This window comes from Eschscholzia californica, unplaced genomic scaffold, assembly GCF_041429995.1.
Source record: "Eschscholzia californica isolate CP2 unplaced genomic scaffold, dmEscCali1.0.p SCAF_6, whole genome shotgun sequence".
NCBI lineage: Eukaryota > Viridiplantae > Streptophyta > Magnoliopsida > Ranunculales > Papaveraceae > Eschscholzia > Eschscholzia californica.
The window spans coordinates 26,238,314-26,310,234 of NW_028238483.1; the positions used below are offsets into that span (position 1 = coordinate 26,238,314).

Consider the following 71,921-nt stretch of genomic DNA (forward strand, 5'->3'; position numbering starts at 1 on the left):
TAATAAATTATTATACAGGTATCTGTGATACTCTGATTAATTCGGCTTAACCCTAAGACCGAAATAAATTATTAATGGTTAAATATTAAGTTTAAGCATGTGATATGATATTTTATATTATGCATGTTAGACTAATGTTGTATTTAATTATTTGGTAAAATAGTTATGGATGGGTCAATCATTCAACGTCATTTGACTGGTATTGAGCCACTCAATGGCTCGAATTTCACCACATGGAAGTCACAGCTTGACATTGTTTTGGGTGTGATGGAGTATGATCTCGCTCTTACTCAGGATATGCCTGATGTTCCCACGGATGATTCTCCGGATTCTGTTAAGTTGAAACACTCAAAATGGGAAAGAGCTAACAGGATGGCAATCATGATTATCAAGTCCTCCTTAGGAGATGCCATTCGAGGTGGTATTCCGACTAAGAATACTGCAAAAGAACTGATGACAGAAATTGAAAAAACAGTTTGTTGGGTCTACTAAGGCACTACAGTATAGTTATCTGACTAAATTGACTTCTATCAAATATGATGGCCAGGGTAATATTCGTGAACATATTCTGAAATTTTCCAACATTGTTCTTTCTCTTAGAGAGTTGGGGATGCCTCTTAAAGATGATTTTCTTGTGCATTTGGCTATTGCTTCTCTTCCCCGCTCATTTGATACTTTCAAAGTGAATTATAATGCACAAGATCGTAAATGGGATGTGAGTGAGTTGATTGCCCACTGTTTTGTGGAAGAAGAACGACTTAAGCAAGGAAGGGTTGAACATGCAAACTTAGCTATACACGGTAAGGGTAAAAGATTTTTTAAGAAGAAAAACACCAAGAAAATAACTCACAAAAAACTGGAAACAGGTCAGAGTTCTAACTCTACACCACAGGCTAAAGCAAATAATCAAAAACTAGAAGAGATAGAATGTTTTTTCTGCCATAAGAAAGGGCATATGAAAAAGAATTGCTACAAATACAAAGCATGGTTGAATAAGAAAGGAGGTAGTAACCTAGCACTTGTTTGTTTTGAAGCAAATTTAGTTGATGTTCCTTCAAATACTTGGTGGGTTGATTCTGGTTCTTCTGTTCATATTACGAATTCATTGCAGGGGTTCATCAGCAAGCGGGAAGCCAGGGATGAGGAAAAAGTATGGCTGGCAGACTCGGGTGCTAAACCTGCAAGAGTAGAAGCAGTTGGAACTTATCGACTAGTTTTAGATGGAGGTTTTATTTTAGAATTAAAGGACACATTTTTTGTGCCTACAATAAGGCGGAATTTAATTTCTGTTTCCAAGTTAGACTCAGCTGGTTTTGGTTTTTTGTTTGAAGATGATACAGTTTCTATTAGACTGAATAAGAAAAATATTGGTTTTGGTACTATGGTTGATCGTTTATATAAACTATCTCTAGATGCCTGTTTTGCTTCATCATTATGTTTATCAGTAGATTCTGCTGCTTCTTCATCTTTTGGTATTAAAAGACCATTCCTTAAAGAAAATTCTTCTATGTTATGGCATAAACGATTAGGTCATATATCTAAAGAACGTCTTCAAAAGTTAGTTGTTGAAGGAGTACTTGGTGCATTGGACTTTAGTGACTTTCATACTTGTATTGAGTGCATCAAAGGGAAATTGACAAAACATAGAAAACTTACTGCAACTAGGAGTTGTGGTCTTTTGGAACTTATTCACACAGATATATATGGACCTTTTCCAACTCCCTCTCGTGGTGGCCAGCGTTACTTTATCTCATTCATTGATGATTTTTCTAGGTACGCGTATGTGTACCTTATTCATCATAAACATGAGGCTTTGAAAACCTTTAAGCTCTATCACGTGGAGGTAGAAAAACAATTAGATCGCAAGATCAAGGTTGTTCGTTCTGACCGTGGCGGAGAGTATTATGGGAGAGCAGATCAAGATGGTGTGAATCACGGGAATTTCGTCGAATACCTTCGTGAACAAGGTATTGTTCCTCAGTATACAACTCCGGGTACACCAGAGCAAAATTGGGTTGCAGAAAGGAGGAACAGGACATATCAGAACATGGTTCGAAGTATGATGAGTCATTCCGATTTACCAGAGAGTTTCTGGGGTGAGGCATTGAAAACAGCTGTTTACATACTTAATAGAGTTCCCAGTAAAGCTGTGCCAAAAACCCCATTTGAACTTTGGACTGGAAGGAAACCAAGTCTGAATCATCTACGAGTTTGGGGTTGTCCAGCAGAAGCGAGACTTTATAATCCGGACATTCGAAAGTTAGATCCGCGTACCATAACATGTCGTTTTGTAGGATATCCAGAAAGATCCAAGGGTTTTAGATTTTATTGTCCTACAAGGACTACCCAGATTGTAGAGTCGAATAATGCCAAATTTTTAGAGTTTGAGCAAAACAGTGGGAGCCCAAACCATAGAAGATCAAATTTTGAAGAAACTGTGGTGGAATCACGTGCAGTTTTACCTACTATCTTAGTTGATCTTCCCCGAGTCGTTGAAGATACACCGATTACAGTCGTTGCACCTCAAGTTATTGCACCTGAAGTTATTGCGCCTGAAGTTGTTGCACCTGAGCTGGAACCTGTAGTTACACCAGAACCAGTAGCTGCACCTGTCAATGAGCCTATGCCGTTAAGGAGATCCAATAGGGAAAGAAGATCAGCAATATCTGATGATTATCAAACCTATATGACTACAGGAGATATTCTTGATGTAGATGATCCATCAAACTTTTCAGAAGCTATGAATGGTAACCATTCGAAAGAATGGATGCAAGCTATGAAAGAAGAATTTGAATCTATGAACCGGAATGATGTCTGGGAACTTCGACCATTACCAAATGGTGCTAAGATGGTCGGATGCAAATGGGTGTTCAAGACGAAACGTGACGCAGAAGGAAATGTGGAAAGGTACAAGGCTAGGCTGGTTGCCAAAGGATACAACCAAAGAGAGGGAATTGATTACTCAGAAACATTATCTCCGGTCTCGAAGAAAGATTCTCTAAGAATTATATTGGCCTTGGTAGCACATTCCAATCTAGAACTCCATCAAATGGACGTCAAAACTGCTTTTCTAAATGGAGATCTAAACGAAGATATTTACATGGAGCAAGCTGATGGATTTCAAGAAAAGGGTAAAGATCAGTTAGCCTGTAAGTTGAAGAAGTCGATATATGGGTTAAAGCAAGCCTCTCGGCAATGGTACTTGAAGTTTGATCAAGTAGTGACAGCTTTTGGTTTTAAGGAAAATCCTATGGATAGGTGTATATACCTTAAGATCAGTGGGAGCCGATTCATCTTACTAGTGTTATACGTAGATGACATTCTCTTAGCCAGCAATGACATCCACTTGTTACACGATACCAAACATTTTTTGTCAAAAAGTTTTGATATGAAAGATTTGGGGAATGCTTCATACGTTCTTGGAATTAAAATTCAAAGGGATAGAAATGCTGGTGTACTAGGTTTGTCTCAAAGAGCTTACATTGATAAAATTCAAAATAGATTTGGAATGCAGAATTGTGCACCTGGAGATGTACCAGTTGTGAAGGGAGATGTTTTCAGCCAACAACAATGTCCCAAAAATGAGATTGAAAGACGCCAAGTTGACCCCACCGAATATGCGTCAGCTGTTGGCAGTTTGATGTATTTGATGATTTGCACTAGACCCGATATTGGTTTTATAGTTGGAATGCTTGGAAGATTTCAAAAGAATCCTGGAGTAATACACTGGAAGGCAGTTAAGAAGGTTCTTAGGTACCTGCAAAGAACAAAGGACTACATGCTCGTGTATAGAAATTCTGGTGACTTGGAGGCTTATGGATATTCTGATTCAGACTTTGCAGGTTGTAAAGATAGTCTGAAATCTACTTCAGGTTATATTTTCATGCTCGCTGGAGGAGCAATATCTTGGAGGAGTGCGAAACAATCACTGATTACATCATCAACTATGGAAGCAGAATATGTTGCTTGTTTTGAGGCTACTCAACATGCCATATGGTTGAAGAACTTTATTAGTGAATTGTCTATAGTAGACTCAATTCACAAGCCGATGAAGATTTTTTGCGATAATGCTGCTGTTGTGAGATTTGTGGAGAACGATAATCCGTCTAAGAGAACCAAGTACATCATGATCAAATATCTCTATGTTAGAGATAAGGTTCGAGAAGGTCTCATTGTCATTCCCCACATCTCTACTCAACTTATGGTTGCAGACCCATTAACTAAAGGGCTTCCACCTAAGATTTATAAGGAACTAGTATCACTCATGGGAGTTGTAGAGTCATTTATTTGAGTTTATTTGTAGGAGTAGTTATAATTTGATTATGATTCAAATAAAATGTTATCCTTCTGACACAATTACATGAATGCATTATGAATAAATTTTTGCACGTGCATTACAAACATAAAGTTGTAGCCCAATGAGCTTCATACAAGCTCTAGATGTAACTTAGGCTGAACATGATAGGGCACCATGTTTCAAAAGCCTTCATCTTGGATAGTTGGTGATGGTTATTCACATAGCGGACGCTGTAAAATATCAAGATGACATGCACATGTTGTTGCATGAAGTTTGGACGATATGGGAACACATTAATAAGTTGTGTTGCCCAAAATGCACCATATTAATAACCACCGTAAAGTATAAGGATGGCTCGAAAAGATTGATGGTACTAACATTGAGACCATGGAACGACCCTTGCATCAAAATGAATGTGTTGTGTCTTCATGATCCGTTGCTAGTGGTATTATTCGATTTTGGTGAAGGTCTTCAGGAATGATCTCAGAAAACGCTAATGCAACAAATTGTTATTTTTTAACTTCAGGGTGGCCACCCGTTTTTTAAATCTGGAAATCCAGTCGTTTTCTAAAACTAACTATGTTTGTATTGACCAAGTGGGAGAATGTAAGATATTTTATTTAAATAGTAACCAAATTAGTTTTATATTTTCTCCCTATTTAAATAAACTATATTTGGTCATATACAATCAATATTTTATTGGCTGGATTTTTGTTGTTGCAAAAGTGGAATGAGATAAAAGTTTTACCAAGTATATATTTGGTTACCTGATTAAGTTTAACTGCTTGGTGAGTTGGCAGTACACTATTGGTTGGTGCATCCCCTCTATTCTCCATTTCCCATAATGGGCAGGGATTTGGGAGATTTAGTTTTTCTTTATAAAGGTAGGGGAGTCCCACCTCTCACTAAGCAAGCAAACAAAAATTGTGAAACCCATTTTCAATTGCTAACAAAGGGAGAGAGGTGAAGACTACCTTGACTACTATTGTTTTTGTGTCTACTCTGAAGGAAGGGCTATTGGATTTATCTTCTTCTTATTCTATTCTTATTTACCTATTTGCAAGGAGAAAGAGGTATGTGATCCTATGTGATTATTAATGTTATTTTTTTCAATCATATGTATGGACTTCTTCTAGTGCAAGATCCTGTTGATTCATGAGAAAATAAAACATAACTATGAATCATGAAATTACTACAATTCAATATCTTGAAAAACCTGAGGTAGTTAAGGTTGTTGACATTAAAGTCTTTAAGATGAATTTCTCTGTGATGGAGTGGGAAGAAGTTGATGATTTGGGTGATCATGTACTGTTTTTGGGTCGAAAGACTTCAGCTTCTTTATCATGTACAAAGTTGGGTCTTAAAAAGGGTTGTATCTATTACACCGAATATCCCCATAACATCTTGTACAAATTTGATCCAGAATGGCAAAGAATTTCAGTTTCTTTATCAGGCTTGAATCTAACGACGCCATATTATTGTCCGTATTGGATGTCAATGTCTTCAAATTTCAGGTAATTTTGAACAGTAACACATATTATGACGTATAAATGGCTTTGGGTTTAACAAGTGATATATTTGTTTCATTCTTATGAGTTAAACTTATATTGTTTGATTTCTTTGAGTCATAGATGACTGTCAGCCATTCTTAAAGAACAACATGAATTTCCTTATATAGTTTTGTTTGGCATTAAACTTGTCAATGTAGTTTATGTTACATTATTGGGTGATTTCGATTGCAATTTTTTGCTTTATTATATCTGTCTAATACCTAATAATGGGTGCACTTAAATTTTGTAGGGTCGATGAGGGAAGTATAGACGCAAATTTGTTAGGCAACTATAAGGATGAATATTTGATTATAAGAACCGAGGTTGAAGAAACCAGCATAATACAGACCGGAGCTTGGGCTACTCTTAATGAAAATGTCATAGGCTTAATTTCCAGTTATCTTCATCCAGCAGATTACTTGCATTTCCGTTCAGTTTGTAAAGAAAGCCGATTGGCAATCCCTGAGGTGAAGTCGAGAACTTTTTGTGGAGATATCTTACGTGCCACTTTACCTCCATGGCTGATTTTCTCTAGGAAAAGAGATACCATCTATAACTTTGTAGATCCGACGTTTAATAACCAAAGGTATCTTATCAACCTTTCTGAGTTTTTGTTGGATTCCACGATACATTTTTCAAAGGGCGGTTGGTTAATAATGTCTAGAGGACATAAATCTTTGTTCTTCTTTAATCCTTTCTCAAGGGCCATAATCCAACTTCCAGACTTACCAAGTCAACCTTATGAGATGGTTGCTGGAATATCATTCTCGTCCTTACCTACCTCTTCTGACTGTAAAGTTTTTACCTTAACAAAAAAATGCCCATCGAGAACAACTACTGTTTCTATCTTCATCATTTCTCGAGGAGATGCTGCTTGGGACCAGCGAGTCGTTCCTCATACCGTGTTAGGCATGGAATTCTGGCCAAGATCTAGGAATCCAGTTTTCTGCAATGAGAGCTTGTATTACCTAGATCCTAAAGGAACTATAGGAGTTTTTTCTCCCATAAACTTTAGTTAGAAAGTACTTGCCAAGTCCCAGATACCATGTGATTCAATTTATCAGTGTTACTTGGTGGAGTGTGATGAAAAGCTTCTATCTGTATTTGTTGGTTATTCTTTAAATTGGGTTCGGGTTTTCAGACTGGATTGGGAAGAGAAACTCTGGGTTAAAGTTGAAAGTTTACAGAAGAGTGCGTTGTTTATCAGCAGTACCTCTGATAAGCCACGTTAACTAGTTAGTTAGGAATGAGTCAAAATGTGTTTGAATTTTGAATTTCAAATGTAAACTCTACTTCCTGTAATCTTGCAATTGACCAAGTCATGTAACAACAATGTGATTAATCAATATAAATACCTCTGATCCTAACTGATAGGGGTACAGAGACTTAAAGAATTCTCATGGTATCAGTCGCCTAGGTAGATATTTTCTTCTTCAATCATGGCTGCAACAACTCCCACCTCCTCTTCTACCACCCCCACTGCTACCCCATTCAACCTACCTCATTCTTTTCCCAGCCTAACCAACCTTGTACCTTTAGTATCAATCAAACTGGATAACACTAATTTCTTGACATGGAAAAAGCAAGTTATCCCCATAATGAAATCTCAGGACCTCTTTACCTATGTTGATTCAAGTTCAATCCCACCCCCTCCATTCATTCGAAATCCTACTACAGAACAAGATGAACCGAATCCATTGTTTCTTCAATGGACTAGGATCGATCAAACTGTTCTCAGTTGGCTTAACACCACTCTATCCCCTCCAATCCTATGTCAAACCCCTGATTTCCAGACCTCAAGAGAGTTGTTTTCTTATCTTCAAGATACCTTTTCTGCCCAAAACACTGCTAGGAAGTCTCAATTGATTCTTCAATTGCAAACAATACAGAAAAACAATCTATCAATGGCTGAATATGTAGGAAAAATAAAAGAAATCTCCGACGCTATTTCAGCCTCTCATGGTCCAGTTCCAGACATTGAATTAGTTCTTCATACCTTACGAGGTTTAGGATCTGAATACTCCTCATTCGTTACTGCAATTGAAACTAGGGAAACCTTACCCACTTTTACTCAATTGCAACCATTCTTGTATACACAAGAGATGAAGCATACTCATCAGCAATCCCTTACCTCTTCTTCTACTGCCCTGATTGCCAAGTCAAACCCACCTCCTGTTCATAGCTCCAAACCCCAATATCGTCAAACTTCTTCACAAAGAGGTGGTGGTCGTGGCAGACCATATCAGAGAGGTCGAGGTAGAGGCAGAAATCAATACCAGATGAGTTCACAACCTCAATCGAGGTCTTCTCCACATCCCTCTCTTCTCGGGACTCCACCTTCAACCCAGGTAATTTGTCAAATATGTGGAAAAGCAGGTCACACTGCTTATTATTGCTATCACAGGGAAGACCATGCCTACCAACCAAATGATATTCCTCAATCCTTTGCGGCGTATCAACCTTCGGAGATTCAGTACGATCCTTATTATTATGCTGATTCGGGTGCAAGCAATCACATGACAAATGATGCTTCGACTATGGTTACACGGGGTCCTTATTATGGAAATGATCAAGTTTCAATCGGTAACGGATCCCTTCTCCCGGTTCATAATATTGGTAATGTTACTATAGGTTCACCTTCTGCTCCCATCACCTTAAAGAATGTCTTCCATGTACCTTCAATTACTAAAAACCTATTATCTGTCTCCCAATTAACTTCTGACCTTGATTGTTACGTCATATTTGATCGAAGCCAATTTTTTGTGCAGGATCGACGAACGGGGAAGCTGGTCCTTCACGGTCTTAAGAAAGATGGTCTGTATCGGTGTTCGGGCAAAGCTCTTCATGATTTCAACAATAGTGTTAGGATTTTAAATTCATGTTTCTTAGGCAGTAAAATAAAGAGTGATATATGGCATATGCGCCTCGGACATCCCCATTTTCGAAGTTTTAATCAAGTTATTTCAAATAAGTTAGTTTCTCCTTCTCTTTCATCTAACAGTGATAACAAATGTGAAAGTTGTGTTTTATCGAAACATCATCGGCTTCCTTTTTCTTCTTCTCAAAATCATTCTCTCTCTCGTATCTCTGTTATTCATGCTGACTTGTGGGGTCCATCTCCTACCATTTCTAATTCTGGATTCCGTTATTTTTTAATCTTAACTGATGAGTTTACTCGTTTCTCATGGATCAGATTTCTTCGTGACAAATCAGAGGTTTTTGCTTGTTTCAAATCCTTTACAATACTTGTTGAAAATCAATTTCAAAAGAAAATTCAAGTCTTTCAAAGTGATGGTGGGGGAGAGTTTTCATCTAAAGTTTTTCAAGATTTTCTCTCCAATCGTGGTATTTTTCATCGTTTCTCATGTCCCCACACCCCCCAACAAAATGGGATGGCGGAACGAAAGATACGACATGTAGTCGAAACCGGGCTGGCTCTTCTTCACCAAAGCCATGCACCAAAATCTTTTTGGGCCGATGCTTTTAACACTGCTACGTATTTAATCAATCGTCTTCCCACACAGGTTTTACAAAACCAGTCCCCTTTTTCTGCACTATATAACAGAGTACCTGATTATTCTTCATTGAGGGTTTTTGGTTGTCGATGTTATCCACTTCTAACTCCCTATCGCAAAAACAAATTACAATTCAAAAGCCACCCATGCATCTTTATCGGGTACAATGATAATTTCAAAGGTTATAAGTGTTACGATCCGGAAAATCAACGAGTGTACATATCACGGGATGTCATCTTTGATGAATACCTATTCCCCTTTGCACTTCCTGATTTTCATAATGTATCCAATGAAATAACAGTACAAGAAGCACCCCAATGGGTATTTCTTGAGATACCATCCTCCTCACAACTTCTTCTTCCATCTGGTCCAGTCAATGCCATGCCTCCATCATCGATTTCTTCACCTGCTCCTACTCAATCCTTACCTATTGTTCCAAGCACCAATGATGAGTCCCAACTCTTAGGTCAAAGTGCCACCCGAACAGATGATCAACTTGTTGAGCCCGTGTTGGAGTCAACTTCTCCGCCGCCGGTCCAGCCGATTCATCATATGACGACTCGTTCCAAACAAGGTATAAGAAAGCCTAAGGTAATTCCCTCTTTACTTGCAACAAAGTATACTATTGCTTCTTCCTTTCTTTCTACGGTTCCTACCTTGCCGAGGGAACCTACTTCTTTTACAGATGCAAAGCAGAATCACCTTTGGTGTTTGGCAATGGCCGACGAGTTTAATGCATTATTAAAAAAATAAGACTTGGTCTTTGGTACCAAAGAAACCAGGAATCAATTTGGTTGGTTGCAAATGGGTCTTTCGTATTAAGACCAAAAGTGACGGAAGCATTGACAGGTATAAAGCACGGTTGGTAGCCAAGGGCTATTCTCAGCAACAAGGTTTGGACTACGATGAAACTTTTTCACCTGTTGTAAAACCGGTAACCATAAGATTAGTGTTAAGTATTGCTATAACTAATGGTTGGAATGTACGTCAACTTGACGTTAAAAATGCATTTTTGCATGGTTTCTTAGACACCGAAGTATATATGCAACAACCTGTTGGGTTTGTCAATAAAGAATATCCGAATCATGTTTGTCGCTTGCATAAGGCTATCTATGGACTAAAACAAGCACCACGTGCTTGGTTCACTCGGTTCACTAATTATCTTCAAGAGTTGGGCTTTATCGGTTCGAAGTCAGACAATTCTTTATTTACTTATCGGACTTCTTCGTCAATAACTATACTCTTATTGTATGTGGACGATATTCTAATTACAGGTTCAGATGCGACTGTCTTATCGAGCATCATTAGTCAATTAAATAATCAATTTTCTATGAATGATCTCGGCGATATTCACAATTTTCTCGGTATGGAGCTTAAAAGGGATGAATCCGGCCTTTTAATAACTCAGTCAAGGTATACCCTTGATTTGTTAAGAAAAATCGATTTATTGAATTCCAAACCAGTAGGCACTCCGAGTCCCTCGGGTCAAAAGATGTCTCAAAACGATGGTGAACCATTTTCAGATGTCACCTTATATCGGTCGCTGGTGGGGGGTCTACAATATCTCTCCTTAACAAGGCCCGATATCACTTATTCAGTAAATCAAGTTTGCCAATTTATGCAGTCTCCCACGACGACTCACTTTAGTGCGGTAAAACGTATATTCCGTTATTTGAAAGGAACACTAGGTAGAGGTCTTTTCTATTCAACCAAATCAGATTTACCACCTAATGGTTGCAATTACAATTTAACGGCTTTCTCTGACGCTGATTGGGCGGGAGATCCAGATAATCGGCGATCCGTTACGGGAAGTTGTATTTATTTGGGAAATCATTTATTATCATGGGCCTCAAAGAAGCAACCTACTGTTTCGAAAAGTAGTACTGAGGCAGAGTATCGCGCCATGGCGTATACCACTGCCGACATCGCTTGGATACAGTTTCTTCTTCGTGATATTGGTGTATTCATGAACTCGCCTCCGACAGTTTACTGTGATAATATCAGTTCTACTTACATGGCTTACAATCCTGTTTTGCACTCACGTACTAAACACATCGATCTTGACTATCATTTCGTACGTGAAAGAGTTAACCGTGGGGCTTTGAAAGTTGTCTTTGTGCCAACACAAGACCAAATTGCCGACATCTTAACAAAAGGTTTGGTTAAAGCTCGTCATCGTGTACTTTGCTCCAAGCTCTCACTAAAAGATCCGGTCGTTCAGCTTGAGGGGGGATGATAAGCCACGTTAACTAGTTAGTTAGGAATGAGTCAAAATGTGTTTGAATTTTGAATTTCAAATGTAAACTCTACTTCCTGTAATCTTGCAATTGACCAAGTCATGTAACAACAATGTGATTAATCAATATAAATACCTCTGATCCTAACTGATAGGGGTACAGAGACTTAAAGAATTCTCAACCTCATGTGTGTCGGTAATAGCTCCGGATACGTCCATGGAGAACAGAATATATTTTTCCAGTTTCCACAAAGAAAAGATTATATTTTACTCCCTCGACGAAGGTATGTACCACTCTGTTGGGGGCCAACATTCCGCTAAGGATTTGATTAACTCCGAAGAACAATTGTATTGCAGTTGGATTGAACCTATTTGGTCGAAGAACACAGTTCAAGAGCTCAACTGGCTTGATAAATTAGATGAACATGGAGTAGAAATTAGAAAATGGTGACACTAAAGTTGAAGCTTGAATATCAAGTACCCCATCTTGAGTTCTGTCAGAAGCACTGGACTTGATCGGTGACATTCATTTACTCTTATCAGATTCTCTTCCTTTGATGAATAAATGGATGAATGGATGAAAGAGCCAAATAATATGATTCATCGTCGATTTTTTGGAATGGTCGAAGAGGTTTAATATTGCAATTGGAACTTCTCAGAGTAAGGACATCTTACTACTTATTGTGGTGTTCTTGAAGACTTTGACCTATGCTCGACCGCAATCTTTCTCTCTTTCTTTTTTGTTTGGTTTTCGTGGATTCTTAATTATCTATCCTGAAGCATTGGAGTTAGTTTGTTTTGTTTATATATAAATTGACGGCCGAAGTTCGGCCGGCAACTCTGACTGACGATCTTCTTCTTCTCTTCTCTCTCTACTCTCTCTCTCTTTCTCTAAACTCTCCGACGAAAGGGTTCCTCCATATCCTAAATGGTATAAAAAGACTGAAGAATAAAGTTTGATTACATTCTTATTTGTATCAAAGTATGTTACAATAAAGTTTGATTATATTCTTATTTTGATCTAAATTAAATTATAAAGACTGAAGAATAACCTACTAAAAAAGTATAAAAACATCTCATGAATCTGCGTTTTAAATTTTTCTTTCAATGTAAATGGTGTTATTCTTATCTCATAAAAAAAAAATGGTGTTATTCTTGAAAAGCAAAAAAAAAAAAAATCATACAAGTAACCTATTGGAGGTACCAGTCTGACATATTGCATTATAGGTCGATAAGAAACTACGGATATGTAACAGAACACATCGATTTTATCTTATCGACGAAAAATTTATCAAAATTCTCTATCGATTTCTCACGCTACACATTGATTTCATCTTTATCCCTGAAACCTTATCAAAATTCTCTTCAATTTTGATGCAGGGAGATTTTCATGAGATATTCCAAGTATCTTGGATATCTTAAAATCTAGTTATTTTAATATTATAATATTTTTGTTCGTAGAGAATTATTATTTTTAGCAGTTTTATATTTTTAGGAAACCTTTTAGCTTTTAGATTCTAGTATTTTATTTATTTAGAAGTTGTTATTAGAATTTGATTAGGTTTAGGAAAGTAGTATTTTATTTATTAGATATTGTTATTTGAGTTTGATTAGGTTAAGGAAACCCTAAAGTCTATATAAAGAGGATCTAGGAGTTGTTATATTCATTCAAGTTGATCAATAATATTCAGTATTTAGTTTATTCTTATTAATTTCGGTTCAATAGTCTTTAGACGGAGTTCTAAGGCTTTTATCAGTTTTTCCGCTGCGTCAGTTGGCATCAAGAACGAGGTTTCTCCTGGCTTAATGGCAGAAGACAAAGCTAGAAACACAAACCTCGACGGTGAACGAGGTAACAATGTCATGTGGGCAAAAATTGACGGTTTGAGTCATCAACTAACCCAAGTTATGGAGATGATTAACAACCTGAATGTCAATACAAACCCTAGGCAACCTATTAACAGAGAACGTGTTGAGGGATTCGCCCACAACCAAGCTGTTAATGGAAACGAAGGCAGAGCACAACTACTTCAACAATATGCTGGCAACCAAGAAAATAGAGGTAACTATTATCCTAACCAATTATATCCGCGTAGATATTATGATGAATACAAAATCAAGGAAGAAATACCACTCTTTAATGGTTATTTGTCGGTCGAAGAGTTCCTTGATTGGCTACATGAGGTTGAGCGGCAAGTGAATATGTCATATACTGTTCCTGGTGAACAGATGGTAAACATTATTGCTTGTAGACTGAAAGGAAGTGCTGCTGTTTGGTGGGATCAGTTACAACGTCAAAGAGTGGGGCAAGGAAGGGCTCCAATTCAGAATTGGCCGTCTCTGAAAGAAAACCTGAGAGAGAGGTTCTTACCACCAGATTATCAACAACACTTGTTTATGACTTACCAGAACTGTAGACAAGGATTGCGTTCGGTGGGTGAGTACTATGAGGAGTTTTCAAAACTGGCTCAAAGAAATAATATGGAGAACATTATAGAATATGAAGATGTTGTAGCAAATCGATTTTTAAGCGGATTAAAATTTAGTTTGCGAGAAAAAGTGGAGATAGTTACAGTATGGACTATTCAGGAGGCGTACAACTTGGCCCTAAAAATTGAAGCTGAGGAACGGGAATATAGGAAGTTTGGATTTCGGAGGGAAGAACAACCTCACTTAACTATTAAAAAGGTAAAAACGACTCCCTTAGAGAATGTTGAACCACCACGAATTATCACCATAGACGATTCAAACAATATTGTTCATGAAGCAAAATCCGACGTTATTGTGTTCAAGGATAAGTCTCCTAAAATCAATTTACACAATAAAATAATTAATTCTGAAGAAATTATTCAGAAAATTGAGTTAAAGGAAGTGGTTCAACCAATTGAGTCAAAGGAAGTTGTTCAGGAAATTGAGACAACGGACGTTGTTCAGGAAATTGAGACAAAGGACGTTGTTCAAGAAGCTGAATCAAAGGAAGGTGAAAAGCTTCGGAAGTTATACATTAGTCCAATTGAAGTTCCTTCATACGAAGACCCGTTCTCAGAATTTTGCGAATCTCAAGTTGTTTCACATGGATTGACAAGTAATTTTATTCGAAAGTCTTCATCGAAGTTCATAATTTTCAATCATTATACTCATGATCTGTACAAGTTTATTTTTTGGGTGAAAAGAGAGCTTGAGTCAAATTACAAATATAGGCAGAAAATATTTTATGGCCTAGTAAAATCGTCAGTCAAATCTGAAAGTTTGGTAATTCCTATGCATAGTTCACGAGAAGGATATATCAAGGGACTGTCAATCAAGATAACATTCAAGTCAATTATTAAACTCGAGGCGAGTTTTTTTGAAGTGGAGGAGACTGATGCAGGGAGATTTTCATGAGATATTCCAAGTATCTTGGATATCTTAAAATCTAGTTATTTTAATAGTATAATATTTTTGTTCGTAGAGAATTATTATTTTTAGCAGTTTTATATTTTTAGGAAACCTTTTAGCTTTTAGATTCTAGTATTTTATTTATTTAGAAGTTGTTATTAGAATTTGATTAGGTTTAGGAAAGTAGTATTTTAATTTATTAGAAATTGTTATTTGAGTTTGATTAGGTTAAGGAAACCCTAAAGTCTATATAAAGAGGATCTCGGAGTTGTTATATTCATTCAAGTTGATCAATAATATTCAGTATTTAGTTTATTCTTATTAATTTCGGTTCAATAGTCTTTAGACGGAGTTCTAAGGCTTTTATCAGTTTTTCCGCTGCGTCAAATTTGGGGCATGTTGGTATGACAGACTGTACGTATGCATTTGACCACCGACAGTTTTGAATTACAAATCAAAAGCATAGTGAGAGAAAGTGGGGGGAATCCTCCTCTATATATAGTCATCGGAAAGACGGGAAAACCGAAAACCCTCTCGCTCCGATGAATCAAAATCTACGCTCATCATTCCTCTGTCGCCTCTAACGGCTATCGGGATCTTCTCTCAGGTAAATTGAGTAACTCAATTTCTCCTTCACTTTCTTTATAGGGTTTTTTGAGGAAAAAATGAGTGAAAAACCCAAAAATCTAGACTCTAATAGGAAAAAAACTCACTCAAAAATAATAATGTCAAAAAAACCCATTTTCTGAACATTTTTCAAAATGTTCACAACATACGTAATTATGTTGTTAACAAGACAACATATTTTTTCATAATTCCATTTTTACCCTTATATGTTGACAACATATATCATTGTGTTGTTATAAAATGTTGACAATATCTATAATAATGTCCCGACTTATTATAAAATGTTGGCGTCATATATAATTATGTTCTTAACAACATATATAATGTATTAGTCAAGATATTATTTGTTCGTTAACGGATTTGTTAAATACAACGGATAATATGCATAACATTTTATTTTTTGTAAAAGACAAATAAAAAATGCTTTAGTCTTTATATTTATGTCGAAAGCAAAACAAAAAATGCGGAAACCATTTATTTTTTCACAAGATATCTCATTGTGTTGTTATAAAATGTTGACAATATCTATAATAATGTCCCGACTTATTATAAAATGTTGGCGTCATATATAATTATGTTCTTAACAACATATATAATGTATTAGTCAAGATATTATTTGTTCGTTAACGGATTTGTTAAATACAACGGATAATATGCATAACATTTTATTTTTTGTAAAAGACAAATAAAAAATGCTTTAGTCTTTATATTTATGTCAAAAGCAAAACAAAAAATGCGGAAACCATTTATTTTTTCACAAGACAAATCAAAAAATGTTGTAGCCAAAATGTTTGTGTTAGTTTGTCTATGTAAAATGGAAAAGAAAAAAATGCGAAATATTTTGGCAAAACAATGTCTAAGCAAAAACGAATTTGTTCAAAAATTTACAAATTGTTGAGACAAACTAAGATTTGTTCAGAAATTTACAAAATTGTCGAGAGCAAACCAAGAATTGTTCAGAAATGTTCAAAATTGTTTTTGACGTTGATTTGGGCGGAAAATTTCATTTTGGAGGGTAAAATTGTATTTTTACATACTGGGTTTTTTCCTCATTATTATTTGGTATTGGGCCTGATTCTCTTTAACTTCCTCATTTTGGGCCTTATAATTACCGGCCCTTTTTTGAGCTTACCTCTCGTCACTAATTGGTAATCGAGTTTACCCTTTTCAATAATGGATAATTGGGCTTACCCCCCCCCAGACTTACTAATAGTGACACCAACACAAAGGTTATGTTTGGCGTACGTGAAATAATTGCGACTACCAAGGACAACTATTCTTCAATATGATTCCTAGTAGAGATTCTACCTCATTTTATTGTTTGATTTGACCGGGAATATGATCAGTAAAGATTGATTTTGTTTATATATTATTTACTTTATGATTTTATTATCACATACCAAACATATCCTTAGTAGTTTTGACAAAAAATCTAAATTCAAGGGGGTAAGCTCAATTACTAATTACTGAAGGTGTTAAACTCAATTACCAATTAATTTTGAGGGGGTAAGCTCAAAAAACCCTTCTTTATATCTTCATGATATATCTTTCGTTTTAGTTGTCCTAATTCCTGTTTTTTCTTTCTCGATTTTTGGATGAATTATGATGTTTATATTAGGGTTTATTGATGCTTAATCAAAATATCCACAAACATTTTCCATATTTTGAAGACATTCTTACTCTCTAAATTTACACACAAAAAAACATTGAAATGTTTTCAAATGTCCATAAAACTAAAATGTCTGTGAATTCGTGTCTCAAACCCACTATCTCATACATGGTGAACATTTGAAATGACCCAAACCAATGTGTCAGATATTGGTGGACATTTGTAAAGTCTTCTGTTGCATAGGAGAAGGATGAAAGTTCACTCTTCCTAATACTAAACACCGAAATTTAAATTTTCCGCCAAAAAACTTGTTTCCTTTCTACGCGAAAAAGTGATTGTGCCATCCATTTTTTTCCACGCGAAAAGTGAGTGAGCCTTAGTAAGTACCTAACTGATGAGATTTTTTTAACGTTCGTTACAGATTAAGGTTCAGAGTTGGTGAAGGACGGAAAAAATGGAGAAGCAAAAGAGGAGAAAGATAGCGAAAGAGCTTGACGGTGAGGCATGTTGGCTACTTAACGGTGGTAGAGCTTCTTCTTTCTTGTGCATTGCGATATTCGCTTTTCTGGTGCGGGCTATGGTGTCATTACATCCTTATTCAGGGGCTGGTGATGCCCCTAAATATGGGGATTATGAAGCACAAAGGCATTGGATGGAGATCACCATAAACACTCCTGCTAGGAATTGGTATCGTAACAGCACCTCCAATGATCTCAGCTATTGGGGACTTGATTATCCCCCTCTGACTGCTTACCAGAGTTATATCCATGGCCTATTTATGCATTACTTCTATCCTGAATCTGTTGCTCTCTTTACATCGAGGGGTCATGAGACTGCGTTTGGGTGAGTTATGAATAATAAAAACTTACTGTTCAGGTATATTCATGGCCTATTTATGCACCTTGCCGTGATTTTACTCTGTCCTTGTTTTATACTAATTGATCATGGCCATTTTCAGGTATATTCACAATATTTGCATACGTTTCTTTAATTTTTATGGAATTCCGCTTTTTATTTAAGTTCCTTTGTAGTACAATTGCATCAGCTTGGGCTTTACAATTGGAGCTGTTGCCGCGATTTTCTCCAAGCATGAGTTGGCAGGTTGCTTCTTGTTTAGTCTCGCTCTCAATCACAAACAGGTTTGAGTTCTAAGACTGCTAATGCCACAGAGTTTGCTATTTCCTGTAGAAACTTAAGTGGGATAGAAGAAAGGGTTGGTCAGAAACCTTGGTAGAAATTCTAGAGAAGTTAAAATGTTAAAGCTTAGCATGCTCTCATTCTCATTCATGAGAAGGCAACATTACATGAGAAGAAGTGCATAGTAGTTTAAATAGGGTTTTGGACTGAATGTTTGATTAATGGTTCACTATCTTGAAAATCGAACTTAGATTGTGTTCTAGGGTTAACTAAAGTGCTAAACATAGTTATGTGACGTTGCGATCTGACTTGTATATTGAAATTCAGCCGTTGTTATTTCATCTAGTCACGACTCAACCTTTGCAATATGGAGCGTCTAACATGTAAAAGAGTTGGACAGGATTACAATGGATGCTGAAATAAACTCCTTTGAAACTTTTCATCATGTGTATAAAAACTATGAATGTATATCTGAAATTCCATGAATTTTAATTACAAAAGTAAGAATTGAAGTCTTATGTTTTCTCGTTGCAGGCCTTAATTAGAGAGTGAAAATTTTCTATTTGGCTTGAAGATGTTGACATCAACTTTATTTAACAATACGAGTCTTAGATGTACAAAGAGACGCAACGTGTAGCTAAGTCAGAAGTACATTCTCTAGTGTTAGTGCATTAATGCAGCTTCTTGTTTGTGATTTACTTCTACCCGTGATTTCTGATTTGCTTGCAGATGAGTGCCTATTTTGCCCCTGCATTTTTCAGCCACCTATTCGGAAAATGCCTTCGGCATCGGAATCCACTTCTCGAGGTGTTAAAAACTAGGCTTGGTGGTCTTGGGAACGTTTATTCTTATTTGGTGGCCATATTTATATTCAGTAGACGCTGTTAAAGAGGTAAGTATTAGTGATACTGAATAGGTGATGCTAGAAACATGAATATCTGCAGTTTGTAACTTTATCATGGACCTCAAACATTTGCATATGCCATGTCAACTAGATAAAAGTTTGTCGCCAACATCGGCTCGGAAATTTGTTTATGTCAGCAAGAAGTTGTATTGACGTACTTTTGGATGATTAGCGTAGTTAGGAGTTGTTCTGGTACTGGTTTCTATAGAGCACACAGTCATGTATTATTCTTTTGTAATGTAGGAGTGGGTCTATTGAAGACCAAGGTCAACTCTTAGCTAGAAGACTATCCAATAAAGTGTCACAATGTCTGAGTTAGTGTGTCCTTGTTAAGCTTGAAACCTTGTTCGAAATTGTGGTGTTAAGCTATAACACTATTGGTTGAGCAACTGCTTCAGCCTCTTGATGTTGTAACTGGAAGGTTGTATAGTTGATGTCAACTTTCGTTGTTTATAGAGAATCGAGAAATGTCGTAGGTTGCAATTCATTCAAACTGAGTAAGCCGTTATGTTGTTTGCTTACGTTTGTGTATATTTGAAAAACCTAAACTCGGCAACTCGTATATGTTTTAGCCTGTACGGGAAGATTTTCTGTATGTGCTTATTTGTTTTTCTCTTTTGTTATCACTTTAATTTAGTGAATTTCTTCGTCATTATACAGGTGTTAACCCGTCTAGCTCCTTTTGAACGAGGAATATACGAAGATTATGTGGCTAACTTTTGGTGTACTACTTCTGTCCTTATAAAATGGAAGAGGTTATTCAGTACGCATATACTTAAGCTTTTCAGCTTAACAGCAACCTTGTTATCTGTTCTGCCTTCCATGATTCAACAGATAAAAGCTCCAAGTGATCAAGGTTTCCTCTATGCATTACTCAACAGTTCATTATCATTCTACCTATTCTCATTTCAAGGTATGTCTGTATATTTATGTATTCCATCCATCTCTGCTTTTAAGTTTTTCATTTTCCATCATGCTTCTTAGTTGCTCGCAGTTTTTTTTCCTTGCTTCTTATTCCAACATGAAGCAATGGAGGTTGACACCATCTAACCGGACAAAGCAAGCAAAGAAAGTTTTATAATACTCCCCAAAAATTTATCCGATGAGTCTTTGCCTGCCCGTTTTGTTGTGTTCAAAGGAAAATGCCCTAGATTTCATCTTCTTGATTCTTGATCCATATAAAGAACATTTTCCAGGTGGTTGATCAACAATGTTGCTCATTTTCTTGCTTTTTTTGTTTGGAGAACCTGCCAATTCTAATTGGGAGAGGAAAAATACGAAACAGACTTGGGAATATATAGATATTAATGATATCAATTTTTAATTTTCAAGTATACTCTGGACAAGCTCATATAAAATGTTTAGATATGCTTTTGTTTTGGTTTATGTGCAAGGTGACCCGGGCCCAAAGCAGCCAAAACGCTCCGGTTTTGGGCTCCTACGTAATCAAGGGCCTCATATTTTAGATATTGTATATGACGTTCAAAATAATAATTATATTTTAAACAAGTTGATGACATGATTCGTTGTAGCTTGTAGTTAAGAGCTTAGATCATGTATTACGAATCTAGGGTTCAAATCCTCTCAAGCACTACTGATAGGATTTTTTTCTTTTTGCTAATACGCATTAGATAATGCCCTAACTTTTAACTCCACTTGGGGCTTCTAATTGAATGAGGCGGCTTTATCCGCGACCCTTTAATATCTAGTGGTCAAGTCAATCGTTATTAGATCACATCATAACACGACTATGTACTAAAATAGTCATACAATGATACACATGACTTCAAGTATGTGAGCCCAAGCGTGTTGGATATTCCCATCGCCTTTTTTTGTTTCTCCTTCCTCTCATCATTGTCTTGGTAAAGACCTCCACCAAAGGAGGTTCTACAAAAGGAATGATTTGCCTGTAAATTGAAAAGAAGAGTGTGTAGATATTGTTTACTCACACATCTGGAGGCTCAACAGATACAAAATAGAAAGTTTACTAGGAGAGTTCGATTTAAGATTATGTTGATGCTTTGATTGAATTTGATTTGCAAGACATGGTTTTTAATCGTTCAAAATGAACATTAAAAATCATGGATCCAGAGGAAATCTATATAACACGATAACTTATTTCTAAACTAACCGGTTAGTCTGATTTAAGCAAAGTCATTAGATGGTTCCGATCAAGAAAATAATGGAGGGATAGCAAACTAACCAGTGATCACTTTCTCAAAGAACATATGTTCCAATTCGTCTCCCAAATCAACAATTATACGGACCTTTTGTTACACAATGGAACAAGTTTAATTTAGGGATGCGGTTAAGTGCTACCATTCGCTTGATTTCGAACCAAGTTCAAATTTTGATCAACTAGAACAACTAACAACCAAAACCATCAATAAAGCCTTATTACACTTATCATTATTTAGGGTTTATGCTAAGTTTAGTAAAATGCCAGAAAGAGATTTCATGGGATGATTCTGAAGCAAAAAAAGAAAAATGCAGTCCACTTAAACCATTGGAAACCTTGATTACAATTTGCATTCTCCATTTTGTTTTCATTTGTTGTAAAAGTACTCGGAAATATTTCAGTAGAATTCGAGGAAAAATGAATGGATTATGAAAATTTGGGGGTCCGGATTAGGAATACGATGAGGATTCATGATTTGGACAATCTATCATCAATCCAAGGTTCCAACTTGAGTAAACACAGGGGCCTCAAGCCAAAATTTGAATGGTAGTTAATGACGAACTCACCAAAGTGGCAATCCAAGAATGATCACCTCTCAAAATAGTCCCCTAAATTAGTATTTCCTTCTCAAAGCACTTTTCTTTTTGCTTCATCTCTCTTCCATTTCTCTCTTCTTCACCCCCACTCCTCACTTCCCTCTCTCTCTTTTCCTCCCCTTCTCTCTTAGGATAAGGCGAGAGCTGCGTGCTACCATAACGCACTCAAGGTGGATTAGAAGCACATAGAGCTTGTTTTCGGTGGCTACTCGCTTACCATTTCTATGAAGTACAGCTAATAATGCATCTTTTAACAACTGCAGTTAAAAGTAATGTAAATAATCTGATTCGAAAATACAACCCAAAAATGCTTCAGTCTAAACCTACAAACGTATTCCCCCCTTCAGTACAATATTACACTTGTAGAATGTCAAGAATTCAACTAAATAAGCTTCTTCTTAAGAATTCAACTAAACAAGCTTCTTCTTAAGATTATGAGCTTTATTTCTATATGATTCTTTTTTCCATAGAATCAATACCTGAACCTGAACTTATATCAAATCTACCAGCCTTCTCTGTTTAAAGAAAATATATTTCTTACTATCACCATTACCACCAATCACCACCTCCGCTTCCACCCGTGAGCGATATATCGAGACCACGATTTTCAACGAGAGCCCTCCTTCCTGTCTTCCTTGCCCACCTGTAGTAACAAGAGCACGTATGATAATAAAAAAGATTTCAGTTGCATTCCAGTTTTCAGAAATTTGTAACCTAATTCATTCTCAGTTCTGAACTAGTTGCTTTAACAACTGGTTCAAAGTTGAGCTGACCATCCTCAAACTTAAAGACCAAATATAAAGCACTATGGACTTCTTACCTGAAGTGAAATCAAATTCTTCGTGACTCAATCGGAATCATTGCCGAAGCGACCAAAACCACCTGATGAGCGAGGTGAACTACTGCCCGAGCTACCGAAACCCCCGGAACGACCACCAAAGCTACTAGAACGACTAGATCCGTAACTACCCCCAGATCGACCTGAACTTGAGCCACCAGAAGAACCAAAACGACCTGAACCTGAATCACCATAGCCCCCTGAACGACCAGAAGATCCACCAAACCCTGAACCACTTGAGCGACCAAACCCTGAACCACTTGAGCGGCCAAACCCTGAACCACCCATACCACCGTCTCGTGATCCAAAACGACCACCACCGCCCATGTCTCCAAACATGTCCCGACTTCCACCCTCAACAGCAATCCTAGGAAGCTGAAAAGTACAAACATAAAATATGAAGTAGGTAGCACTAAATCAAATAAGCTACTGCAACATTCAGCGGAGTTCTGCACTAACCTCTTTGAATCTGCACCCTACATCTTTTTCAATGACCTTCACGGCTCTGGACTGTGACTCTGAATGAATTAAAATCGCACTACCTTTTTTGCCAGCACGTCCTGTTCGACCAGATCTATGCACAAAGATTTCTGATGTGCTTGGGAGCTCATAATGTATAACCTGGTACAAAGAAAATCAAAGTCAGGTCCAAGTTAATCAATATCGGGTTCTTCTGCACCAGTCAGGGCAGAATAACGGATATTTTTGCACTTAACCTAGAGGGATATAAACAATATATAGGAGATATATCAGTAGTAAATCACGATATTTTTAGTGTATATGCATCACCACTCTAGGAGAGCATAAAGCAGTGTGCTCTTGACACATAATACAACTTAAATCTTTCAAGGGACATGGATAACGCAAGCTGTGGATGAACATCTACATCAAAAACCGATTCAATTCGAGCATTATGAAAAAAATATGGGGCATCCCATTCTCACAATGCTAGAACCACCAATAATACACTGAACTCCAGAAGCAGTCAAACAAGTGCACTAGTTAGGCGGACTAAATCAGGAGTGAAGACAAAATATTAATATTGACGAGCATGGGAAAACAGAAATCTTACAAGATCAACATTAGGAACATCAAGTCCACGAGCAGCAACATCTGTAGCAACTAAGACATTAAAGTGCCCATCTCGGAAGCCAGAAAGAGTTCTCTCTCTTTGATTCTGTGAGATATCTCCATGCAGAGCCTCACACTTCAAACTTCTTCCCATTGAGTTCGCCAGACGGTCAGCGTCACGTTTTGTTTGAGTAAAAACAATGGACTTCCCTCCTTTTGCGTGTTCCTAGCGACCATAATGAAGACCAAATAAGACTAGAGAAACATAAAATGGAAAGGAAAAAAGTAAGCCCAGTTGAGAAGTTGGAGAATCAGAATTAACTAGATGTATTCAGGTGAATCACATTAACATATAGGAAGAAAAGCCACAAAGAATGAATGCTGGGCTCTCACTGTAATTAGAGGGGCAATAATAGATGCCTTCCCGTACATGTCTGACACAATTGAGTACAAGGTGATCCCGTCGGCCAACTTCTTATCAGAATCCCCAACCTGCATAGAATTTGCCAAAAATAAGCTTGCCGTGATTTAAACCAAACCATTTTATGTATACTGATGATTATTGCTCAATTTGGAAATTGATAACAAGGAAAAACAAAATGAACTTCATTTTCAGATATGAAACTTCATATCTCAAACATTTGAGGTTTATGAAAGGCATAGAGTAAAGCTACTAACAAGATCAATAGTTAGCGGATCTTTCAGGTACTTTTGGGTTAGCTTCCTTATCCAAGCTGGCATTGTGGCAGAAAACATCATACCCTGACGCTTTTGGGGTAACTTTTGTAAAATTATTTCAACATCTTCATCAAAGCCTACTGCAAGCATCTGGTCAGCTTCATCAAGTACAAAAAACTGAACCTCTGACAAATTTAAGGCCCCTCTCTTGAGCAGATCAATAATCCGACCAGGAGTTCCAACAATAACATCAACGCCATGATCAAGGGTATTCATTTGATGTGATAGGGGAACACCACCATACACACACAGAGTATCAAGGTTGGGTGCAGATTCGTGGAATTCCTTCTCAACCTGCTTTGCAAGTTCTCTAGTTGGGGCCAAGACCAAGGCCAATGGATTTCTTCCTTTCCTGTAGTTTTGAACAATACGTGATAAAACTGACTAAACCACAACAAAGCAATATCTGCAACAACATACAAATTTGAACAATCAAAGCAAAAGAAGAGAAGTTAACAAACCCATGCTTAGCATTGAACTGTAGGATTTTATCCATGATAGGAATACCAAAAGCCAGGGTCTTTCCTGTTCCCGTTCTAGCTCGAGCAATCATGTCACGCCCCTGCATAGCTGGCTCCAATACAGCTCTCTGTATAAGAAGAGAAAATGAAAAAAAAATTAGTAACTCAGTAACTGAATAAATACATTTTTTACTGGGAGGAAAGCAGAATCTGCAGTCTCGAAAAAAATATAGAGGGAACTAGAATGGGTGTGTTATAGCTGCACTGGTGATCATAAGATACATCCATACCACAGGTATGAAGTAACAGCAATATAGCAAGTAGCCCAATCCTTTTCGCTATAATTGGAACAAGGGAAACTCAATGCATAAAGGTGCAAAATAATTGCTTCAACCAATTCCTAGAAGCAAGCTCAATTCTGTAAATTGTTCATCCTTGATAAATCAATTTGAGGATATTAAAAGTGAGGTGGACTTGCATGAAAAAAAAACCCATAAACAATATCTCAAGGGTAGCCTAGTGGTGAGTTGAATGGGTTAGCTCCAACTTGGAGCTTACCTTTTTGCACTTCACCTTCATATAGTTATAGGATTAACTACACAATCCGAGCTTCCAATATAACAATAGAGCGTTTCATACGTAAAGGTGTAATCTTTTGCCTTCTAGATATTATATATTCTATCATCTTCTTGACATTCAACAGTAATGGCAATAAAAAACGAGACTTTTAGTGTTCAAGCAAAATGAAACAAGACTATATATATATAGAGAGAGAGAAAGAGAGGGTACCTGAATAGGGAAAAGCTTCGAGATACCTCTCTTGGACAAAGCTGAAACGATCTCTTCAGCAATCCCAAGCTTGGAAATTTCAAGGCCTTGGTCAACAACTCCACCTACTTTACCAGACGCCATCTCATCATCGGAGGAATCATCCTCAGCATAGTCGGCCTGTGCAGTCGAATAAGCCCTAATCTCCATTGGAGTATTACAGAAATGAAATCCTTTAGCTCCAAACCTGGAGAAACCTAGCTTCTCCGATACCACCGAACTAGAAGACGAAAACAAACGAGTTTGACTGCTAATTACATCACGATTTTTAGCAGTTTCAGATAGTAAAGAAGATGAAACCAACTGAAAAGCTTCCATTGAGATCAGAGCAGTGAAAGACTCCCTTGATGCCATTGAAGTCATTGAAGACGACTTCCTTAACAAGTGATTCATCTTTCTTCTTTAGAGAGAGAAAATAAATTGATAAAGGTGGTAGTGACTGAAAGTCGAAAACCCTAATCACAGAGTGAGAAGATGGAAACGAGTGAGAAATGCTTTTTTTAGAGCGAGAGAAACCCTAAAAACAGAGTGAAGACGTTTGATGGGAAGGAGGCGGTGGGAGGAAGTTTGTTGAAAACCTCAAGGAGGGTTTTCGCAGAGAAGTTATTTATGGAATTGAGAAGGGTTTAAGAAAGGACACAGTCGGAATTAATTTAAAATGACGTTATATGCAGGTAGATTTTCTCTATGTGAAGGTTGATTTTAGAGCATCTCCAATGCAAAACTCAATCTTAGAAACTCTGATTGCCACATATGATTTTTGGAGTTTTTTCTTAAAAACTCTTTCCAATGCAACACTCTATTTGGATCTCTAAGATGACGTGTCGAGGGTGGAATAGAGATATCTCAAGAGGACACTCTGTTTCTAGAGTGTCCTCTTGAGATATCTCTAATTGTCCAACTCATCAATCTTTGATTTTCAACCAATAGAAATCGAGTCTTCTATATTTTCTAAATAACTAAATTATTTATTTACAAAACTAACTACGCCGCATAAGTAATAAGAAAAGTTTAGAGCTTTGCACTGGAGACACAAAAAAATTGAGGATCTATATATTCGCCACGTAGGAGTGAGAATCTCAATTGGAACTTGACACATAGATGAATGGAGATTTTATTGAGTTTTGCATTGGAGATGGTCTTAGAGAGAATTATGCATAGTTTGAGTTATGTTATGAGGCAGTAGATGACTGCCCATATGAGCAGTTAAGCTTGAAAAATGAGGTGCCTGCAGCATACATATATTGGTCTCTAACTAAATCATGGAAGCATGAGGTGCTTACATTGATCCCATGTTACTAAACCTAGACATTTAAACTTGTTTTTTTTTTGTTGATATAACATGAAGGACCAACAAAAGTTTGATTGCAATAAAGATGGCGGAGAAGTTCAGCAACTACATTTCATTTTTTTTTTTTTTGTTGAGGAAACTACATTTCATATTTACTCGTCCTTAATTCTTAATGGACCATTTTGCCAAAATATCAGTCTAAATGTTGTAAGATCTATTTATAAATTGGAAAGCAAGGGAATGAAACCATGGAAACAACTTCTTGATTGTTTTTTGTTGTTGCCACCACTTGTCATTGGACAGATTTCGAATTGTTCTGAAGATGTTGAATTAAGTTCTCATCAAGTGAATGTTTTGTGTTCTAGCCCACAGTATACCTTCTTTGATGGCTTTAGCTTCGCTTTCCTCGCTTGTACGTATCCCTGAGGGTAGTAATTTTAACTGGCCCCAATTTGTCCCGATTTTGGACACAAACATGATAAGCTAGTTAGAACTCAGTTTATTTAATATTTTTTTATCTTTGGGGTAACATTTGGTCTTTTCTTTTTGAATAGGTAATATTTGGTCTTACATACTCTTTTTTGTTTATGTTCACATTATAGTTCTTTTGGATGTGGACAAGAAGCTATTAATTGGTGCATTGAAGTTGGAAAATAACAACATAAAATTATTTTAGTCAAATTCTCATCACGCAGGAAGAGTACAAAGGCTGAACATGTTTATATACTTTGTCTTCTTCATGTTTAAGATAACATTTGGACAAGAATTGTTGATTGGTTCATTAAAGTTTAGAACCACCGAAATTCTTACAAAACCACTAAAATATAAAAAGACCAAGTTAGTATTCTTTCATGTCTAGGATTTTACAAGAAATACAATCCTTTTGCGACCCTTTTCCTTATTAATCTCACTTTCATTGTCTTCATTGCTTGAGTCTCTCCCTGCGGTGATTTTCCTCTAATGTTTGAGCATTGTGTATGGCTAGAAAATGGGTACTACCCCTCAAGCTTGTTCGTGAAGATCTTAGGCTCATTGGTGTGTCTAAGCTTCTCCACAAGTGTTCAGATTATCTATAATACTACGAAGACTTTCTCTCTGGATTAAAAAGAGAGAAAGTTAGGAAAAAAAACTATAAATAGATAAATAACGTGTTAATAACTTATAAATACTTGCAATCATGACACGTCTTAAAAACAAGGAATTACTGATGTTGATCTTCTGTGCACAAAAGTAGTATCTAGCGGTGTTATTCGTCTATCGGGTGAATCACATTGATATGTGAAACCTTTCTATACCAAGTCATGTATCTTGGGGGTGCATCCATGATTGGGTTTTGTCTCAATTTTGACGTTGTCACTCATAAGGTTGTATCTCCATCGTTTTTATGTCTAGCTTCTCAAGTTTCCATGATATGGAGCATAGTTCTTGTGACTAACCATTGACCTCTTTATGTCTTGTTTGAATGATTTAGATGGAACATCTTGCAGGAATCCAAACTATCATAAGACCCTTTGAGGATAAATAGAGACAGTTGTGTCAAACACACAGTACAACTAGCGTAATATTGGTAGTGTCCCAATGGATTATTTGTTTGATTTGCCTTGTAAGGATCTTGCATAATCTCAAATAAGATGAAAATCATGATCCAATCATCATGTACTTACATCTTCATCTTTGATCTCGTCAATTTCCAGAAGTTGATTCTTCTAATGCAGTTTAATATCGTTTACTTTTTTCATTTCAGGTTCATTACGACGTAAAAAAGACATCCCGGTTGAGAACTACCTAGTTCGAGTCTTCCATGAAGAGTCGTCAAAAATGGAAGTAAATCTAACTTCGTGACAAAAATGGATGAAGCAAAAGAATGTTGTTAATGTAAAACTAGAGAGTTGCGCTTCGTACCTGCAAGAGCGTAATACGGCCAACTATTTGTTGGCTACTCTAACGACTCGCATTCCGAGTTCATGTAGCAAATGTGTCAAACAAGTAGTACCCGATGCATAGTTTTTAACCTCGTCAGTATCAGTAAAAAAGAATAAGTATAAAACTAAACCCTACAACCACTTTTATTTGCACACAAACAAGTACAAAAGATATAACAAAAACGCTTTAACAGTCTGATTTTTTTCCCGACTAAATCAATTTCCTTAAAATTATGAAATTTATAGCTCAACAATGTAAGCCTATTGGTTTTGACTGTTCCTTTCTTCAACTCACCTTTTGAAACCTCTTCTAGCAATCCAAAGACATCATACATTAAGGGATAGATCTCAGGGTAACTCATAGTATATGACTTAACGTCTTTCACTGCTAAACCGTATTCATTAAAACATCATTAGTTTTCCTATGGGATGGAATGTTACATCACCCAAAGTAATCACCATCTCACCAAATGAGAGATGGAATGTGTTTGTCTCGGAATAAAATCTTTCTATAAATGTATTCACTAAAACATCATCAGTTTTCCTATGGGAAAATTGATGCAAATAGAGAAAACCTGACCTTTCTACTTTCTTCTCGACGTAGGGGCATTCTTCAACCAAATTCCAGAAGTCAACCACCAATAGGATACTTAACTCTTAAGACTCTATCATCTTTCTGCAAAAAATAATTGAAGTCATTCGTGAAAAAGATAATACTCATTAACACTTGTGACTAACATAAAAATAAGAAGACTTACCTCTCCACTCCATATCTTATAAACAATGTGATTTTTAAAGTAATGAAGTAGAAAAGGGTCAGATGGTGTGAAAGAAGATTCATTAGATGTCGAGAAACTAGGGATGGTAGAGGAAAGGTAGTAAGAAGATGAAAAAGTTGAGGGTGTTGCAGTAGATACATGTGTTATGACTTTTTCTCCTGAAGTTTGTGTTACGGCTTCCTCCTCTAAAGTTGGTGTTATGGAATCTTTCTCTAAAGTTGGTAGTACGACTGTATGGGCCAAAATCTGCTCTCGAGAGCACCTCCAAAGATCTATGAAAAATGGGCTTATGCACCAGTCAAGTCCAAAAATTTCAATCGGGCCTGACCCACTCATCTCCGGGAACCAAAAGATGCGCATATGGAGGTCAGCATGACCTCCTCACGTGATCAGTCCGCGTCCAAGATAAACGACAAATCGAGTAATCTCCAGATTCTCTCTCCACCCATATAACCGCTGGGGGCGTTATTGACATTCAATATGACAGATGAATAACGGATGCGTCAATATACCCATTTAAGCGGTCAATATACCCATTAAAGTGGGTGTTACCTTCCCGACAAAGGGACACTATAAAATGACAGAGGAAGCAAACAAACAATCGTCAAATCCTGAACAAAAACTGCTATGACCTTACTTTCAATAACCAACTATCCACAACATATATATATATATATATATATATATATTTTTTTTTTCTCTCTCTCTCGTACATATCATAGGTCAAACATATATTTTCCTCTCTCATATAGAGGATCACATTCCCAAGGACGATTGTCTAAGAACAACTGCCTCAGAATGATAGTCGTACTCCTTCCTCATCACCCACGTGATTTTCTTTTACATCATACGGTCATACTCATGCCTAAAAACTACTTCTAAGCAAAACATCTAATTAAGCAGTCATCCTGCTCATTTCTCTCCTTTGGCAATTACAAGAGCTAGACAAGCTTTTATCCTAAGTCAAGCTAATCCATAGAGATCAAATTCTGGTCATTCTACGAGCCACAACATACTCTGACTACCCCTTGCGACGGTAATATTCCAATGACAACAGTCACATATTTGTTGTTTCTCTCACAAATTTACTGACTTGACCGTCAGAATCTCTTTTGCCGACACCTTCTCGATGTCCCAGCGATCTTACAGTCACATGTGTTTCATTTTTTGTTACACAAGTTCAAATTCAAAGACGTTAGCAGCACTAACTCTGTTCAAATGATTGGATTCCATCCCATCTTTTTTGATTTCTTTCTTTCATAACAAAACTTGTGTAAACCCTATCACCATTTCATGAAATTATACAACTATCTTATCTTTTTTTTTTTTTTTTTTTTTTTTTTTTGTTGAAAGTACAACTATCTTATCTTTTTTTGATGAGAGCAACTATCTTATCTAAAAGACAAATAAAACAAACAGAAAGAAAGACAGATGAGACACTGGTAAACAGTAGACACATTTTTGGTTTTAACACAAAAAGACTAGGCTTTGTGTCAATTGGAGGGAAGTCAAAATTTCAAACTCAAACCTAATTAATTAGGTTTACCCCAACAACAATATTAAATCAAGAGAGAGAAACAAAAAGAGGGGAAACTTTGGAAGAGAGAGAGAGAGAGAGAGAAGAGAGAGCCATCAACGCAATTACACCCAATTTTTAATACAATTAGGTACAGGCGTACAGCTGCGTTTCCAAATTATTATTCTATCCACATCATCCATCTCTCTCTCTCTCTCTCTGCAATTTCTGATTCTCTTGGAATTTTTGCTCTTCATTTCTGGTTACGATTTCTAGGGTTCCAAAACAAAGAAGAAGAAGATGGCGCATAGTACCGGAACAGATTTTCATCTACCAGACGAGATATTATCTGTGATTCCTACGGATCCGTACGATCAACTTGATTTGGCAAGGAAGATTACTTCCATGGCCATTGCGTCTCGTGTTTCTAAGCTTGAATCGGAAAACGGAAGGTTAAGACAAAAGATATCTGAGAAAGATCAGATTATACTTGAGCTAGAGGAAAAGGTTTCTCAGCTCGATCATCATTATCACGAAGTTGATTCAAGGTTAAGAAATGTTCTCACTGAAAATGTAAGAATCTCAAACGGGTTCCTTCAATTTTTATGGGTTTCCCCTTTTTTATAGTATTTATGTAAGAATTTTAGGGTTTTCCGTTGATTGTGTGTTCTCCTCTTTGTAGATGAAGCTATCGAATGAACGAGATTCTCTTTCTATGACTGCTAAAAGACTTAACCGGGATTTATCAAAGGTGAGATTTTTACCCGGTTCTTGTTTAACCAGGGTTGTGCAGAAATGTTCATTTGTCGAAAACTGTTAGATAAAATTTTAAGTTAGGGGTTCAATTTTGAAAGCTCTATCTTCACTATGAGAATCAAATGTATGAAATTACTGTCCCCAATAGGTTTTAATCAAACCATCCTGTTGTGGTTGTGAGCATTGGAGGTGTCAACATGTTGGTTTGGTTTAGACGTTTAGTGAATGCACGACCTTATTTTAATTAGAATCCAAAATACCCTTAACTCCCATTACTCGAGCAGAATTTTGGGTTTCCCCTGTGAATCGTAATTCACATTCACTCCATCCATATTGATATGTAACCTCGTCCACGTGAGTTATAGATTTAGAAGGATGTTATATCCTGTAAATTTTGTCTATTTGTAAACAGTAATTGGTAGTATGGAAACAGTTCTCCCTAATAGCAACTTGTGATCTCAATCAACTATATTCTCTAAGAGTGAGAGAAGAAAGGCCATTACATTGCAATAATTGTAGCTGCCACATTTTGTTCCCTCACAGTGAAGGTGCATGTTATATGCTGATGTTGATTACTTTTCTGAGGTGTTGTTTGATTCGAACAATATACAAATCTCTATCTCTAATTCTCTATTACATGCCATTTGCAATTTCAACCATACTATGTGAAGTAACTCAGAGTTCTTTTTCAGTTGGAGACATTCAAGAGGCAACTAATGCAATCACTCAGTGATGATAATTCATCTGTAAGATTCCAACAAGTTGCTTCTATGCAATAATTGCTTATATTTGTATTTGCTCTTTTTTTGTTATTCATGGGCCAAAACTTCTCTTTCGTCGTCCTCGCAGCAAACTGAAACTGTTGATATAGGGACCTGTGACCAGTCCGTCTCCCGGACCTACTCAGGTTTTACTTCTTGAACTTTCAACTTGTTGTTACATAAATTAGCACCAGTTATATGCTAATCTTTCTTATTTTTCTCTGTTGCGTAGTAGTGTTTGTTTCGTTAATAAGCTTGTATTTGATATGTTATTTTCTTTATGTCTAAGATGAAGGAAGGAGTAGCTTCCCGCCATCTCGTACTGCCAGTGGCTTTTCAGACACAGGGAGCCAAACTGATGATGGTATGCTTAACCCTAAGTGCCAATATTTTGGTCATTCCTAGTTTTTTGAAAGTATCTCAAGCTAATATTTGTCATTCCTATTTCATAATTATTATTTAATTGATGTATGTCCCTAGCTTCTAAGCAAGGGCAGGTATTCTCTATGACTCCGTACATCACACCAAGGCTCACACCTACTGGAACTCCAAAAGTTTTTTCTACAAGTGGATCTCCTAGAGGATATTCTGCTGCTGGATCCCCTAAACGCAGCTCCGGTGTCACATCACCCACAAAATCTCACTCTGATGGGCGCGGGTCATTGTCATCATGGTACCCGTCGAGCCAACAGTCTTCTGCAGCAAACTCTCCTCCTCGTAGGCGCCCATTACCAGGTCCATTGCAACAACTATTTAATTAAATTCTAATATCCATGATATTTTCAGCAACTCAATGCAAAAGTAAGTGTCTATTGCTGTATTATTCTGGTAATTGAACTAGAACCTTTTCACGCGGTTCAGTTCCACATATTTCAGCATTGGGATTTTGATGCTTGAAGGTATAGGAATCAGATTGGTAGGATCTGGAGCTGGCTTTTGATTGTTCAGTCTTCAAACCAATTATTTAGGTGTTCCTTAGTTTTCGGATTTCATATAATATTATCTGATACAAGAACTAAATACTGGGAGGCTGGACTCTACACATTCAAGAGTCAAGAACTGACAAGAACAAAAACCAAGTACCTTGTTTTACTTAAGACTGAAACAGGAATCACCACTCACCAGGAACTTGTGGGTTATAAATTTTGGTTCTGGGTCGTTTAATCAACTTAAGGGAACCTGCTCCAATGGACACTGTATTTGACAGCTGTAGAAATTGTTGCACTTGTAGTTTGTTTAGTCAAGTGGATCATGGCTGGTTGAAGGGAACGAAGAGGCAACCTATGTAGTTTTTTTAAACCCTATAGTGTTTGCTTATTACCTGAGAATCCTTGCTGTGTGAACTTTGAGAACCTATCTGGCATACTAACTTCTGCTTTTTTCTTCATAGATTTTTATGCTTCAATTTATTGATTGATTGATTCTTTTCTCCCCAAGAAAACGATTCAATCATTATGTTCCAATTTGAAGCTAGTCAAGATGGCTGACTTAGAAAAGCAAGATTTCTATTCTATTAAGACCATATCTTTTCATAACTAATCAGATGTTATTTATATCGGGTTGCCCAATTTTCAGCTCGCACTCCTCGCAATGATGGAAAAGAGTTCTTTCGCCAAGCCAGGTCTGATATTTGTCTTCCAGTTGTTAGTCAAAATTTCGATTCACAAGTTTGTAAAGCAATCTCAACCTACTTTTAATGAAATTTGTAATATAGGAGCCGTCTCTCGTATGAGCAGTTCAGTGCATTTCTAGAAAACATCAAGGAGCTGAACGCTCAGAACCAGTCACGGGAGGTAAATCACTCAAACACTTTTTGCCAGTTCTTGCACATGTTTTTAGGCGAATCTCTTGGTCTCTGAATCTGAATAATTGCTGAAACCAAAGAAAATGTCTACTCTATCCCTTTTTCCAGGAGACATTGAGGAAGGCGGAAGAAATATTTGGTACAGACAACAAAGATCTTTACCTTTTGTTTCAAGGATTGTTAAACCGTAACAACCATTGAAGGCTGTTCTAATACACTACTGTTGATAATAGGTGAATTACCTCTCTCTCTCTCTCTCTCTAACTGCATAATGTAACAGGAAAAATAAGTGGATTACATTGGCGCTGATTTGGTTTCCAGAAGGAAGGGATAATTTTATTTGCTGACCAGTTTTATGTTTGACGTCGTAGTATGTCATAATAGCGTACTATGTTCCATCTATGGATGGGATAAATAGGGGGTTGAATATAAGAGTATACTGTACTTGTTTCCCCAATCTTCTTCTAACTCGTGATACTCAGCTGGTTTGGTATTGTTTTTCCATGTTTATACACTAAAAAGGCCTAAAGGACGACTTCATTAATCATTTTCTTTCTATAAACTTTTCTCGTCTCTTGACACACATTCGATGCATTGCACCACATAGTATTTCTCTTATGCATTTGCTTGTATTAGTGTTTATTTGTTTACTTTGATTGTTTTCTCTGTTGAAAATTTAATGAACACGAGAAATAAAGAGGAGTTGCAGGGTGTTTAGGACTTTAGCTAAGCTTATTCGTCCCCATTGATTCATTCCATCCTATATACTGTATTTGGATATCGAGCCGTCCAGTGTGTTTGGTTTCAAGAGAGAAGTAATTTCATATTGTAATGTCTTAATGGTGTAAAACGTCTCACTTTTTTATTCTTCCTATATTCACTAGTTTTACGTAGGTAAAAGTCAGGTTTTGCTTATAGACTGATTGATTCGACTAAATGCTATATAGGCAAAACCTTAAGTGAGCCTATGAGCTAGTTTCTCAGCTTGACTGTCATTTTTGGGTTCTGCTTAGATTGATTTCTAGCTAGGTTTACTTTGCTGGGAGTCTTGGATTGTAGATAACTTCATGAAGCAAGGTGCTATCCTTGTGTTGATTAGAAAGAATATTTTGATGAGCAAAAAGTGGCGAACTGTTAAAAGGGGAAGAATCACTAAGCTAGTTATCTTTGTTTTGCAGGTTATTATTGCAGTTGACGTTGCTTCCTTCTGGTTTTTGATCTGGTAAACATCGACGAATTACCAACTTAAAAGCATTTCAGGTTCAGGAGGTCTCATACATGTTAATTTCATCAAATATTCTAAATGAACCTGGTAAAGCACAGATCGTGTTAACATCGTTTGTGAAACAAATCCTTTGTTGTTGGTTAATGAAAAATAGAAATGAAAATTGCTTGATTTCTATAACCTGTTGCAATGTCATTTTGGTTCGATAATGTGATAGGGTTTTTCTGATGCAAGTGAATGACTTGCAGACCTCTTGACCCATGGCTGGCTTCACTTGCTGCCCTCAAATTAAACCACACAAGGGAAAGGCCACTAAGATAGGAAAAGAAGCCCATTGGATAAATGTCGAGCTGTTAGTCTGGTCCGGCCCAATAATTTGTCTCAAGTAGGCCTGTCTGACACACAGGCCTGTTGTTTTTTCATCCCGGGCCAATTCTAAATGGCCTGGCCTGCCGGCCTGCCGACTGGTTGCCATCTATGAAAAGAACAAAGAAATGATCTTTGTGGATTGGTTCTGCTTGGGTTTGAATCAGATAAGGACTAAGAAGTGTACTTTACCACCCTTAGATATTTGAATCAGTCGAAAATGTTGATGAAAAGCAAGACAACCCATGCATGAAGTTGATTCTGGGTCTGTAAAAAGATCAATATTCTTCCTACATAAAAACCTAATCTGCAGTGATCTTATGCTTCAATTCAAAAACACCTTTTTTTCATTGCTTCATTTTACTTCTTGGCCCAAGACATGTATTCAAATGAGGTTGAAGAACATAAATCCCACTTAGAATAGATACAAGAAGAGACATTTGTATCAATTTAGAGATTGCATTGTCACCTCTCTCTCTCTCCAAGTGACTCCCTGGCCTTTCCGTCTTTCTCTCTCTAGAATCTAGATGATATTATTCATTTATTCTTGTAGAAAGATAAGTATGAAGCTGCATGTTTTCTTTCTTGCATTGTAATTTTGATATGAAGAAAAACTAGAGAAGTTAAGGAGATAAGTAATAACTTTACAAGAAAGTTGTATAAATCTTGTAGGCAAGTGGGTATGTCAAAGCTGGCAAGTTTAAGTTTGTTTTAGGTTTGATGGGAGTGAAAAATCAGGGCACCTGATACTAGTAGGAGAATTCTGTACAAAACCCCAGTTAAAGTTTGCTTTTTCTTCTTTTTCTTTGTTTTTCAAGTAAAGATGAAGATCAGATTTGGTGTTTGAGATGATAATTTTCACAAGAAGACAATTTATATTATTCCTTAACCTTTCCTTTGTCTACAATTGGGTGAAAGTTTGTTTGTATTTTTAATTGTGTCCTCACAATCATCTAACTAAATTTTTTCCATACTTCTATTTTTGTTGAAAGAAACCATTACATTAATAACTTAAAGTCTGATTAACACATGAAAAATGAAATGCGGAATATTACACCAAATTTTCTCTCCCGCTTGACTGCTTACCGATTTAGCTAAATTTCTCCATACTGATTTTACCAATTTTTAGTGTTCAATTAGATTGGTATAGATATTCTACTCGTGTAGTCTTAGTATTTTCTACTTATCATGAAACCACCTTTTCTACGAATCGAATCTGAGACCTCTAGAATTTTAGAGTTTATGTCAACATTATCCACCGTTTGGTCTATCAAATGTCGACGAGATCATATTATTGTTAAACTTCTACCCGTATGACTAGTTTGATTGATATAGACTCCCAAGCATGTTTTTTCTAGTGCAACTTGATCTCAAGAAATATTATTCCTCAAAAAATAGGTCATGAAAGAGTCAAAAGGTTTGAAGGGTAGTGGTATTTATTCTAAGATATTGTAAGATTTGCTTGCCAATGAGGGTATTTAGGACAATTTTATGAAATGAGGGGAAGGGTAGGAAGACAATTGAAGAAAAAAAGACAACTTTTGTGGGGTTGTAATTGGGAAGTATATTTTAAAGAACTTGGTCTTGTTTCTGCAAATCTTACTACCCATGTGAAAGATTTTCAAGCTATGAGTGTAGCCTACATATTTGTGTAGTCTTTAATTCCTAGAGGGTACAACTTTATGTACATATCATATATTTGAGGTTCCTTCTTTGCTTCAATTGGATCTTTTTATGTTTTTGTAAATTTTGAAAGGACAATGATAGAACTCACCATTTAAACTACTATTTGATTCACAGTCTTTTTCCTTTGAAAATATTCCAGTCTTGCAGAAGTAATATTATCTTAATTATAATTAGAAATGTTTTGGTGAAAATAGTTCAATTAACTCTCTTTTATCGTATACGCTTAGGAGTATAATGTATAGTTTCTTCTGCATCTGACAAAGAAAAATAAAAATAAAAATAAAAAATAGAGAAGATAAGAAAAAGAACAACAAAATTGATGAGTCGACTTAATATCACAGTTATGAAAGTAATCAGTTTTGAGTATGTGAAAAGTTGAAAACAAAACCACCCCACACGAAATTTTTCCTCTAGTGGACAATAAGTATAGCCTATAGGGCCCAAACAAATAGACATTTTTTTTTGTTTTTAATAAACAAATAGACATGCTGGTAAGAAAGGTTACTCTCCCCCTATGGATGACCTCAAGAAATAGACATGTTAGGTAATAAAACAGAGATAATTTGCTAATTAGCCCACTGTTGTATACTTAATGAGTTTAAATTTTGGGTAGATTCTATTTCAACTAGTTAAACATGAAAAGAGGTGACATTGATAATTCTCTTTTTACATTTATCTATATCTCTTAGAAAGTTGGAGGTAAAAAGCTTTAACTATAAAGATGGCCAATCAAATTTCTTCTTTTACCCCAAGTGTATTTTTGTGTGATGAAAATTTTGTACTTTTGAGATTTGTATATAAATGGTGACACCATCCATCATCATGCATCAAATCCCAACATTTCAAAAATGAAAAGTGCTCCAAAAATGGGGCTGACAATAGCTGGAATATTAATGTGGCCATCACCAATTGACCCATCACCAATTGACCGAACTATTTCACTCTCTCTGTATGGTCTGTCCAACGAATGCTGACTACATCAGCCTTCAACATATAGTTGACCCCATTTTCAGACTAAATAACATTTTACTTCAACATTGCGCGGTTTACTTTTAGAACTCTTCTTGTATCACAAAAATGTGCTTTTGTAGAACATGGAACCTAAAGTAATGCACAATTGCACATAGACAGAAAGGCTCACAAACTGTGAAGTAATATCAATTAGGTATTTTTACAGCAATTAGTTTGTTCATAATACGCGTTTTAACAAGCTAATAAAAGCAAGATATTAACTAGTGACTGTTAAAGTAGTTACCCTTGCCCAGTCTTGAGTCTCTTGACAATACTCCCAACTCTCTCTCTCTCTCTCTCTCTCTCTCTCTACTAGCATATGCCTATAAATTTCCAGCCAACTTTTCCTCATTAAAACTCAAACCCAAAAACAAACTCAATTAGAAAGAATAGGGAGAGAGAGAAGTTTTATTCTGATTAACAATGGCTTCTTTATTCAACTCTGATTACATTTTCCCACCAGAATTATGTGAAATATTACCATCATTCCCTATCATTCAAGACGAAAACCAGATGTTAAATGAAGAAACCCCATTCTTGTGGAATCAACAAGAAACATTTTCATCTTATGATGATGATCATCAAAATGGGTATTATCCTAGTAACACATTTATACCATCATCAAATCTTGTTGATGACAATACAACTTTATCTTCATTGTTTTTCGATGTTTCTTCGTCGTTCCAAGAAGTATCTCAACACCACCATGAACAACAAGAAGAACAAGTTGGGATGGGGATGATGGGTTATCAACCGATTAACGAATTCATGGGTCAATCGTCTTCGTTGCTCGATTATTTCGACATTGATATCTTTAATAATGGTGTTACTACTACTACTACTACTAATGATGATATTCTTAATTCAGGAGTTTATGACAATGTTAAGAGTCATATGAGTATGGAAATGTCGTCATCGTCATCGATATCATCAACCAATACTTATTTTCATGAAGGAGCAGCTGCCTGTAGCAGAAATGAGCTCAAGAATCATAAGAAGTCAGATGAGTTAATTGGATTAGGTCAAAATAATCAGGCAGTATATTATGGTTTGGATCATCATCAGCTTGCTAGTAATGTTTGGGTATGTGCACAAGGATATCTTGTCAGTATAGTGGCACATGAAAAAGTGTTTTCGTAACTAAATATAAAATATTTAGGTCATCTTCACTCATTGTCAACGATATTTAAATCGGATGACCATAAATTTATGGTCAATTGGATACCCTTACTAACTATTGAAGGTTTTGAATTCAATAATTACGAATAAAAAAGGATGCCTTTAAGGGCGTCTCTCTTTATTATACAGGTCTGCCTTCAGCCTTGGCACTTTGCGTGGGCCTCAGACCAGGCAATCCGAAGGCACTCGGACTAGCTTCAGTCTGTGCTGTTTGACCCCAACATGGATTAGGCTTAATTCGAGTGCCCTCAGACTTGCCTAAGTACATGGGAGCACGAGCAGAGAAATATTAAAAAAACCAAGTTTCGGTCCGTCTTAACTCCCTAAGTTAAAAAAAGTATATAAAATAATCAGTGATTACAATCGGAAGTTCGGGCTGATTTGGGACTTAATTAGGTTATGAATTTCGGCTCAGAAAACCTTTATCATTTTTGCGTACAGACTTTTGTATCTCCTAAAATTATATCCATGTAGTTTTTGGTTTTAATACATTTTTTAAATCGTCTAACGTTTTTGATTATCTATTGTTTGGGTGCAGGAAATTCAACCAAATTATAAGGTTAACTCGACACAAATAAAGAGTATTGATCAAGAAGAAACAATGAGTATTGGAGCTTCAAAAGTTCGACGTTATTCAGAACAAGAAAGGAAAGACAGAATTCTCAAGTACTTGAAGAAAAGAAATCAAAGGAATTTTAACAAAACAATCAAGGTAATAAATCTATTTTATAGATGACTCATCATTTATTATTGTATTTAATCACCAAATTTTACAATAAAAAAGTGACTATTATATATATTTATACATGAAAAATAAATAACACAATTAGGGTTGTCTGCATATTGTATAAGCCCAAATTTTTTATGGAAATTAAGCCAAATTTTCCTACTATATATGATTGTAATTGATCGGGTCTAAATACATAAATAATGTGCAGTATGCTTGTCGAAAAACTTTAGCGGATAGGAGAATAAGAATACGTGGGAGATTCGCAAGAAACAACGAAAGAAACGATGAATCAATTACCACACCAAAGAAGACCCACAACCATCAAGAAGAATATGAATATTACAGTGATGGTTACCAGGTACAAGTTTTTCTTTGTTACTAGTAGAATAATTAGTAGGCTTTATTGGTTTGAATGGATCCCCATTTAGTAAAATTAAATATGACTATAATTATTTTCATTTTTATTTAATAAGGTTATATTCTACTTTCTTTGCAGATGAAAAACAATGAGGACTGGTTACAAGAAGCTGTATCGAATCTCATGTATTTACCTGTATTTGCCGAATGATATTTACGATTTTCTCGATGTATTTACCAACTATTATTAGGATTAATATAGTGCATCTCTTCTATATATGCTCTCTCTCTATATATAGAAAGCTTATTCTGACATAATTCTAGTAGCTGATTTTTTATAAGTAGATTTGTTTTTTTTTACATTCTAAAATAAATGGTATTCTAACTTACATATCAAATAACAAGATAAACAGAAGGACAATTAGTATGGGTGAGTGGGAGATCGTATGTGATTATACCCCCACATGTGTCGCAAATGACAGAATTACCAGCTACCATATTATCGTTATCTGACGCTGTAATATCGTTGTAGGTCAGTTGGTTGTGTATCAATTCTGAAATAAAAGTTGAGGTGGAATTAATCTATCATCATTGACGTGTATTAAGAGGTATAAATAAAGTAAAAATAACTTTTAATGCCCCTTTAGAATAACCTTAAGAGGCTTTATATGGCTCTTAGGACCTATGCCTTTAATTTGAGGATAATGCTACTTTGACCAGGCACTTTGAGAGTCTTGGTTGCAAATTTACTGGTCAAAGTAGTTTATAAACCCAGACTCTCAAAGTGCCTCGTCAAATTAGTTATATGACTTATTCAATTCATGTATTTATACATAATAAGTTCAACAAAAAAAAAATGTATTTATACATAATATATCTATGTCAAATAGAACCTAATGATTCTTAGAGTCCATGTTAAAAAGTTAAGTTGTTGCTGCATACATCTGTACAGTCAAAATTTAGGGAGATTCACATGTAAAAAGGGTGCCATTAGCAATAGGAAGTGCCTATAGAACATTTCTTCCAAACACAACCATTCTTCATTCCTTCATTTCTCCTCAAATCCAACCTCCAAATAGGGCCGGGAAAATGGTATGAGAGTCCGCGAGCCATAGGTTCAATTTCACCCCAAATGTGGTTCATGGGTGACTGATACCTGGAACGGGCAAGCCCTGCCCGGTAGGGGTATTCATAGGCGGGAGACGCGTGGACTCTCACACCATTCACCCGACCCGTTACACCCGCACGCTACCCGCCCGATCATGAAATCCGTCCAAGGTTAAAAAAAAAAGTTAGGGTTCCACTTAACTTTCGTCAACCGTATCTTTCCATCTCTCTCTAAACTCGGCAACTGGACTCCCATCTATCTATTTCTCTTTCTTCTTCAACCACGGAGTTTGTAATAAGGTAGATATTCTTCATCTACGGATCTCTTCAACCGGAAGCGTTTAACTTTTTTTTCCATCTGAATCAGTAATGAAAACTTCTAGTTGGATTATAATTCCATCAAGAAAGCCAAACAAATCATTACTAATCAAAACCGTTTCAAATTGATCATTCCATAAGAGAAAATTTATTTCGTCAAGCTTCTCGTATATGAAGTTCGTGATGTTCAAAGCTTGTGGATGAGATTTAGAAGTCGATAATGAAGTCGAATTTTCAGACGAGAAAGAGTCCATTTAAATTATTTCAGACCAAGCAAATTGTTGTCAAAATTACCTGGTATTGACAATTGGTTTCTTATGTGACAAATTTGAAATATAAGATATACGCCATCAGAAAATCTATAAAGAAAGTGATTTAAAAAAACCATTTTGGAAGTTGGTCAAAATAAGGGGACCACTAGGTGGATCGGTCAAGATGAATTAACAACAATTATTTTACTCATAGAGGATGAAACATTTTTCTTTACAAGAAAAGAAAATGAAAAATTGATTTTTTCCCCCACTACCATATTACTCTACTTTAAAAACTCCCTACAAGAATAGGTCCAAACTCCATATATCAAATTTGCTTTTGCAAAAGAACATCCAATAATTTTGTTAGGGTTAAGCCTAATATTAGCATGTCTTTAACTAAGATTAACACGAAATTTAGCTTTCAACCCAATGTTTCAACTCTCTAAGATGTTAGTATTGTAAATAAGTTGAACAAGCTGATGTAATACTCGAATCAGGTACAAAGCAATATTATTCGCACCCACAATCATTTATTTAAAAGAAACTATTACTGATTAATATAGTAGATCGTCCATGTATGTATATTTATAGATATATAATCTTATAATTACAACCAAGACCACACCAAAGACCCTCTCACTCACTTACTAAACTATGTGGGTTGGATGGTACCACTAATACAACCATCATCTCTAACACTAATTATACATAAAATAGTTATACTTTTAAATTCTAAGTATGTTATATATATAGATAAGAAAAAAACGTGCAACCCATACTTCTATAACAATAAAATTATGTGACCTAACGAATCCAGCGAAAATCAGATTCATCCAGTCATGCGACTCCACATGTATGTCAAACTCGTCGTAGAACCCACAAAAGGCTAAGTAAAAAAGATTAGTCGTCTGATTGAATTTTTTCGGATTTCGGTCAAGATTCAAGAAGATCCAATAGCATTATTGCTAAAAGCAGGCCTGCAAGCTACAAAGAAAAAGAACAAACATGTATCATTACTAATCAGCAAGACCACAAGGAAGCTCCAACACTGGCTTGATCAACCACCATCTCCAAAGCAAGCATGGATTTGACATTATTGGGTGTATTTATCATCTTAGGGTTATGGTAGGGATGATGGTGAGTGGGGGATGGATTAGTAGTAGTAGTACTAGTTTCATGATGGTGATGATTAATTGATGTTGAATTGTTAATAGAGACAGAGTTAGGTGGTGCTTGTCTCATCCTCATATGAACCACCTCTGCTTGTGCAATTGCCAATTGGGTTTGTAAGATATCTATTTGTTGTTGTAGTGATGATATGGCACCTACACACCCGTAGACTGGGTCACGTACTCGTGCATTCGCTTCGTATACCATACTGCTAACTGCATCACCTCTTTGATGCACTGGTAATTCCTGCACAATACAAAAATGAGTCCATTGGAGGTCAAATTAAGATTCTATAAATGATGAGACTATTTTTCTTTTCTTTTCTATCATCAATCTAACTAATTTTGACTCTGCTCGTATGATGTTACTTGATGCAACTCCACTTCATGTAAGGCAAACTCATACAATCTGTCTTGTCCAATAATAAATAACTTAATCTAAATAAGATAGATTCTAAACATTGTCATATGCAAAATCTTACGTCTCACGAATTTTTAAGAAGTATAAAATCTTGTGCGAATTTCACTGGTAACTTTATTAGATTGAAGGAGAAGAAGGTGAGGTATGGGTGAGGGAGAGATGAAGTGAAAGAGTGAAGTGGACAACAGAAAAAGTTATGAGGTGGATAAACAAAAATTATAATTACGAAACAACAATAGATATGGAATGCCCAACAAAAATTTGGGGCTAAATTGGAAATTTAGACACAACTGGGAACTAAATCGAATTGCTAGACACTTATTGGCTAAAACAACATGTTTGTCACAACTTGAGGGCCATAACAGAATTTATACATTTTATTAAACATGAAAACTTTAAATTTTTCAACAAAAGAAAAAAATGAAAACTTTAAATTAAAGCAATGAATAAAGTTTTGTATTGGACTTCCATTATTACTTTATTTGGTGCTGGTTGTTGTTTTTGACTATATTGTTAGTTGGAACCTACCCTACAACATAGATTAGTTGGGTACTTTTAAGGGCTACCCAATGCAATATCATTTTTGGGTTGTTTAAGTCGAGATTGAAGTTGCTTTTAGCCCTACCTTAGTATAGTTCAGACTTTCTGGTACAACATAGAATATACTTTGTTGGGTTGAGCTAGACCGCTAGACCGCTAGACCGACTATACTCCAAGAACACTCATCCATAAACTGCTCACAGACACCACAAATACTAAGAGATGTAACCAACCGAAATAGCACACCCAAATAGCACACATCTTTGGGATCAGAAGCCATCTCCATTGATCTTGGTCATGTGATATTGACTAATAATAAAACAATGAGTCTTATCAAATAATTAAGATGAATGTTAGTTCAACCACCACACATGATTTATTCTTAAAAATATTAGCATAATAAAAAAAATCTAAACGATTATATGCGACTTTAAATATTGGCTTGGATCTATAAAAAATAGTACTTCAAAAATATTAGATTTAATATTTCACCATTTTGAAATCTCAAAAACCACCCAGTCTAACGGTTTCTCTTGTACCACCAAAAGTTGTATACGTACATATACAACAAAATTGCTTATACAAATTATATATAGAGATCTTCGACAAGAGAAAAATTATATTATATATAGAGAGTGGGAAGGGGAACCTGTAGCATTTTGTTGACATTGCTAGCACCAAAGACTTTGTGAACATTAGCAAACTTTTTAGGTTCATCCGCAGGGAAATAGGGTGCAAATACACAATCCTGTGCACACCTTCTCCTTAGAAGCTTACAAGCTGCACATGGTGATGCTGCCCCTGATGATCCTCCTTTCCTCATTAGGCTGTTATTTTCTTTCATTTTCCTCGATTTCGAATGATATTCAGATAAACTACAAATATCCACCCAAAAACTAACTCCCAAAAAAAAAAATACTAGGAAAAATGAGATGGTTAGAAACTTAGAGACCAAGAAGAAAAATAAGGTAGAATTGAAGAATTACTCAAGAGCAAGTGAGAGAAACTAATTAAGAGGAGAAAGAGAGGAAGAAAATTGAGGGGTGATGGCATAGGTTGTGGGTATTATATAAGGGAAAATTGAAAGGATATCTTGTGGGCTCACCAACACTAGATTTTGGTGAGACAAGAAACCTCATTAATCCTTGTTGAAAATATATCTTTGACCCTCTTTAACCTCTAAAATATTTTATTGTGACAGAGAGTATGATGAGAGGCCTTAATATTTTACTAGTTTCCCACCTCGCCCGTCGGTAGACCCTATCGGCTAATGGTGTAAACATATGTAGCAATATTTTTTTTGAATAAATAAAGAAAGATGAGTTTTATAAATTGTGGAAGGAAGAGTAAATACAGAAAAAAAAAGAGTTAAGTGATATATGGAGACAATTAAGAAAGACATAGATGGAAATGAGTAGTTATTGTAATTACATCCCCTGGTTTCTTCTTTAGTTTTCGATAATGAGTTTATGGAGAGAGAGAGAGACAAAGAGCGGATGGGAGGGTGTGTCTATACCTAACTCGTAGATAGACGACCAACATGCAGTCACGCCGACAACCACTTTTAGACATGAAAATGACTAGAGTAGAGAGAAACGACGAAGAAGATAGTTTGAAAAAAGGTAAAAAGAAAAATAGTTATGGGGAAATTTGAAAGTAAGGATTAATATGAGGGTCAAGTTTTATAGTTGGTCACAATTAGGGGGCAAATTTTACAATTTGTTATAACTAGGGGTCTTATCATTATAATTAATAATTTCAAATAAGGTTAAATAAAACTCACAAATGAAACTAGGGACCCTATGAACAGTTGGGATTCAAGACCCTATGATCCCTTTTCAGCAAAAAAAAAAAAAGAGGTATATGTGGCCTTGGTTGGTTCATTTCGACATTGAAACATATTCCACCTATATGGGAAGTTACAAAGTAAAATGTGTCTTGCAAAATTGAATGACCCAAACCGATACTTTGCTTGCTTTCGACACAGGGTCGGCCATGCTTACAAGTAATTTTGAAAATATTATGATCCTATTTGTAATAATGTGTCTAATTATCAAAACAGGTGGTGTCTCTCCATCAAAAGTGTCTATTTCAAAAGGAGGATGTGTCTTTAATATCCACTTTTATCTTTTTCTTCTCAAAACTCATGTTTTTGAAAAGGTTTGCCTCTCTAGCTTTCAATTTCATTCACTTGGTTCTAACTACCAACGGTAGGGGCTGACTTGACCTTTCCCTAAGTAAGTTATTATCCATGACCACTCAATTAAGAATAATGAATTGAACTAAGATAAAATAATGATACAGGTGTACAACTCTCCCTTGTTGTATTTTCGGGTGTAACCGCGTTGTGCTAATGTGAAGGTAGATGTAGTAGTAGTGACGGATTAGTAAAGTGGTTGCGAATTTACTTTGTATGTATAATTTGGAGATAACACCGTCCGAAGACATAAACATTGATAATGGGTTCACTAGTTGATTCTTGCCAATGTGAAGATGGTGAAGCTAGGTAATGAATAGTTTTAGTATTAAAGACTGGTGGCGGTTCTGGTGGTGATAGGGGCGGCACTGGTGGTTGCCGTTGGCTTGCTTTTGGTGGCGACTTGGTGGTGATGGGATAGGTGTTTTATCTTTTATAGATTTACCTTTTGACCATGGGGCTAATATCTAATCATTGTTGTTTATTTGGTTGAAAACACTTGCTGTTTTATGAAGAAACAAAACATCCCAAGACTTTTTGACATATAAGTTAAAAATGTCAACATAACTGCAAATTCTAAATAAAATAAGGGTTATTTTCTAAATAACCCCCAATTTTGTGACCATCTTCCGGCCTAGCTCCCTATTTTATTAAAAATACCCATATGACATCTTTTTTCAGTTACCGTTACAACTCCGTTAACTAGTCTCACATCTCTCTCCTCCATCTCATCTCCCCTCGCTGCCACCTCATCTTCTCGTCACCTCATCGTCTTCACCGGTTGATCAATTTTCCGACCGGCGACCTTCAAACATAAAAAATATATATCTATATTTTTTTTATGTTTGAAGGTCGCTGGCCAGAAAATTGGTCGGCCGGCGACCTTCGCCGGTGAAGACGATGAGATGGCGAGAAGATGAGGTGGCAGAGATGCGATGAGATGGAGGAGAGGGAGGTGATGACTAGTTAACGGAGTTATAACGATAACTAAAAAAGGAGGTCATATATGTATTTTTGATAAAATAGGGACTAGGCAGGAAGCTGGTTACAAAATTGTGAGCTATTTAAGAAATAACCTATAAAAGAAATATTTTAATTCTAAACTTCTCAAGACAATCCGACATCATATGATATGGTGACATCATGATTACTTTTTATTCATTATGGGGTGCTTATTTTGAAATGGATGGTATTTTTTTTAATTTCACAATTAAGTGATGGTTCCTTAACAAAAAAAAAAAATTAAGTGATAATCGAGAGATGAACAAAAAAGAATGAATAATAATGTTCAATATAGTTCAGTGGAAGATTTGCACATAATTTCGATATACATCTATAGAGGAAGCAATAATGAATTTTATTACATATAGTAATTTCCATTATTATGAGTTATGAGATGATTCACTAGGTTGGATAATTACAAAACGAATCCAACTCTACCATTCAGTTCTATTTATAGGGTGAATTAGAGTTCTCAGAGCATCTCCAATGCAACACTCAATCTTAGAAACTCTGACTGCTACCTAGGATTTTTAGAATTTTTTATTAAAACTCCTCTCCAATGCAACATTCTATTTGGATCTGATGACGTGTCGAGGGTGGAATTGAGATAACTCAAGAGGACACTCTAGAAATCGAGTCTTCTATATTTTTAATATAACTAATTATTTATTAACAAAAATAACTATGTCACATAAGTAAATAAGATAAATTTAGAGTTTTGCATTGGAGACAAAAAAAAAAATTGAGGACCTCTATTAAGGCCATCTAGGAGTGAGAATTTCAATTAGAACTTGACACATAGGATGAGTAGAGAATTTTGTGAGTTTTGCATTGAAGATGCTCTTAGTTTCCCAAGATTTCAAATAAGTTGAAAGTAGATAATATCTACAAAGCTCTATCTTCAATTGTGGGAAGTAGAAATGGACCATTTATTTATTTAAGGAACACTCCAGTGGGAGCTTTTGAAAAGAATAGTCGAGACAGTAGACATATGAATCCATGAGAATTACCTAGAAAAAGTGTAAGCGAAAAAAAATAATATTAAAATCAATAATTTTTGAGTCTATAGACCAAAAATTGGGTCCTAATAGGAGATTTAATCCTCTATAATTCTAAAAAGGATTTCAAAACCTAAATAATAATTTCAATGGATATCTAGTCCTTTTGGTCTCATCTAGAGAGAAAACACAAATCCATATAATACATATTAAAGATTTAATGTCTATATTAACCTTCTTTAATATCAAAACGTGATTTACATTCTAAACTGTTAAAGATATTTTTTCCATTTTTATCTCAACTTTCTCTCTCCAATCACGTTTGAATTGTAACTAACTACTATGTTGATAATATTCCGTAACTGAAATCCGGTAACTTTCCATCTCTCTCTCTAAAAACGAAATCTTCATTAAACATAAATTAATCTCACCAAATTCCATTGTTCAATATTCAATCAAGAGCTTTCATCAAAACCTCCATTGTTATTTAGGTTTTATACTGTTTATCTCTTTATTCTAGCCATAGTTATTTAGGTTTAAAATCTTATCTTTATTGCTTTATAGGTAAAAGATTCATATAGAATCGTTGAAAACATCAAATCTTGATTTAGGTCTTTTTTTTCTTGTTTTCCATTTCAATAACTTTGAATCTGTTTTGCTGTAATCTTAACTACCTTCGAATGGAAGATTTATATTTTCTCTCTCTAAAACTTTCATAACTCTTTAAGATCTTTGATGTTTATTTCTTATTTAATGATTTGTTCAATGTTAGTATGTTATTTCTCCTTCCAATGTTCATTGTATATTTCTTCAGATCTACGTTAAATCCTCTTCTTTTTTTGTTTTTTTGCAGATCAGAATCATCTGTCCGTACAGTTCTTGATCTTTGTGATTATCCACACTTATTCCTATAACAGAATATAAAGTACAGGTACTTTACGATAACTTTTCATGTTTTCTGATAAAATTTGCTAATAATATCTTGATGTTTATCCTTTCTGATTCTTGTAACAGAATAAAAATTACAGTTACGTTACGATAAATTACCATACTTTCTGATACAATCTGCATACATTTCACGTAAGATGATAGTATTAATGATCAAAGGTTCGTAAAGTATGAAAAATTTATCCAACATTACACGTCCTTTTTTTTACCAGAACAGTGGCCATGACAAGCATATAAAACTTCTCTTAACCTAATAAGCAATTGTACTTTTCCATACATTATACATAATTTATTGATCTGTACCTCTTATTTATGATCCATCTCATTTGTTTTTTATTAAATGTTTCATTATTAATGTATGTAAATTTGATTATAATTTTTTTTAACTAATACATATTTTTTTTTTCTTGTAGTAAACCAGCACTGATGGAATTTCTTACAGAATCATCACATAAACTATAGAAGTATAAATTACGATGAAGAAGATTGTTTCTATGATCCTGTTTGGACAACGGAGTCTTACGTGAAGACTTACAAGGAACATATAAACCCTGCCCCTAACTTCGATGAACCATGTACATTTAATGAAGAGTCAAAAACACTACCATGTTTGATTCGCCGTAAACCTGGAAGACCAAAGACAGTAAGGATCGAGAGCTCGGGCAACATTCTAACGGAGTTTGTTTTTAAGTTACCTAGTCTACTATGTTCTTTTCATTTACAATAAAACACAGATTACTGTTCAATAAAATTTCCTTTCAGTCGTACAAAGGTTGTGTTATTTACTATACAGTATACATAATTTATGATAAATCACATACTTTATAATAAAAAACAGGATTTCATATTTACATTTCCTAACAAGTTACTATAATTTATGGTACATAATGGATAATCTAAGTATTCAATGGTACATAATGGATTCAATGGTACATTTCCTAACATGACATAAAAAACAAGTAATTTATGTCAGAAAATAATCTAAGTATTCAATGGTACATAATGGATGACACACACGCATATGATAAATTACGTTGTATACATGACAAATGATTGTTTCCTCGTCATAAATAACACATAATTTACGAACTTGTTTCATAATTTGTATTCGATGTGTGTTTATGTATGTATAAAAAATGAAAGTTAAGTGAGAGAAAGTTGATATATATGTTTTGAATATTAACCCCCAAATCACGCTAATTGATCTCAGAAAATATACTCTTTCCAAATCTGAAAATTAAGTGAGAGAAAGTGATATATAGATTTGGTTTCCAAATCTGAAAGGATGAGAGAGAAAATCTGTTTTGGAAAATATCCGTTTTCCAAATCTGTTTTGAAAAATCTGTTTTGGAAAATATCCTTAATCCGTTACTTCCTATTAAATCTTTTCAGTTTGAAACTTAAATATCTCCCCCAAATCACGCCCCCTGGTTTGGGAAACTTTCCGGATTCATTCCGAAATTTAACAACCCCGGATTTTTTAGACGAGGGACATGGAGGGTATTTATCAATAAAGTATGAGTTATTTATGCCCTTATTGTAAAAGGACTAAATGTCCATATTTTGGGAAGATTGGTCTATATACCTATTATGAAAATGATTTTGGTCTATATACCCATGGACTCTAAAATCAATTACATGTCAAAAAATAAAAGCTCTGATTTTTTTTTGTTGAAAAATAAAAGCTGTGATTATAATAGCATTATTTTCCAAATGACCCCCAACTTTGTACCAGCTTCCTGTCTGGCCCCTTACTTTAGCAATAATTCCTGTATGGCCTCCTTTTTCGTTATCTTTAACATTCCGTTACTCTCTCTCCTCTATCTCATTTTCTCTCTCTGCCACGTCATCTTAGCACGACACATCATCATCTTCTCCGGCAGGGTCGCTGACCGGCCAAATTTTCGGCCGGCGACCTTCAAAAATATTAAAAAAAAACACATTTTTTATATTTTCTCTCTCCTCTCTCTCTCTCTAATTTTTTTTTTATCATCTCTCTCTTTACACACTCCGGCGAAGGGTTTTCCGGCCGGCGACCTTCAAAAATATTAAAAAAAAAACACATTTTTTTATATTTTCTCTCTCCTCTCTCTCTCTAATTTTTTTTTTATCATCTCTCTCTCTTTACACACTCCGGCGAAGGGAAACCCTTCGCCGGAGTAGGTCTGTTCCTTGAACAGACCGAGATCTGTTCCTTGAACAGACCGAGATCTGTTCAAGGTCTGTTCCTTGAACAGATCGAGGTACTACGGCGAAGGGAAACCCTTCGCCGGAGTGTGTAGAGAGAGAGGAGAGATGTTAAAAAAAAAAATTTAGAGAGAGAGAAGAGAGAATTTTTTTTTAATATTTTTGAAGGTCGCCGACCGGAAAATTGACAGGCCAGCGACCTTGCAGGAGAAGACGATGAGGTGGCGTGCTGAAATGATGTGGCAGAGAGAGAAAATGAGATGGAGGAGAGAGAGTAATGGAATGTTAAAGATAACTGAAAAAGGGGGTCATACGGGAATTATTACTAAAGTAGGGGACCAGACAGGAAGTTGATCACAAAGTTGGGGGCCATTTGAGAAATAACCCTTAAAAGACACGTTTCAGGTCTATCATAGACTAAGGTGCTGTTTGTTTTTTCGTTTGTGTCTGAATCTGAATTGGCTGAACTGAATTGACTGAATCTGAATTGGTTGAATTGTTCTACTTATTTGATGTTTGTTTTCTGAATCTGAATTAGTAGGTCTGAATTAAAAAATTTACCATTCTATCCCTCATTGATATGTTTAACCAAACAAACCCTAAACATTCAAAAAAAACCAAACAGACCCTATATTGGCCAAATAAAAGAGGCAGAAACTAAGGTTTCATCATTTACCTCATCTCCTCTCCTGCTCGCCGGTTCTTCATCTCCTTTCCTGCTCGCCGGTTCTTCTTTCTCTGATGGAAAGTTGTCGTCGACTCTTTCTCTCCCTCTCTCTAACCAATAATAGCTCTCACCGGATCTCTCTCCCTTTAACCGATGAAAAACTCCTGCCAACTCTTTGTGTCTCTTAGCAATGGAGAACACTCGCCGGATCTGCCTCTTTCTCCCTCTCTGTTTAAGCAAATACCAGGAAAACGAAACCCTAGCCAGTTCCGGCAAGGGTTAATAGATCTCCTTCAAAGAAAACAAATATTTGGTGATGTTTTGGGTTGGTGATGGATCCTTTGGTGGTGGTATGGTCTGGTGGTGATACGCTCTGTGGTTGTGGTATCCTCTATGGTGGTGGTGATGTGCTCTATGGTGATGGTGTTGTAGTGTGCTGGTTGTTTGGTCTGCCGGTGTTGGTGGTTTGGTCCGCCGGTATTGGTGGTGGTTTGGGCTGCCGGTGGTGGTTTGGGTTGTTGGTGTTTGTAGAGAAATTTTTTTAAAGTACAAGGTTGTAGTGTGGTGTTGTAGTGTGGTGGTTGTTTGGTCTGCCGGTAGTTGTGGGTTGGTCCGCCGGTGTTGGTGGTGGTTTGGGTTGCCGGCGGTGGTTTGGGTTACCGGTGGTGGTTTGGGTTGCTGGTGGTGTAGAGACAAATTTTTAAAGTACAAGGGCAAAAAAGTCATTTGCTAGATTTCAGAAGTTGGCTTCATAATTCAGACTTGTTTTGAAGTCTGAAATGTATGGGCTCTTTTTCAGCCCATTCAGACTTTGGCCCAATTCAGCCAAATTTTCAGAAATGTATAAATTTAAAAACAAACATCAGAAATCTGAATTGGGTTTCAATTCAGATTTCAGATCTGAAAAAATAAAAATTCAGATTTCAGATCTGAAAAAATAAAAAAACAAACACCACCTAACTTCACTTGAGGAGGAATTTTTTTTTTTTTTGTTTTCTGTTAAGGATCACTTGAGGTGGAATTGTTAACTAACTTTTTTAGGCAGGTAAATCAGTTAACAGATTTTTGTGGAAACAATTGTGAGCCTAGCTATAACCTATCCACACGACTCAAAAGTTTTGGTTGGGCTATGTCACCACCTAAAACTTTAACATAGTTAAGATTACCTTCAAATTTCTACATGTTGTGTTTATGTAATGCCAAATCTTAATGGTTATCGATAATTTTTCAGTTTTTTACGCTCAAATTCAAGTTCAATAGGTATGTCTTTTTGTCTACGAAAGCTTTACAAGCGCACCCAGAAGACCTAAAAAATTACTACGCTTGAGCACACACCTACAATCTAGGCTATGGACGCTCTCCCAAACAATGTTAAAGTCTCCCACGTTTTTAAAAAGAACGCCTGGAGCCTAGATTAGAGGCGTGTGTTCAAACTTAGTAAGTCTCGAGACTTTTTGGATGGAAGCCAGTGTTAAAATCAAAATTATGTCCCCTTTAGGCTTGTGTGTGAGTGCCAAAAGTGAGGACATAATCAGTAACTAATAAGAGTTACATCGTTACATGTGATACCATGGCCGAGAACAACTCACCTCTAAGGGTGCCACATGCGATTGACCCATGTCGCTAGGGAAGCATCCTAATGATGTCGGAAAGTGTCTTCCCAAAAAAAATTTCTTCAAACTTCAGGCTACTGTTCCTCCGTGCAGCTGGTGTCAAGATGTGAAGGGGGGGGGGGGGGGGGATACCTACAAAGACACTTCGACGCTCAATTTTGCAGGTTAAATAATCGAAGGGTAAGGTCCAAATCCTTTTTCAAAGGGAAAACTATGTCATTTATATAGGCCTCGAGGGAAGAAGCAAGTCACTAGCTTAAAACAGGCCACGTGCAAGTCCGTTACTTGAATCTTTTCGATCGAAGCGAATATAATCCTATTTTGTGATAAGACAAGCGAATATCCTATGCTATCTAGCCTTCCGCGAAAATGCCATTTTTCTCAGGCAAATCAGAGCTTAAGGTGCCGAGCGTACCTCTACAAACCTCTTGCGCCATGCCGCAGGTTGCAAAGCTTAACTCGGATCCACCCCTCTACTGGTCTCTAATTCTTGACAGAGCTAAAGGTACATAGGAGGCTCGTGTCGGCCTCCCATCCATGTCGGGGGTCATGTGGTAGAGATCTTTCAGGTCACCTCTCTAATTGTTTAGTCAAGGTCTCGCTTGTGCTTATTCAGGAATTCGATACGTGTTGCACAAGTCAATCGGTTGACTTCCCTAACTGATATAGGCTGACCAATATTTAACTTAAGACGAGTCTCCCCACTCCTTAGCTTAGCAGAATGCAGAGATGCTAAAGAGTAGAAGATTTCAATACTTCTCTACCTACTAGGTTAGTCATAGGCAAAATTAATATTATTGATAATTTTAATTTTGAAGAAGTGAGTCATACCTTGGGCAGAACAAGAGGCGTTGCTCTGCGAGTCAGTTGCTGATTCTTATTTGCAGCAGTGCACCTGCTTAGTCGACTCACATGGGACTCGAGTGGCCTCCTAACACTGTTCTATAGAGCAAATTCCTTAACTTTGGCGTTTATCCATATTCTGATGGACTGAACCTTGTGTCAGTTAACTAAATATCTCCCTCGAAATAATATTGCACTTAATGTGCGTGTTTGGATCATTACGTCATCCCGATGCAACAATTATTTCCGGTCGGTGCCTCAGAATGGATTCATCACCGTACAAATTCTCTAGATCGTGAATTGAATAAACTCAATAACTACCATCTTAAAGACATCTTGAGTCCTAAGGACCATATAAAGACAAAGAAAAAACTCGAAATAATATTGCACTTAATGTGCGTGTTTGGATCATTACGTCTCCCATCATTTTAAGCCAAATACCAAAGCTCACAACCTCAAAAGGTGCACTTAGGCTCCCCCCTCCCCCGTGGCGGCTGAGTTTGTTGCATGAGAGTCTATTTATTCCTACATCTTTTTTAGATCAGAAAAAGAAAAAACTCAATATATCATTAATTTCCACTTTCATGTAGATCGAATTTAAGATTTCCAGTGTGAAAAGTAAGTGTCCAATCGTTACACCAAATAATGGTCATTAGTTAGTCACCCTAAAACACAATGTAAAATGGTTAGATAATGGAGGAGACAACATAAATCAAGAGACCAATTCAATTCAATGGTGGGACAGTTACATCAGCACCCCTGGATGGTCCAATTAAGACCATGCTTTTCCGACCATTGGAGAAATAAAGTAAAAAGAAAGGTGCCTTCGGTTGGTATAAGAAAAAGTGTCTTGTTTGATATAGAAAAGTAGATAGGAAGAATCAAAATAGTGGGGGCCAAATCGCTAGAAACTCTTGCCTTTTGTGGCTTAACAAAACACTTTAACATGTTTATAACCCATATTAAACAAAGATTGTAGTGAACCTCTTTGTTATCATAGATTAATTTGTTTTTTGTATTCCAACTACAAGAATAACATGAATCATATTTATTTTACGGTGATAATTTGTTAGGGACATAATAGTCTCACTTTGTTTGAGAGCATGTCTAATTTTTGGACTATAGGGAGGGGCGGAACGAGGAATTTTAGTTAGTTGGGACAAGTTTAAAAGATTACAAGTCAAACATGTAAGTATTTTGTATATGTGTACGAATTTCAAAAATTATTATGCATAAGTAAAAATCTTGATAATTTTGTTATGTGAAATTAAGTAGATAGTAATTTGAAGAGAGAGAGAGATAAAAATCTTGATAATTTTGTTATGTGAAATTAAGTAGATAGTAATTTGAAGAGAGAGAGAGAGAACAAAGCGAGAACGAGACTCGCCAATGAAAAATCAGTCCCTCTCAACAAACAAATTTTCTCTTTTCTTGAGAAGAAGCTGAAAAGATGAGACGACCTCAGATATGAGGAGAGAACATTCATTTTTTTCATTCACTGTTGAAATTATTGGAAAGATCAATGGATTTATCGAACAGTAATAACCTTCTTCGCAGTGTCGTGGTATGGAGGCCACTGCCTTGAAAGTGATTTTGGAGTAACCTTGGTGCAAATTACTGTTTCCGTTGACGACCACAACTTACCGCCTCTGTCTGCACTGACAGAGATAGTAATGGAGATTGCAGAACTCGAAGCTTAAGCATATAGAGAAAGGAAGATAGCTGAAATTGAGTTGTGCATTTTCTCTCTTGATTTTGGCCAGTATATATAGCTTCTGAGAAAACCCTAACTGGCTAGGAAACGTGGTAGAGAAGTTAAGAGAGTTGGAGATAAACTCGGAAACTAATTGGATTAATCCTTTGAAATCAGTTAGAGATATACTCAAACCCTGATTAGGTTAATCCCACCGACTTAGTCAAAATCCAAGTTTAAGTGAAACTACTATTCGTGGCAAAAAAGTCGTTTCACTATCAGCTCCCAAGCACCCTGGCTCACGACCCAAAGGCCCAAATAGCCCAAATAGCCAAAGAGCCCAAATGGTTAAAAGCTCAAATGCCTCACATGTGTGCGCGCGCGTGTGGGAGCCTTCTCTACTCCACCATGTCTTCACAATGAGTTGTCAAACAACTTATTATAAAGCACCATGATACAAACCCAACATTCACATCGTAGTCGTGCTAATTGAAGTAATGTTAACATGCAAATAAATAAATTTGACAAAATATGATATGATTTTTGAAGCTTCAAATAAACAAATCAAATGTTCACATCTTCAAAAAAAAAATGTTCACATCTTCGCCTATTTTTTCTTTTGAATTTGTGTTGAAAATTGGTACAAGTGGAATATATAAGTAAATACCGCAAAACATAGGTAGATTTTCTAAAAATGTACCAACTAGAAGCTTAATCTTTCAACAAAAAAAAAAAAACTAGAAGCTTAATCATAACTACATTGCCAGGGGTCATAAATTACTCTAGGCTACCGTTTGGGAAAATCAAAATAATTTCTGGGGAAAATAATGAAAATCTAAAAAAACATAAACCAAACACACCCTAAGCGTTTGGTTTATGTTTCTCTCTCTTTCTCTTGTCTCTCTCTTCTCTATCTTCTCTCTCTCTCTCTCTCCCCCCTTCTCTCTCTTTCTCTCTTTCTTCTCGCTATATTTTGTCCCTCTCTAAATCCGGCGAAGGGGAGGAACCCCTTCGCCGGATTTTTGGTTTCCAGACGAAACCAGATCGGTTTCGTTTGGGAACTAGGGTTCCGGCGAAGGGGTTCCTCCCCATCGCCGGAGATATAGAGAGAGATGAGAGAGAGAGCAGAGAGAGGGAAGAGAGAGGAGAGAGAGAAGAGATGGAGAAGTGAGAAAGAAGAAGTGTTGTATGACCTCACCGGAATTTATGATGAAGGTCGCCGGAGTTCATGGTGTAAGAGTGAGAAGAAGAAGATGGGAGAAGCTGAAAATAAAAGTGTTTGGAAGAATTTTTTTTTTGTTTTCACTCAAATATTTGTACCCAAAAACTATTTTGATTCCCTCACAGCGCTGGCCTTATTCTAATAAAAATATCAACTTTATTTGCACCCACAAACAAATGTGAAAAGGAAGTTTAATCCTATGATATACCTTAGAAGAACAAGATAGAAAGAGACCACTAAGGTTTGGTATCCAGGGGGACAAGTATTACTATTAGAGATTTGGAGATGACTACAACCCACCTAACTATATCTGATATTATACATAGTAATAAAAGAAGAATATCTCCAAATTCATTAAGGGTCTAGATTATCTTATATCTAATTAGAGATACCTAACAAGATACATAATACTCTTTAGCTCAACTGGTTAGGTTTAGAGAGTTCCGCTCTATTCTCCGTTGATCGATTCATACGGACTTCACTTTCTATGTTTTTCTCCTTTTTCATGAGGTTGTGTAAGAATCAACCCTTATTTCTACTATGTGACCCCCCCTCTTTCTTAACCATTTATTTATTATTTTGGGTACATTTCCTCCCCCTTGTGAATGGTTTTTAGAAAACAAAATCTAAAATTTTCTTTTTTGAAAAAATCCCAGCAATAGATAAATCGTAAAATTATATGTGAAATTAATGATACAAAACCTACCATATTCAAAAAATTATTTTTATATTTTAAACTGTGTGTTGTACAACTATATATCGTTTTGAGCTAGCCATGTCTTCTAAAAGTCTTTGTTCAACTCCTAATAATGTTCGATAAGTTGCAAAATGAATATTCAATTTGATATTATATTAGGATCCAAACATTCTATGAAAGTTTAAGATTTCAATGTCATTTGTAGTTATAAACTTTTAATCTAAGATAGAATAAATATATATATTTGCTCACAAATTATTGTAGATTCTTAGACTAGATTTCTTATAAAAATGAAATTAGAAAAAAAATTTCCTACGATCATTTTCTTCATAATACATTTAGATTCATCTATACACTGATAAATTGTCTTTTATTTTGTTCAATTTTTGCTTGTAAATTTTTTATTGTATGATGGGCCGAGATTTAAATTTCGCCCAGGACCCAAAAAATTCTCGGTCACGGCCTTGCCAAAATATTATAGGTAAATGATACATAGAGTTTAAAATAATATGTGTAGTTAGCAACAAGGTCATTTTCTAAATTTTCCAGTCCCAAAATACCTTTACCGTTAACAACTTACATCATCTCTAAAATAAACAAAGAAATTCCTCCTCCTCCTCCACCACCTCCTTCTCATCAATCAAAACTAACCCCACGGAATGACTTATAAGAATCTAGATAAGGCATCATGATATCGAAGAGATTTCTGATAGAGTATATCCACTCGATTTTAGTATATGAAAGAATATACTATGCAATATATTGATTCGGTAGAATATCGTGGGTATATTTCTTGTAATATCCTCAGTAATCCTATAATATTCTTTGTAATATTGTTTGTAATATTCCTTGTAATATTCCTTTTGAATACTATATAATGGAATCCCTACCAATGATTATGGTATGGGAGAATTTCACACTTTCATGGTATCTAGAGCTTAAGGTTCTGAATCTAAATTTTTTTTCTCTCTTCAATTCTCTCCATCCCCAACCTTTCAACAATGTCTTCCTCCTCATCCACCCATTTCCTGCAATCCCCCACCTTGACGAATCTAGTCCCTTTAGTCTCTATCAAACTAGATTCCACCAACTATCTCACATGGAAGAAACAAATAATTCCAATCATGAAATCCCAAGATCTGTTTCACCATGTCGAAATCACAGCTGCTGCTCCACCAAATCAAATTTTTGATGAATCGTTGAACATGGATATTGTTAATCCAGCTTTTATGCGATGGACCCGAATTGACCAAACTATCATTAGTTGGCTCAATACAACAATATCTCCCTCTGTTCTTGCACAAACTCCACAGTTCAACACTGCTCGAGAATTCTACAACTATTTGGAGACGACATTCTCAGCTCAAAATAATGCTCGTAAGTCCCAACTTCTTCTTCAACTACAAACTATGCAGAAAAATGCTTTGTCTATGACTGACTATGTAGGTAAAATTAAGGAGATATCTGATGCCATCGCCGCCTCTCATATGCCGGTTCCTGACATTGAACTTGTATTGCATACTTTAAGAGGTTTAGGCCCAGACTATTCAGCCTTTGTGACTGCAATCGAAACAAGGGAAAATCTTCCATCGTTCTCTCAACTTCTTCCTTTGTTGTATACACATGAGATGCGTATCCAACAACAACATACTTCTTCTTTTCAGTCCACAACATTGGTGGCTAAAAGCCATACTCCATCACATGATTCGACTCAAAATCGGTCCTATGGTTCTAGCCGAGGTGGTCGTGGTGCCAGGTTTGGTAATAGAGGTCGAGGACGTGGTAGAAGCAACTGGAATCGCACTTCTACGAATCAAAGAGGTTCAATTCTTGGTAACCCTAATCCTTCTTCTCCTTCTTATGATCCACAAGTTGTTTGTCAAATATGTGGACGTCGCGGCCATACCGCTTATTTTTGCTACCATCGAAGAGATCAAAACTATCAACCAAACGATATTCCTCAATCGTTCAATGCTTACCACCAAAATGCTGAGATTTATGATCCGTACTATTATGCGGACTCTGGGGCCTCCAATCATATGGCTCATGATTCCACCCAAATGGTTAATATGAATTCTTACAATGGCAGTGACCAAGTTTCAGTTGGCAATGGTTCACTTTTACCTGTAAAGAATACCGGTAATGTTATCCTCAATTCCCCATCATCTTCATTAACATTGAGAAATGTGTTTCATGTACCTTCTATAACAAAAAATCTAATCTCTGTCTCTCAATTGACCAAAGATTTAGATTGTTTCGTCGTGTTTGATAAAAATATGTTTTATGTGCAGGATCGGCTAACGGGGAATCTGGTCCTTCACGGACATAACAAAGGTGGTTTATATCAATGCTCCGCTTCAGCCCTTCGATCTTTTCAGAAAAGTTTTAGGAAATTTCATTCTTGTTTTTTAGGATCCAGAGTACCGAATAATGTATGGCACATGAGATTGGGACATCCCCATTATCGTGTATTTTCTAAAATTATTTCGAATAAGCGATTAGATGTTTCTAATTCTAATCATTTATGCTCAAGTTGTATTATGGCCAAACATCATAGACTACCCTATAAACCATCTATTTACCAGTCTCAACAACCATTTTCTAAGGTGCATTCTGATTTGTGGGGACCTTCACCTATTGCTTCAAATTCAGGATATAGATATTTTTTAGTTTTGGTCGACGATTTTACTAAATTCACGTGGCTTTATTTTCTCACTGAAAAATCTCAAACATATGATTGCATAAAAGATTTTCATTTAATTATCCAAAATCAGTTTAATGCCAAACTACAAATTTTTCAAAGCGACGGTGGAGGTGAATTTACTTCAAACAAAATCAAAAATTACTTTAGAAGTCATGGAATCTTACAACAATTATCTTGCCCTCATACTCCTCAACAGAATGGAGTTTCTGAGAGGAAGATAAGACATGTTGTTGAAACAGGACTCTCTCTTTTGCACCAAAGTCATCTCCCAAAAACTTTTTGGCCCGAGGCATTTGGAACGGCAACATATCTTATTAATCGTTTGCCAACTTCAGTTCTGAAAAATAAGTCACCTTTTGAAGTGATTTTCCAAAGAAAACCAAATTATGAATTTCTGCGTGTATTTGGGTCACGATGTTATCCATTATTGTCTCCTTATCGCAAAAATAAGTTTGATTATAAGAGTTTGCCGTGCGTCTTTATTGGATATAGTGACTTGCATAAGGGATACAAGTGTTTTGAACCAAAATCTTCCCGAACTTACATTTCTCGGGATGTTTTATTTGATGAAAAACTTTTTCCATTTGCATTACCTGAGTTTCAAAATCATGAAAATGAGGTGACGGTGAAAGAAGCTCCAAATTGGTTTATCTTAGATTTCGGAAATTCACCCTCATCCTTCTCTATTCCAACCAATCTAAGTATGAATTCCTCACCACCATCTTCTTCTCACTTAGATATTCCTAGGGATGACACTACTGACTTAGCTCATTCTTCATTACCAATTTTAGTGCCTACTTCCGATGTTTCACCAATAGTAACCTCACCAGTAGCATCTTCCTCTTCAGCTAACTCTGACTCCCAAATGGTTCCCAATGATGTAATTTCTCCAACTCCAGGTGTAAGCAGGTCAACTGAACCGAGCATTGATACAGACTCACCTACAACTTTGCCGAATGAACCACCAATTCCCTCGCAACCGGTCCGCTCAATTCATCACATGGTAACACGGTCGAAAGATGGAATCGTTAAACCAAAAGTATATGATTCTTTAATGGCAACCAGACATCCGGTTAGTTTCGCATTACTCTCTTCTTTACCACCATTACCTAAAGAACCTACCTGTTATAGTGAAGCCAAGTCCGACCCAAAGTGGTGTGAGGCCATGGCAGATGAGTTTAATGCATTGATTCGGAATCAGACTTGGACTTTAGTACCTCGACATCCATCTATGAATTTGATTGGTTCCAAGTGGGTCTTCAGAATTAAACCCAAAAGTGATGGTACTATAGATCGTTACAAGGCTCGACTCGTAGCCAAAGGTTTTAATCAACAACATGGTATTGATTATGACGAAACATTTTCACCAGTGGTGAAACCAGTAACTATTCGACTGGTTATTAGTATTGCAGTTACATCAGGTTGGAAACTTACTCAATTAGATGTTAAAAATGCCTTCTTGCATGGTCTTCTTAATGAGGAAGTGTATATGACTCAGCCAACCGGTTTTATTAATACTATTTATCCTGATCATGTTTGCAAATTAAACAAGGCGTTGTACGGGTTAAAACAAGCTCCCAGGGCTTGGTTTCATAGATTTACATCATATCTTCGTGAAATAGGTTTCATTGGCTCGAAGTCAGATTACTCTTTATTCATATATCAAACGTCATCTTCAATTACAATCCTATTATTGTACGTAGATGATATATTGGTTACAGGTTCAGATTCAAGTGTTATATCAGATTTGATTGATCGTCTTCATACCCAATTCTCTATGAAGAACTTGGGAGAGCTTCATCACTTCCTTGGAATGGAGATTAACCGTTCTAACTTGGGGATCACATTGACTCAAACAAGATACACACTTGAACTACTTGATAAAATTGATTTGCTCAATTCCAAGCCTGTGAGCACTCCTAGTCCCGTTGGTAAGAAAATATCGATTACAGAAGGAAAATCCTTTGATAATGCAACTTTATATCGTTCATTGGTTGGGGGTTTACAATACTTATCGCTCACTCGTCCAGATATCAGTTATTCTGTCAATCAAGTTTGCCAATATATGCACTCACCAACAGACATTCACTTTGCAGCGGTGAAACGTATCTTCCGCTACCTAAAAGCTACCTTGGGTCGAGGTTTATTCTTCGGGAACGATAATCCTCCCATTTTTCAAAATTCCCATTCACAACTTGTAGCATATTCTGATGCCGATTGGGCTGGTGATCCTGATACTCGTCGATCTATTTCAGGTAATTGTATCTTTTTTGGGTCTCACTTAATTCAATGGGCTTCTAAGAAACAACCTACCGTGTCACGGTCAAGTACAGAAGCTGAATATAGAGCCATGGCCATAACAACCGCTGAAATTGCTTGGATTCAATTTTTACTTCGTGATTTGGGAGTACCAATGAACAATGCTCCCATTCTTTATTGTGATAATGTCAGTGCAACTTACATGGCTCACAATCCCATTCTTCACTCACGAACCAAACATATGGATCTTGATTATCATTTTGTTCGTGAGAGGGTTACAAGAGGTGCTTTACAGGTTAAATACATTCCAACGCGAAATCAGATAGCTGATATTTTTACGAAAGGGTTAGTGAAGGCTCATCATCAAGTATTATGTTCCAAACTCTCCCTCCGGGATCCGAAGGTTGAGCTTGAGGGAGGGTGATAGAGTATATCCACTCGATTTTAGTATATGAAAGAATATACTATGCAATATATTGATTCGGTAGAATATCGTGGGTATATTTCTTGTAATATCCTCAGTAATCCTATAATATTCTTTGTAATATTGTTTGTAATATTCCTTGTAATATTCCTTTTGAATACTATATAATGGAATCCCTACCAATGATTATGGTATGGGAGAATTTCACACTTTCAATTTCAAAGTGGATTGATTCTAGGTCCTGTCCTTGTGACGAGAGAGTTACTTTTGCGAATTAGGGTTCACCCCGTTCCCTCTCTTCTTAACACTTTTTGATCTTATTGGGATATGGGAAATCAGATATACCTTCATCTCATTGGAATGAATAAAAATGAAGAACAAGTTCAGCTATGGAACTACAATTGATTTGAATGAAAAAAAATGAAGAGCAAATCCTAATTTCGATTTCCCCCTTAATTTACTATGAGGTTGCTTATGAATTGAATTTTTTGTAGTTGGTGATGCTATTACAGATTTATCTGCAGTTCTAACCGATCTAGGTGGTGTTTCAATATAATTGCATACAATTGGTTGATAAAGAAGAAAATTTTCATATTTGAAGAAGTTTTTTAGATTTGAAGAAGAAGAAACTTCAATTTTGTTTTGTTCTCGATTTGTAAATCGAGTTTTCAAGATTTGCAAACTGAGATTATATTAAACAAAACTTGCAAATCAAGTTTGTAATTTACATTTTGCAAATCAAGTTTGCTATTTACATTTTGCAAATCAAGTTTGCAATTTATATTTTTCAAATCAAGTTTGCACTTTACATCTTGCGAACCCTGTTTGTAATTTTCATTTTGCTAACCCAAATTGAAATATACCTTTTTTGAACTCAATTTGCAATATACATTTTTGTGTACCCGTTTGCAGGAGAACAGAAGAACAAAATAAAATACCTTTTTTTTTTTTTGAATTCTTTCTTAGAAAAAAAATATTGAAAGTAGATCTTGTTAGAAATTTATTGAAAAATTCTTTTTAAATAAAAAGGTTTATCGAAATCTGATATTCAATAAAAAAGTTGTATACATTTAAAGTTAAAATAATAAATTAAGGAGTTAGTTACACCATAGTGTGTTTTAGTCTTATATGTTTTTGTGATCTAAATAATAAGTATGAAATGTTTGATGATCTTTTACTTATTTTCAATATTATTTTGACTTATTGGTCAAAATTCCTTGAAACTGTGTACGAACTTGTAGAATTTTACAAACCTATAATATAATCCAGTGCTACATAGACTGGTAGACCGGGTGTAGTCCAATTTTTTTTTTTTGTGAAGTAGTCCAATTCTTCTATCCTACAAGGAAATGGATGAAATATATACGCCTATACTATGTCATTTAGATACAAGAAACATTCAAGATAATATTAAGAAGTCAAACTCAAGATTTATTTGTGATATAAGGTAATCGATTTATTTAAGTGCTATAACGTAATCGAGAATAGGGAAAATAAGAAATACAACTATAGAGGTATGAATTAAAAACTTTAATTAGTTGGCAAAAGGGACAATTAATATATCTAAAGATGTTTGGTGAGGTCATTGAGGAGACTACTAGTATTTTTCATTGCTTAAGAGAATAACCAAAGGGAAAAGAAAGGCAAGTAACATCATTGAAAATGAAAGCAAGATTTAGGTCTTTGGTGCTTAAGCACCAGTCTTAATTAATTATAGCATGTTTAATTAAATTCCCTAATTATCCATATCATTTAAAATCATAAGCACACAAGGTTTTTTTGTTTGTTGAAACAAGCACGCAACGGTTAGGTAACGATAACATTCCATTGTACGCATAAATTGATATTGCGATCTTTCTCTTTGTCTATGCTCGTATTATATAACTAACAAATATTTAAACATTTTCGCCGACCTGGAATAGAAATAAACCAAAAGACAAATACCTTTTTCTTCAAATATTTGACAAAGAGTGTTTTGTTGCTGTATTATATGTCTTCATAGTAAATTTGCCTATAGGGGAGTAGGTACCCAAGCAAAGTGTATAATATATTGAGATCTACCTGAAAATGCAGTCTATTATAAAATTTGAAATAATATTGGAAAGTTTTAAGGACATCCTAGAAAGTGTTATTGATGCATCTGCGCTATAGGCCCCTCTTCATTATTGGTTTCCCCTTATATTTCAAGTTGTTAAAATTGCCTCCTATCAAAACAAATATTCCCACTTTTGTTTCGCTAAGAATGGGTAGACTCGAATCCACTGGGTTACAAAATTGACTATCAAGTCCAACTACTACTATTTCAACAAAAAAAAAAAAAAAAAAAAAAAAAGTCCAACTACTCCAAAGGGGGGGAACAACTTCTACTTGATATATCTTATATTTGGTAGACTCAGTGTCGAATTTTGAACAAAATTTAGGTCAGTCACTGACATTAGGGTGCATCTAACGAGAGCTAGTCAACCCACATTTACCAAGTCAAAAGAGTTGCCTTGGGGGCTCTTAACAAACTAGCTTTAAGAACTACCCAAGTATATTTTAAATGACATAATACTCTTATATATATATATATATATATATATATATATATATATTAAACGAGTTATGATAATTATACATTTGAACTTTGGGTGAATGCTCTTACAAAATAATATAGTCGATATAGAGTAGTTAATCATCTGGCTGGACGAGTCACAATTTATTTAGAGTACCTTTAGTAGAAAAGTTAGTTTTGTGGAGGGAAACAAAATTTGTCATATTCGTATGGAAAGTTAAAACAATTTCTTGACGTTTTCAAATCGTCTTTCTGCTTTAACTTCCTAAGGATCTTTTTTTCTTCTCCTTAAAACCAACATAAAATCCCTTTTCCTCCCTTCTATGTATATATTTTTTCAACTAAGTTGTGGTTTGAAGAGTTGTACATCTTTTTAACTGAATGTATTTCATTTTGTCTTAGATAAACGTCATTAGATCTATAGGATTCAACAAGCCAAACTAAGTTGTGCCTAGTGAAAATTTGATGGATTGATGATTTATACTCCTCCAACTCTTACATATTTTGAGTTTGTTGGTAATGTCATCAAGTGATCAAATCCGCTAAGCTAGAACACTATATTGAAACAATTTTTACCCAGCTGGTTGCCCACTTGAGACCTCTATCAACGGTTACATTAGTATCAATCAAGATTTGGTTATTATTTGAAGTATGTGCGAATATCAATATAATGAATTGGGAGGAAATGTAATTCTCCGCTGCTTTTGAACTCGAAGGACCTAGGGCCAGTGGACAAAACATATAGTTTTTCTTTTGGGTTGCAAACCTATAGAACCTTCACGGTTTGGTTAACAAATTGCTGAGTCTCGTTATATAGTGCTCCGAAAAATTCTTGTGGAGGAAACCCAAGTATTCCCACCTATAGTTGTATATATGTTCTAACTGAAAATCCCACGTTTCACTTTTATAAAGAATATTTTGATTTTTTCACCTTGTTCATACTTTTTTTGCTTAAGAAATTTATATCATCAATTAGAATTCCTCACACGGAGAACACCAAAGATAAGAAAAAACAAGTGCGTCAAATTAGTGACTAAAAAAAGAAATATACACGGCATTAACGAATTAACTTATTGATTTTTTTGATTTATAAATAGTGTTTTGCTACACTAACTTTATGTTATGTTGTGCTTATAAAAGTACAAAGATTATTGGATTCCAAATCAACCACCCCCAATAGTGAACAACCACAATTACGCACATATTACGGTGTCTCAATTGATTCAGAACAACAAATGGGATGATACCTTGCTCTGTTCCATCTTCGATTCTAACAAACTTAATCTTATTCAAACTATTCTTGTTACTGAAGGAGGACAAGATACTATTAAATGGACATTTACGAAATAAGGTAACTACAATGTTAGTTTGATGTATCATCAAATGATAGAGGAGAACATTCTTGATGACCATAATGCGATCAACTGGAACATTATTTGGAACATTAGTATTATCCCGAGAATTTCACTCTTCCTATGGAAGTGTTGCACAGAAAGCTTACCAGTTGTCATCGTATAGCAAATATATTAGTAACATTTTGAATTCCTCTTATTGTCATGAAATTGAAACTCAGGATCACGCTTTACTTCACAGCACTTTTGCTAGAAAGATTTGATTTGATTTTAATATTCATTACAGTAACAATTTACCTTTAAAGGAATGGATAATGTCTTGGAACAATGTGCATCATCACAATAATAATCTAGACACTCTTTATGCAACTATTTTATGGTAATCTAGAAAGCTCGTTGTGACCATTGTTTTCAACAGCATAACATCTCTCCGATGCAGGTTATCAATCATATTTTGGCATTCTCCAGGCTACTGTTTATAAAGTTACAAATTTTTTTCAAATGACAGTGATTAAGTGCTAATCGTTATGTTAAAGTGAAAACTGATGTATCCTTTACCAACGCTAATGAAATTGCAGGAATTAGTTACATAATTCACAACCATAAAGCTCAATTCACAAATGCAAAGGTCGGTACCATCAGATTAAAAAACGAGGAAGAATGTGAAACCCAAGCAATTAATGCGAATCGAATGGGTTTCAGGTAACAATGTTAAATTCATACATGTATAAAGTGACAATCAAGCAACAATCAAGAATCTTCAAAATCCAAGTAAAATGATTCATTGGCAGTCGAAGGCTCATGTCAAAGCAATCAGAAACCTTATATCACAGTTCCATGGTGTCAAATTCTATCAAATATCATGCAAAAAAAACGTGAAGCTGTCAGTCTAACTAAATGGGCTCATGCCCATTACTGTAATTCTATTTGGACATTAGTTCCATCTTTTTTCTCGCACAAATATTGTAATAATGCGCTTGTTTATTAATTTAGGCTGTGATCTTTGCAACAAAAATAATTAGACTTTAAAGTTAACCTTATTAACAAAAGTAGATCTCTTAACAAAAAAAAAAAAAAAACAAAAGTAGAATAACCTTAAGGGAAATTTTAGGTGCAGACACTTTTTTTTAGTAGTAGGTACACATCTCCATTGACTTGGACAAAAAAAAACATATATGCATGTGCATAAAAATTTCACCCAGCTTGATATTGGTTTGCTTTGAAAATACTATAAGTGAGTTATCAGTTCTTTTTGAGTAACCAAATACGCCAAACATCTAGACAAGGTCCTAAAGTGCAAAATGACATTTTCACCCCTACTGCATTATTCAAATACTTGTGTTGGTTTCCACTCAAGATCTAAAATTGTTATATATTTTCTTTCTCTAAGCCATTACTTATGCGGAGAAAATATTGACCAGCAAGTCAACAGGTAAATAGAGTGACAAGGAATGAAGCAAATACATCCTCGCCAAATCCATTAGAGAGGTGGACCCGAAAGAATTATACTATCTGAGCTCCTGATATGGGAGGTAGGTACAAGTCTCTTAGGCACCTTGCCTTGCATCATTGCATGTATCAGAGTTAGCTATAGTAAGATCACTGCTTTGACATCATAACAGCGGAGGGAAGTCAACTAAGTTACCTCAGCCCCGCCCTGCCTTGAGGCAAGAGGGGAGGTGGATCCGAGTCACCTTTGCGACATAAACCCCACCCTGGCCTATTTGACCTTTGTCAGACATTCTAAACACTAGATATATAAACTCGACTTCAACAAGGAGTCGTATGGGTTCGAGAAAAACTAATCTCCAAATATAAGAAAAAAGACTTATCTTTTTCCCCCTCTGAATTTGTCTCTCGAAGTATTTCATCTACATTTGATTTGTTTTCCTCTCTGTTTTTTTGCTCTCTTCCATGCTTTCCCCCCTTAATTTGTTTCTTTTTTCATTCTTTTCTCTCTAATCTTTTTCTTCTTGTTCTTTGGTGGATGGATCTAATAGAATATAGGGGTGCTTATAGACCAACGAACATTAAGTTTCTGTTCTTTTTAATGCTTTTCTTCTTTGTTTATTTTTCATTCTTTTATCTCTTATCTTTTTCTCCATATTTATTGGTGGACGGATCTAATAAAGTACGACCGTGTTTACAAATTAAGGAACATCAAGTTTCTTAGGATTCGATAGTTGGTTATCGACAGTGGTGGACCCAGGAAATTTTCTTTTTGTGGGCACTTTTAGTCAGAACGAAAATTGTCCAAATTTTTTAATGTGATGTGAAAGCGAGTAATTTTTGCACATTATCGTTACATTCGAATCCAATTCAACTACTATTGTCTTGTGAGTTATTTTGATTGAAATCAATATAAGTAAGTAATCTTGTACACATTCGAATTATATATAAAGAAGTTAAGGAACGAGGGTGGACAAGCTCATTTTAGAAAAATAGTCAGAAATGAACACACATATATATGTATGAGAAAATTAAATATAAAGAAGGCGTAAGAATGATATGGAGAAAAATATCTCTAACAATGTTAATGGAAGTACTTGAATTTACAATGAAAAAAGACTAAAAAGTGATCGGACCTGTAAATAGGGGGTCAAAATAAAGAAATATAGGGCTAAAAACACAGCTAATTACAAACTAAGGGCATATCGGAATTTACTCATTAAAATGTTAAAAAAAATGGTGAGGCCTGAGGGATTCAAACCTAAATCAACAAGGTAGACATCTTAGCGTACTACCACCACGCTAACTCTTCTTTGATGATAAAAAACTAGAGTTTTCCCTATATAACACATATCACCTCTATTAGGAATCAACCCTTAGCCCTAAACCATGGGATCGTGGGGGCACGTGCCCCCACGGGTCCCTATGTGGGTCCGTCCTTGATTATCGAAACCTAATACCAAAATGTTGTTGGGATTTACACCCTTCTACTAGTGTTTATAGCGGAAATAAGACATCTAATGTCTACACTAGTATTCCCAGGATCACATGCAAAACTAGTAATTAATCTAATGGAGATAGTAGATTACCTTAATCGCTTTTCCCTCGAACTAGTTGAATTGATTGAAGAAGACCAAGAGCTTCAAGTGTAGCTCCTCTACTTGGGACACGAGCAATCAATTTGATCTCCCACCTTGTTGTATAGCTAGCACACCAATGGTGGTTGGAAAAGAAGAACACCTTCTTCTTTGACTAGGTTGATAGTTAATGGGAATTAGCTCACTTTCTCTTCTCTACTTGATGTGGTAGAGTAAGAAAGCTGAGAGAGAAATTCCACACCTTATTCTCTGCCCTAAGAGTGTTTATATAGAACCCTAATAAGAATCCACCTCCTTTTAGGTTTCCTAAAACACCCTTTAGAATAAGATTTAGGGAAATAGTCGAAAATAGCAACTA

At 35.8% G+C, this 71,921-nt stretch overlaps 4 protein-coding genes, 1 long non-coding RNA gene and 1 pseudogene across 7 annotated transcripts; 3 read left to right on the forward strand and 3 right to left on the reverse strand.

The window, feature by feature from the left end:
* Positions 1-6,158: 6,158 nt before the first annotated feature.
* Positions 6,159-12,776, reverse strand: LOC147532957 (uncharacterized). Its single transcript, XR_015227158.1, has 2 exons — positions 11,782-12,776; positions 6,159-7,060 (listed from the first exon to the last, which is right to left on the reverse strand). It is a non-coding gene; the product is annotated as an uncharacterized LOC147532957 (long non-coding RNA).
* Positions 12,777-15,497: 2,721 nt separating this feature from the next.
* LOC147532958 (putative dolichyl pyrophosphate Man9GlcNAc2 alpha-1,3-glucosyltransferase) lies at positions 15,498-22,551 on the forward strand (annotated as a pseudogene). The gene is made up of 5 exons (XR_015228113.1): positions 15,498-15,583; positions 17,634-18,170; positions 18,244-18,351; positions 19,914-20,166; positions 22,499-22,551. The product of XR_015228113.1 is annotated as a putative dolichyl pyrophosphate Man9GlcNAc2 alpha-1,3-glucosyltransferase (transcript).
* LOC147532959 (DEAD-box ATP-dependent RNA helicase 53, mitochondrial-like) lies at positions 22,277-26,801 on the reverse strand. The gene is made up of 8 exons (XM_086645131.1): positions 25,926-26,801; positions 25,137-25,264; positions 24,616-25,027; positions 24,331-24,429; positions 23,939-24,163; positions 23,326-23,487; positions 22,849-23,241; positions 22,277-22,671 (listed from the first exon to the last, which is right to left on the reverse strand). Exons 1-7 carry the CDS (start codon positions 26,355-26,357, stop codon positions 22,876-22,878), a joined length of 1,824 nt encoding a protein of 607 aa, XP_086501257.1. The 5' UTR covers positions 26,358-26,801; the 3' UTR covers positions 22,277-22,671; positions 22,849-22,875.
* Positions 26,802-31,385: 4,584 nt separating this feature from the next.
* On the forward strand, positions 31,386-36,198 carry LOC147532960 (interactor of constitutive active ROPs protein). Of its 2 annotated transcripts, XM_086645132.1 has the most exons (11): positions 31,456-31,623; positions 31,749-32,045; positions 32,155-32,223; positions 32,921-32,974; positions 33,078-33,135; positions 33,279-33,353; positions 33,470-33,724; positions 34,565-34,610; positions 34,704-34,782; positions 34,902-35,026; positions 35,972-36,198. In XM_086645132.1, exons 2-10 carry the CDS (start codon positions 31,773-31,775, stop codon positions 34,992-34,994), a joined length of 1,002 nt encoding a protein of 333 aa, XP_086501258.1. In that variant the 5' UTR covers positions 31,456-31,623; positions 31,749-31,772; the 3' UTR covers positions 34,995-35,026; positions 35,972-36,198. The 2 variants fall into 2 exon arrangements, with proteins under 2 accessions (XP_086501259.1, XP_086501258.1); XM_086645133.1 differs by having other exon boundaries at positions 31,386-32,045; positions 33,285-33,353.
* A 3,243-nt stretch (positions 36,199-39,441) lies between these two features.
* Positions 39,442-41,660, forward strand: LOC147532961 (uncharacterized). Its single transcript, XM_086649514.1, has 4 exons — positions 39,442-40,164; positions 40,799-40,972; positions 41,199-41,348; positions 41,487-41,660. Exons 1-4 carry the CDS (start codon positions 39,505-39,507, stop codon positions 41,556-41,558), a joined length of 1,056 nt encoding a protein of 351 aa, XP_086505640.1. The 5' UTR covers positions 39,442-39,504; the 3' UTR covers positions 41,559-41,660.
* Positions 41,661-43,536: 1,876 nt separating this feature from the next.
* LOC147532962 (LOB domain-containing protein 4-like) lies at positions 43,537-46,303 on the reverse strand. Its single transcript, XM_086645134.1, has 2 exons — positions 45,806-46,303; positions 43,537-44,442 (listed from the first exon to the last, which is right to left on the reverse strand). The coding sequence occupies exons 1-2, from the start codon at positions 45,998-46,000 to the stop codon at positions 44,047-44,049; spliced, it is 591 nt and encodes a 196-aa protein (XP_086501260.1). The 5' UTR covers positions 46,001-46,303; the 3' UTR covers positions 43,537-44,046.
* Between the last annotated feature and the right edge of the window lie 25,618 nt (positions 46,304-71,921).

What these genes read in the sequence shown, in the direction of transcription:
- LOC147532959 (XM_086645131.1), bottom strand. Translation starts at nt 26,357, where the DNA reads ATGAATCACTTGTTAAGGAAGTCGTCTTCAATGACTTCAATGGCATCA. An exon ending in CGAAGCTTTTCCCTATTCAG is followed by an intron (nt 25,265 to 25,925) that starts GTACCCTCTCTT and finishes CTTCTTATACAG; the next exon opens with AGAGCTGTATTGGAGCCAGC. An exon ending in ATGTTCCTAATGTTGATCTT is followed by an intron (nt 23,488 to 23,938) that starts GTAAGATTTCTG and finishes TCTTTGTACCAG; the next exon opens with GTTATACATTATGAGCTCCC.
- LOC147532960 (XM_086645132.1), top strand. Translation starts at nt 31,773, where the DNA reads ATGGCGCATAGTACCGGAACAGATTTTCATCTACCAGACGAGATATTA. An exon ending in TCAGTGATGATAATTCATCT is followed by an intron (nt 32,975 to 33,077) that starts GTAAGATTCCAA and finishes TCGTCCTCGCAG; the next exon opens with CAAACTGAAACTGTTGATAT. An exon ending in TCGTAGGCGCCCATTACCAG is followed by an intron (nt 33,725 to 34,564) that starts GTCCATTGCAAC and finishes CCCAATTTTCAG; the next exon opens with CTCGCACTCCTCGCAATGAT.
- LOC147532961 (XM_086649514.1), top strand. Translation starts at nt 39,505, where the DNA reads ATGGCTTCTTTATTCAACTCTGATTACATTTTCCCACCAGAATTATGT. An exon ending in AGCTTGCTAGTAATGTTTGG is followed by an intron (nt 40,165 to 40,798) that starts GTATGTGCACAA and finishes GTTTGGGTGCAG; the next exon opens with GAAATTCAACCAAATTATAA. An exon ending in ATTACAGTGATGGTTACCAG is followed by an intron (nt 41,349 to 41,486) that starts GTACAAGTTTTT and finishes CTTTCTTTGCAG; the next exon opens with ATGAAAAACAATGAGGACTG.
- LOC147532962 (XM_086645134.1), bottom strand. Translation starts at nt 46,000, where the DNA reads ATGAAAGAAAATAACAGCCTAATGAGGAAAGGAGGATCATCAGGGGCA. An exon ending in ATGTCAACAAAATGCTACAG is followed by an intron (nt 44,443 to 45,805) that starts GTTCCCCTTCCC and finishes TGTATTGTGCAG; the next exon opens with GAATTACCAGTGCATCAAAG.